The sequence below is a fragment of the Crassostrea angulata genome, chromosome 6 (genome assembly GCF_025612915.1).
Source record: "Crassostrea angulata isolate pt1a10 chromosome 6, ASM2561291v2, whole genome shotgun sequence".
Classification (NCBI taxonomy): Eukaryota; Metazoa; Mollusca; class Bivalvia; order Ostreida; family Ostreidae; genus Magallana; species Magallana angulata.
The window spans coordinates 60,499,474-60,552,701 of NC_069116.1; the positions used below are offsets into that span (position 1 = coordinate 60,499,474).

Here is a 53,228-nt window from a genome sequence, read left to right on the forward strand (position 1 = left end):
ATATGTATTTTTTAAGTTATACGTATACGTATATATATGTACAAATATTCAATAAATGTGAATGTTTTCCTTAATAATACGAAAAATAACCAAAAAATAAAATTGATAATCTATGTTTATTTTGCCTTAGAAACAAAACACTCGCCATTTTTGTGCACAGACTAAGGACTTACGCCTACCCATTAGCAGACGTAGATTTAAACCCAAATTTAGTCCCGACTAAGTTTCCGCCTTTTGTGAAACGCAACTTAGTCTGGTTTTGAGGTTTAGTCCCTGATTTAGTCCGGACTAAGTTTACGCCTGGACGTAGGCCCTTTTGAGAAACGGGCCCCAGAAGTTTGGGGAGGACGTTCTCTTGCAGACACAGAAAAGCTTGAACAAATACAACTAACTGCTGCTATAATAATTGTTACTGGTTTATCAATTTTTGCTTCCAGAGACTCGCTCTACTTAGAAACAGGTTGGGGTTAAATTGAAAATCGTGTAATCTTATTATCTTACTAAGAGGATTGTGTCACCGTGGTCGTTGTTAATAGACTATATCAGTTTTCTTGGAAAGAAGACCTCTATATAAAGACATAAGATGACAATTTAAAATATTTAAAACTTTTTGTAATAAATGTCATTTTATGTTTATAATAACATATCGTTAATTTTAAGGACGGTCTGCGGGAGAACTTGGTGACCCTCGAGCCTTTTTAAGTAAATATTTTACGCTTGCTATGAATATAACCTTACACGATGTGTTTTGACAAATTTTAAATTGACATTTGAAATTAGGTTTCTTCGAATTAAATTTCGTCTGCAGAGTTTTTGAAGCACGTGCTAAAGCTCTTCAGTGAAAACAAGTATCCAAATAAAGTGTGAATAATTGGGTTTTCCTCTGGGTTGTTTTAAGGGTAGTTTTCGTCCGGGTTAATATAAGTGTTCAAAAGATGCGTTTGACTGATACATTTTGAAAGCTTTCTTCCTGTTTCAACGAAATGTTTATCAAGAGAAGTATCAAAATAGTAACACTTATATGGAATCTGATCAACCGATCCTAGAAGTGAAATGTTGTACATGCTTTATTCATCGAACCAACGATGCGTTTTCATAACTACTATGAGCCTACTTTGTCTGAAATATTTATAAAAACCTGTTTAATCTTTTTTTTTAGCCTACTTTAACTTTGTCTATTGCCTATATGTGTAGAGGATTCTGTAGTTCTCTGAAAATCTGGAGACACACATCACGTGACATCTTACAAGACTGACGTGTGTAAACTCGTCTTGCTATTGACACGGAAGTGATTTTCTACGTTTCTGTGATGCACGGAAGCCTCTACTTGACATGCGGCGTTTCCTGACTATCTTTGAGCGCTTTTTAAAATTGTTTGTCTAATTTGTTCATTGTAATCGATTATTGACACCCACGTGATCATGTGCCAAAACATTTACTGTACAGTAACACATTTATCCATTATTATAAACATTAGGTATAAGTTAATTCTAGAGTCAGATCCAGGATTTGACGTTAAAGGCACAAGTTGCACGCAGGAGATCTGGGGCGTCAAAGCGGCCAAAGTGGGTCAATAGCCTTGGTGGGGGCCAGGGGCAAACCCCCTGAAGCTCCTGGTTTCTTGAGATTCTGTATGGGAAAACTAAATCAAATTGTACAAAGATAACCAGGCCAGCTTGTATTATAATAAACATGGAAGGGTCGTTTAAACACTAGCTAGTTTATTTAGCATGCACTCAAAGGCAGTTTAATAGTCACAAAGTAGCGTGACTAAAATAAGTTCGCAAATCTGTCACTGAAGTCATATACTAGTTATGATAAAATGTGGATGTATATTAAGAATGACAGCGTCAGGATACAAAATCTTTAACCCTATATTATTACGTACTCAGTCTCGTGTTTATGTGTCCACTGCTTACACTTGTGTCATATGCTACAATGGATTTATACGATGGATTGTGGCCCCATCCTACCCCGGGGGTCATGATTTTCACAACTTTGAATCTACACTACCTGAGGATGCTTCCACACAAGTGTCAGCTTTCCTGACCGATTAGTTTCTGAGAAGAAGATTTTTAAAGATTTACTTTATATATTCATATGTTAAACTTCGACCCCCCCCCCCCATTGTGGCCCCACCCTACCTCCGTGGGGTCATGATTTTCACAACTTTGAATCTACACTACCTGATGATGCTTTCACACAAGTTTCAGCTTTCCTGGCTGATTAGTTTCTGAGAAGAAGATATTTAAAGATTTACTCTATATATCCATTTGTTAAACTTCGAACCCCATTGTGGCCCCAACCTCAGGTTAAGTTTACAATACAATAAGTTGTTAAAGTTGGTTTCAGGAAGAACAGACTTTGAAAATTTTCTTAATAAATATTGACAAATTTTTACTTTTTTAATCTTTAGTTTTTACGATATGTGTACAAACATAGAATTGTGAGCAAATCTCTGTATCTTGCTTATAATTCGAAGCTTAACACTCAAATATGGTTAGTAAATAGAAATTGTAAACAATTAAACACAAGAAACATGCACTACATGTAAAACAAATATTCAGTACCCCTACATCAGATTTTGCATAATTTGCGCAGGTTAACAGTTCACTGTCAACGCATTTAAATATTTAGCCTCAATTTACTTCACAAATCGGCACCAAAATATTTTGCATGTTTCAAAATTCCCTTCATACGCGAACTGTTGCACAACAAGCAAATCCATCATAGTCAGATCGACCCTTTTTCGTATAATGTCATGGCTGCTTTAAACAAAGAACCTCGTTTTAGAAGTATGGAATACGAGTCTTGGTAAAATGAATATGCAAACCCAATCTCTACCCAGAGTTATCGTTCCTGCTTCGCTCCACTTATGCCTCTGTTAACGTCTAAAAAGTAGTGCCACGAAAACATTGGTAATGGAGTATTACTCCGAGAAATAGTTCTTTGTTTGTTACCGTGATTTACCAATAAAAATCTTTTTATTTCAATATTTTTAGCGAGGCTTTAACATCGAAATGTAGACTGAATACATATAAAACTATAATTTATAATATCATGATTGAGAATGGGTTTTGCCAAGATTCTTGGCATTTAGACGTCAACAGAGGTGTTGTAGCGCAGCGTAATACGCCCTCTGGTGAGAGATTGATGCAAACCCGGGCCGTGGCAAAATAAAAGCCGGGGCAGATCGGCAATCGTCAATTCCAAATACGCATTATTTTGCAGCAATATTTACAGCAAATACAAATATACTAGTCCATCAAATATCCTGAAATTTTAATGAGATTTGCAGATTAATAACTGCCAATCTTTTGTTTTGCCCAGGCCAAGTCTTGCCTACCCATACTGGATGCCGAACCCGAAGCTATTAAACTGATTGAAACACGCCTTTCCTTTATTATTATTTTCGTAATAACTCAGATTTGAAACAGAATTACCCCTTAAGGTAGTCCATCCATAACTATCATATTTCATATCTAATAGATTGCAAGTTTGATCACTAAAATCCTAGTGTGGTTTTAAGGAGTTTATTAAATAATAAAGTTTCACCTTTGAAATCTTTAAAAAAATTAATTTTGATAAATTTATCATATGTTGAAGTTAACATTGAAGTCTATGGGAAAAATGCATTTTTAAATATATTTCTTTAATACACGTTTCTCTTGGTAATAAGTTGCAAAAGCTTTCTCTGTCTTCGAATATGCTAAAATAATTAATAGTTTACCATACATATTTTCAGAAAATGATTTTTTTAATTTTCCTAAAGGGCAGACACTCTTTAAAAAGTTTTAAGTGCAAAAAGTTCATTAATTGGACTATATACATACACCCAAGTTTGGTTTATGTCAGCCTCATAATAGCTTCAAAATATGTATTTGATGTAGTATAGATCAATCAAAATTGTTAAATTCACCTTAGTTATGGATGGACTACCTTAATTTTTGCAATTTATATTTTCCTTCCCATAAGGATTATTTATGCTAAACTACGTTGAATTTGCCTCGGTAGTTCTTGAGAAGAAGAATTTTAAAAATGCACCCCCCTTTTTCTACAGTTTCAAGGTTTTCTCCGCTTTTAATACATACTGTGGAATCATCAATTTTCGTGAGGGCCAATTTTCGTGGATTCCTGAAATTTTATAGGTTCGTGGGGACGTAATTTCGTGTATTTTCTTTTACCTACAAAACGAAATATGACTTTATAACCCTAATATACTGTTCGAGGAGGATGTTTATTCGTGGATGAGAGGTACCCACGAAATCCACGAAAATTGAGCCACCACGAAATCTAATGATTCCACAGTATCGGATTTTCTGCAATTTATATTCGCCCTCCCATAAGGATGCTTTGTGCCAAATTTGGTTGAAATTGGATAAGCGGTTTTAGAGAAGAAGTTCAAAATGTAAAAAGTTTACAGACGGACGGACAGACGGACAACGGACAAAATGTGATCAAAATAGCTCACTTGAGCTTTCAGCTCAGGTGAGCTAAAAACGTAAAATGTTAAAAACCAACAAAACCAAAGTGTATGTTTATTAATCGCAATCTCTCAAGTCTTTTAAAAGAATATGTGTCATTTTTGCTTGTCAGAAACGCCTGAGAATTTTTTTTTCAAAACGAAAAGGCTGATGGTCGGTTGTTTTGGTGATTATTTTTTTTTCTGCTGGAGATGTCTATCTTAGAGCGGTGGCTATATGTGTCTTGTCAAACTGTCAGGACTTCATATGACATTAGCACTTGCAGTGTTTAACTACTCAAGTTTTTTTCTGAGTTTAAATGGGTTCTTAGGGGGTAGGGTGGGTTTTTGTTTTTTGTTTGTTTTTTTATGGGGGGGGGGGGGGTGGTCGTTTGGTTTTGTTTAATAGTTGTTTAAAGGTTTTATATTTTATTTTACTCTTTTTTTATCAAACAACGCTAACATTTTTATAATCAAAACGTGTTCCCATGCCAGAAAAACAAATATCAGGTTTTTGAAAATACGCCTTTTCTTATACTAGTGGATGGATATTGACAATAAAGAAACAGACACTTTAAGAAAATTTGTGACAGAAAAATCTACATTCCACACTGGTCCATTCATAACATTATGGAATAACTGTAATACTCGCAATTTTTTTCTTTCTAGATAATTCAAAATTTCTGTAAACTTAATATCTTATAGGTATTTGTGGCGTGTTTTTTTTTTACATGAGTTTGAGTAAAAATAAACATCATGCTTCTTATAATTAGACGTTTCACAAATTTTTGGCCCATAAAACATGTTCTGTCTTTAGTTATTTGTCTCTAAACTTTGCTACACGTCTGGTGAATATTACTGTTGTCCGCCATTCATTTATTACTGTGCGTGAGTGCGGGAAAACCTAGCATTGAAAACATGATGGAAGAACAGTTCGTTTACAAATTAAAATGATCACGTTTTTCATGTCTTAAATATAATTCTTAATTCAGGTGATACTCGAAGCATTATTATTGCGATATCCATTAATGTAGAACTATATTAATTATTAATTATGTGTAATAAAAATGAAACACGATTTTAGCATCATCGACACGGTAAACGGAGTAAATATCCCTCTCCCTGAGGGATGCCTGTACTGAGAGTGTTTATTTATTCTCTATTCAAAATTTCTTCAAAACAAAAATCCACCTGTGGTTTATACCTTATAAATTAAGACACGGAACACATGGAGCACGAACCTGACTAGCAAAACCCCTATAACTTCATAATGGAAACTTCAGGGAAGTTTAATTTGGCTTTAATTCCTATTCCATCAATGTTCATGGTCTTCGATGACAATTTTCCCTTGTCCCTATCTTTGTCAGTCAGTCTCCTTTTTCTTTCATTGCCTAATCTGTCAAACTTAACGGTATACCAATATTTCTCGTTGTCGCCATTGTTGTTGATAGACCGAGATGGGTGTCATGTGACCTACATGTATTTAAGGCGGGGTTATTCAAATCTTTTGTATTTTTTACCGTCCCGGTAAAAAACAAGAAATATTTGGTTAATGTTTTGTATCTTTGTTATGCAATTGACTTATAAAGCGTAATTTGTGTGAAAGTCATAACTTAAGTAAAGAAATATAGCAAATAATCAGATCTTATTATTGTTATTCACTACAAAACGCCACGCCACATATACCTTTAAGTTACGTCCTAATTGACTAAAAGAACGGGTGTATCTGAATAAAAATAAACATCTGATACTTAAGTTTTTCTTGCTCATGCAGTTTGATTGAAAACAGATTTTCGAAATTTAAAGCAAAAAAAATGATTAGAACTATAGGACATAGTATACCATACTTCATTATCATCATTCTGTAGATAACGATCGTGGAACAGTAATTAATTATGATTGTGCTATGAGCTGGGGGGGGGAATAAAGTATATCGCCCTGAGCATCATGCAATAAATGTATACAGCATTGAATAATATAAGTATTGGTATATAGTTGATATAACATTTATACGATAGGCTTAAAACAGATTCTTTCTCGACCCTCAACCCACCCATTACGCATTGCTGGATTTGAAATGGATGCATAGTAAAATAAAACACAGTCAAAGCCAAGTACGTAGAATTATCAAGAAAACAAAATTTATAACCCCCCCCCCCCGTCCCCCAAATAAAAAGACACAGACAAGATGCGGTTTAAACAACTATTCTATTGATTAAAAAACAAAAGGCATAACGATTTTTCTGTATTTGTGCTGACTTTTTATGATGAGTGATCCACTAGTCTCATCCTGCTGTCATATGCTTTCCATGTTGTTATGAATAATGTTTGACCTCCTTTTACCAATATGTCAAAAATCTTATTAATAATTATTACATCATCAATCCGCTTCACATAACTCTCAGTTGACGCCGTCTTTGCTCGAACATTTATCCCTCAAGGTTTAAAAACGGCTCTTGGAGATGAATCTATAAAATGCTGACCATGATACAGAAATAAAACTTCTCCGCTAAAACAGAGAGATTTATTGGTAATTAAGGGTATCTTACGGAGGTTAGCGTGTATCGTAATTAAGTATTTATGTAGTTAAAGTCCACACCCAGACAATCAGCTTACCGGTTGGTGGCAACTGTTGGTCATAAAACGGACGTTACAGATACTGGGGATGTGCCGAGGAAAGGTGTGGTAGTCCAGAGGTGTGAAATTGTAACGAACCAGGAAAAAGACGCTGATATTCTGAATCTCAGGTATTTAAACTTTAGAAAATATGTAATTTTACATTTTATTCAAAAATCGAGTATATAAATCAAAGTAACATAAGGAATGTACGCTTTGCATTTATAAAGTTATCTGGTATGCTTTTTCCGAAATGTGAAATTTCAATAACTAAAATAAACTTTAAATTTAGTTTAAAAATTTACCAGGCGAATTCAGGATAATGATATTGAAGAAGATAGATAATTTTCTGCCTTTAAATTATATATTTGCTGCCATAATGGAGTTAAGGTGTGTCATTGTGCGCTATTTTTAAGATGTTTTAATATTTGTTTAAATATCAAAAAAAGGTTTGATATTTAGCACGTATATGAAAGTTTTAATAAAACAGGAAAAGGAGGTACAAAAAAAATTATTCGTTTTGACTCTTCTATTAAACAGTCTTTAATCGACTCCTGTTAAGTCGCCAATTTGTCTTTTGGAATCGGTGACCGTGTAGTAACAGATTATCGTGATTTTTCAAACTGTTTTATTTATTCAGTCACAGTTGTGTTTTAAAAAATCATCTCATTTACCTAGCTTGTTCAATAAACGCTATGTCCTAAACCGATATGTCCTTTTAATGTAAGCGATTGGTGAACATTGCCATTCTATTAATATATAAGGAATCAAGATGACTGCCATTCTGTATTGTCAAATGCAAAAAATTGCCAGAACAATAAGTCAGTCATCCCTTGTATTGTGATTCAATCCCCGGCTTCACACTATGGAGCAATGCTTTATATCCCGATAGCAAACACAGGACAGGAAGTGACGATCTATACAACAACGGCTGTAATCTTACACATTAAACATAAACAGTATATACAAAATAAAAACCTCTGTCAGTCTGGGAATACTTTTGTATATTCCATCCAAGATGACCCCGGGCAGGTTTTGAGCACAAAAGAGAGGATTTTTATAATTGAATATAATTATGAGCCCATTTTGATAGATTTTTCTTTCATGTCACAAAGTTTAGAAAGGGGACGTAATTTTATACCTATAGCTACTATATTATATTTTAAATGAAATCGAATAATGATATTTCATAACATAAGTTCCCGTATTCAGTTGTTTATAAATGCATACGCTTACATTTATTTACGTTTGTGCAATGTAATTATATTCAATGAAATGCATTTCATGGACAACACAACTAATTTTGAGTTTTCAGAATTTTTTTAACTGTACAATGTGAACTGATTTATCTTTTTTAAAACACACAGATAACGGATGTAAGAAAAGAGAAATAAATGAAAATGTTACTTTGAATCATATTTCTATACATATTCTACAAATTATATCTATCTCCAACAGAAGTGGTTATCTGACAGAGGAAGTGACGTCATATCCACCAATATGGCGAGTTATACATTTCTAATGGACGTCGGCAATGCTACGGTTTGTTCCCGTAAAAAAATCAACATAAATAAGGCTATCTTAATAATGTTCATGTATGTGAAGACAAGGTATGAATTTGCATGAGTTGTACATGCATATATCATTAAGCATATATCATTTAAAATGAATAAATTTACAGCATTGACAGTCTGTACAGGTATATGATGATTTGCTTCATAAATATAATATATATATATTGAAGAATAATCAATCATGTCAATGACTTGTATTTCAAAAGAATATCATTTACAAAATATAAATATTCATGGGTTATAACAATAGTGTATATAAAAAGAATGACATATACAGTATATGAATCATTCGAGAGTTATAAAACGTAACAATTTTTTGTATATTATAAATAACATTTAAAGTATTTGAATTTAGTCGCTACTACTCCATTTCAGCTCACGGAGTCAGAGGTTGCCTCCATGGTCAAACTTTCTGTAACCGGAAGTGGATTTTCATTGGTCGGAACCATGCTGTCCCTCTGTCTTATATGTTTTTTGCCGTAAGTGGGGTCCATTTTACTGTGATTTTAAAAACTGAATTTGATAGCCTTCAATTATGCACTATACCTTCTTTTTCTGAAATTTCAGAGTCACATCCGATGGGATGTTCATTCTGATCAATTTGAATATTTCGCTTATTGGAGCACAGCTAGCACTGATCGGAGCGGAAAATTCATTTGAGAGCAGAGTAAGCATTATATCTTTTACTTCATAAAACACACGTGTCCTTTTATTATTCAAATGCATAATGTATACCGATTTTTTCTACCGTATACTATGGATTTTGGTTTCTTCTAAGAAAATTGTTAGACTTAAAGTGTTTGGAAATACTGAACTTGAGAGGCGATCGGCCAAGATCGTTGAGCATCTCTTTGAATGGGTTTTGCTCTGGTCTTTTACACCATGCTTATTTGAAAATTCAATGGAGTTTTCGGAAGAGGGAACCTGCCAGAGAACTGTTTATTTATAGTTGTGTGATGACAGTGGTCAATAAAAGATACTGTGATTTTATCATTTTTTTCATCTAATTAATCATTTGTAATTTTTAGATTAAAATCAAAGTACTGAAGAACTGAAAGCAGGGCTATTTTGGTGTGTCTTTCTGCATATTGTGTAGTAAAGACTGAAAATATATTATTAATAAGAAAACTAAAAAAGAGAGACAATTCATTCGAAATTTAAAAAAAGAAACAAAATGCCAACACTTTTGACAAAACGTGGCTCTTTGGGTAACTATTTGGTATAGCGGAAGCTTTACCTTGACGCTGTTTGGTTTTTTGTTTATTTGTGCTATTTATAGTAACATTGGCGATTGGCCTGCCTATAGCCAGGACTCTGCTTTCAGCAGAGCCCGGCTAAAAACATCATCGTTTCTTAGATATTTAAGATAGTCTGACCATTGACAAATATGTTATAGAGTTACAAGTAGATATGTTTTTCTTTTGTTTTGTTTTTTTAATTTCTAATTTTGATTTAGCTGCTTTAGATACATAGGTATTGTTCTTCCCCCCAAAAATGTTTTAAAGATTTCTCATTTAAGAGAAGTGGTTATATTTAAAAGCGAAATAGATCTACGCAAATAATTTTATTTCCTTTAGGTATAATTCCTCTATGACTGTATATTTCATCTCTGTATATTTCCTCTATGAATATTTCCTCTCTGTTTATTTCCTCTATGTACATTTCCTCTATTATTGTATATTTCCTCTATGTATATTTCCTCTATGTACATTTCCTCTATGTAAGTTTCCTCTCTGTATAATTTCTCTATGTATATTTCATTTTTGTATATTTCCTCTCTGTATATTTCCTCTTTGTACATGTTCTCTATTATTGTATAATTTCTGTATGTATATTTCCTTTATGTTTATTTCATCTATGTATAATTCCTCTTTGTATATTTCCTCTTTGAATAATTCCTCTTTGAATATTTCCTCTATGTACATTTCCTCTATGTATATTTCCTCTATGTACATTTCCTCTCTGTATATTACCTCAGTCTATGTATATTTCCTCTATGTATATTTCCTCTCTGTATATTTCCTCTTTGTACATGTTCTCTATTATTGTATAATTTCTGTATGTATATTTCCTTTATGTTTATTTCATCTATGTATAATTCCTCTTTGTATATTTCCTCTTTGTATAATTCCTCTTTGAATATTTCCTCTATGTACATTTCCTCTATGTATATTTTCTCTCTGTATATTTCCTCTCTGTATGTTACCTCTATGTATATTTCCTCTATGTACATTACCTCTATGTACATTACCTCTATGTATATTTCCTCTCTGTATATTTCCTCTATGTATATTTCCTCTATGTATATTTCCTCTCTGTACATTTCCTCTATGTATATTTCCTCTCTGTATATTACCTCTATGTACATTACCTCTATGTACATTACCTCTATGTATATTTCCTCTCTGTATATTACCTCTATGTACATTTCCTCTATGTATATTACCTCTCTGTATATTACCTCTATGTATATTACCTCTAAGTATATTTCCTCTATGTATATTACCTCTATGTACATTTCCTCTATGTATATTTCCTCTCTGTATATTACCTCTCTGTATATTACCTCTCTGTATATTACCTCTCTGTATATTACCTCTCTGTATATTACCTCTATGTACATTACCTCTATGTATATTACCTCTATGTACATTTCCTCTATGTATATTACCTCTATGTACATTACCTCTCTGTATATTACCTCTCTGTATATTACCTCTCTGTATATTACCTCTCTGTATATTACCTCTCTGTATATTACCCCTATGTACATTACCTCTATGTATATTACCTCTATGTACATTTCCTCTATGTATATTACCTCTATGTACATTTCCTCTATGTATATTACCTCTCTGTACATTACCTCTATGTATATTTCCTCTCTGTATATTACCTCTCTGTATATTACCTCTCTGTATATTACCTCTCTGTATATTACCTCTATGTACATTACCTCTCTGTATATTACCTCTATGTACATTACCTCTCTGTATATTACCTCTATGTACATTACCTCTATGTATATTACCTCTATGTACATTACCTCTATGTATATTACCTCTCTGTATATTACCTCTCTGTATATTACCTCTCTGTATATTTCCTCTATGTACATTACCTCTATGTTTATTACCTCTATGTACATTTCCTCTATGTATATTTCCTCTCTGTATATTTCCTCTATGTACATTACCTCTATGTATATTTCATCTATGTACATTACCTCTATGTATATTTCCTCTCTGTATATTTCCTTTCTGTATATTACCTCTCTGTACATTTCCTCTCTGTATATTTCCTCTTTGTACATGTTCTCTATTATTGTATAATTTCTGTATGTATATTTCCTTTATGTTTATTTCATCTATGTATAATTCCTCTTTGTATATTTCCTCTTTGTATAATTCCTCTTTGAATATTTCCTCTATGTACATTTCCTCTATGTATATTTTATCTCTGTATATTTCCTCTCTGTATATTACCTCTATGTACATTTCCTCTATGTACATTACCTCTATGTACATTACCTCTATGTATATTTCCTCTCTGTATATTTCCTCTATGTATGTATATTTCCTCTATGTATATTTCCTCTCTGTACATTTCCTCTATATATATTTCCTCTCTGTATATTTCCTCTATGTACATTACCTCTATGTATATTTCCTCTCTGTATATTACCTCTATGTACATTTCCTCTATGTATTTTACCTCTCTGTATATTACCTATATGTATATTACCTCTATGTATATTTCCTCTATGTATATTACCTCCATGTACATTACCTCTATGTATATTTCCTCTCTGTATATTACCTCTCTGTATATTACCTCTCTGTATATTACCTCTCTGTATATTACCTCTCTGTATATTACCTCTCTGTATATTACCTCTATGTACATTACCTCTCTGTATATTACCTCTATGTACATTACCTCTATGTATATTACCTCTATGTACATTACCTCTATGTATATTACCTCTATGTACATTACCTCTATGTATATTACCTCTCTGTATATTACCTCTCTGTATATTACCTCTCTGTATATTACCTCTCTGTATATTACCGCTATGTACATTACCTCTATGTATATAACCTCTATGTACATTTCCTCTATGTATATTTCCTCTCTGTATATTACCTCTATGTACATTACCTCTATGTATATTTCCTCTATGTACATTACCTCTATGCATATTTCCTCTCTGTATATTTCCTCTCTGTATATTACCTCTCTGTACATTTCCTCTCTGTATATTACCTCTATGTACATTTCCTCTATGTACATTACCTCTCTGTATATTACCTCTCTGTATATTACCTCTATGTACATTACCTCTATGTATATTTCCTCTCTGTATATTACCTCTATGTACATTACCTCTATGTATATTTCCTCTATGTATATTACCTCTCTGTATATTACCTCTATGTATATTACCTCTATGTACATTACCTCTATGTATATTTCCTCTATGTACATTACCTCTATGTATATTTCCTCTATGTATATTACCTCTCTGTATATTACCTCTCTGTATATTACCTCTCTGTATATTACCTCTATGTTTATTACCTCTATGTATATTTCCTCTATGTACATTACCTCTCTGTATATTACCTCTCTGTATATTACCTCTATGTATATTACCTCTATGTACATTTCCTCTATGTATATTACCTCTCTGTATATTACCTCTATGTATATTTCCTCTATGTATATTTCCTCTATGTATATTTCCTCTATGTACTTTTCCTTTATGTATATTACCTCTTTGTACATGTTCTCTATTATTGTATAATTTCTGTATGTATATTTCCTTTATGTTTATTTCATCTATGTATAATTCCTCTTTGTATATTTCCTCTTTGTATAAATCCTCTTTGAATATTTCCTCTATGTACATTTCCTCTATGTATATTTTCTCTCTGTATATTTCCTCTCTGTATATTTCCTCTATGTACATTTCCTTTATGTATATTACCTCTTTGTACATGTTCTCTATTATTGTATAATTTCTGTATGTATATTTCCTTTATGTTTATTTCATCTATGTATAATTCCTCTTTGTATATTTCCTCTTTGTATAATTCCTCTCTGTATATTTCCTCTATGTACATTTCCTCTCTGTACATTTCCTCTATGTATATTTCCTCTCTGTATATTTCCTCTATGTACATTTCCTTTATGTATATTACCTCTCTGTATAATTCCTCTATGACTGTATAATTTTTCTATGTATATTTCCTCTCTGTATATTTCCTCTATGTTTTTTTTCCTTTATGACTACTATTTCACCAACAGCTTGTGTGTAGAACAGCCACGGCCGTAATCCATTACTTCTTTCTGACGCTCCAGTTCTGCTCGCTCTCCTTTTGACTTCATCTCCTGTCAAAGGTACAGTATATATCGTACTCACACGGCCTTTGATTTTACGGTGATGCTTCTTCTCAGATATGAAAATGTTATAAATCTTTTATATAGTCAGTATTCCGAATTATTAAAACAATGTCATAAAGAGGCCCTGATGTCCAATATTATAAATTCAAATACTCAAAGTTAAAATAAAAAAAAGTTTATTTACCAAATAATAGAGTATTGCTTAAGAAACTTCAGGTAGATATGGAATTTTTAAAAACTAGATAATAGTTTAAAGCTTGGCAAATCATATAATTATATAAAACCGTGAGATAGATCTGGTGGATGATTTGTTAACCTGTGAGCCTCCTTAAGACCTAGCTACTTCATTATACATTAGTTATGCTTATTTTTAGACATGAACTGTTATAAGTCTTCTACATATCATTGTCTCTGATGTTCTGTTTTCATAGTAATTATCCCCTCATTAAGACCTTACTTCATTATACATCGGATTATCATATTCACGGCTTAGGTTGCGTTGTATTGCGCGCTTTGATCGGATGATAAAACCAAATGTAACGCATTTGGAGTCACGACACGGAGTTACCGAACTTACAAAGTAATCGGATTGTGCTGTTTATTTACAGCTGAGATCGGTGACCATTCTGGAGCGGTTCCACAGGCGGGTGGTGGTGCTGGCGGTGTGTTGGGTGCCCGCTATGGTGGTGGTCGGTCTGACGGCAACCCTGAGGGGCGACAGCTACGGATCGGGGTCTCTGTAGGTCTCCATTTACCTTGTAACCTCCACAAATATTTTATCATTTATTTTGGTCGTAACGCGCTTTCTGATTGGCTGAAAAATTATTTTATATCGTATAAAGAATGTTGCCTACGCCATAGTAAGTCTAATGTCAAAAACGTATCAATACACCTAACGTTACGTGTGAATTTTGTACAATTTTACGTCATTGTAAAGGTCAAATGACCGTTTTTATCTACAATGAAGAGTAAACAAATAAAATTATAAGCAATGAATTCAATATTTATTAGTTTTATACGATATAAAATGGTTTGAAACAGTTTACGTTTTTTATAAACAGCTTCGCGGTTTATAGGGCGTTTACTGTCCCAAACCATGTTATATCGTATAAAACAAATAAATATTGAATTCATTCCTTAAGTACACTCCACAAATATCCTGTAAACCTCATCCACCATAGTAAACTCCATTCATCCTGTAAACTCTATTCACGTATATGCCTGAAGACTTCATCCACCAATCACGTGTTGTTAGCTGTGTAAACTTCAACCATCATTTAAATCATTTAAATTTCTTTGTAACTCCACCAAATCTGTTCACTAATTGTATTTATGTTAAATCAACCCCACCATGTACATTGTGTCACCCTCTATGTAAACCCCACCCTTGCACATAAAGCACGTATCTATACTTCAGTCACCCTGTAGACCAATGTACGATAATTATAAATGAAATTAAAGAAAAAACAAGAATGCTCATGAACCGGGGAGGGCGGGGGGCTATTTTTCAAAAAAAAAAATTGTTTGTCAAGATCTTTGATAAGTCAAGCCCCCCCCCACACTTTAATTAGCTTCCAACACCTTTGCTACTATGATTTTATCATTTAGTTATTTTTCTATGACTATGTAGATGCTTGATTATTTATTTATTTGTCACACTTGGTTAGGTATAATCAATTGTATATCTGTTTGCGTCTTTATTCGTTGATCTCTCTGTCTCTGTCTGTAGCTGCTGGTTGACCCCTGAGCAGGGAACCCGATGGGCCTTTGTTGGCCCCACTCTGGCAATACAATTAGTGAGTACTATTCATCTGTGCTTGATGCGTGTTTCCAACTAGAATACTTTGTATGCATGCGTTTTATGCGAACTCTGCGTTTAAATTTCAGGTGAATCTCAGCATATTTGGGTTAATCATGGCCACGAGATTTGCAATGGACGTCAAACGAGATTACAAACTTCGGCGTGTTTTAAAGTAACTATGTCAATCAACACACTGTAATGTAGTTTCTGCTATTGAAAATCCCTCCTTTATACACGAAATTCTAACAAAATGCATATACAAAGAGAATGGAGAGAATAAAAAGAATTAACACATCTAAGTTTTAGCAGTATATTGAGAGTGTTGACATGTCTGACATCTTTAATTTCAGGAATCAGTTGTTGACCGCTGTGTCTCTGGTTCCGGTCCATGGGCTAATGTGGACTCTGGGTTTGGCCACCACCCTTGGCGTCGCCAAGTCTGTCCAGTACATGTTTGTGGCCTTCTGTTCCACACAGGTAAATAAGTCCATACTGTCGCTTAGTCTGCTCAGTACGTGTTTATGGCATTCTCTTCCACTCAGTTAAATAAGTCTATACTGTAGCTAAGTCTGTCCATGCTTGTGGGCTTCTGTTCCACTCAGGTTAAGTAGGTTTATACTGTCGAGAGGTAATAGTTGTGAAGTCTGCACTAGGGTCCAAAGGGTTATTATCCTACGCTGGTTTTTAATATATCTGTTTTATCTAGTCTTCGGTCATGATTGATTGGGAGAAGATTATAGATTCTTTCCAAATATATGTAACAGTAAAATCGTGTAATACAAAGTTTTGATAATAGCTAAGATATTCTTTTACACTGTGCAAAGGGAAGCGGATCCTAAAATTGTGTTCATATATATACTACCAAAGATTATAATTTTACGGAATACTAATTGTCCAGGTGTTTTATTTCTGAACTCAAAGGCAATCATAAGAACAGTTAGATGCAGGTCTTTAGCTCCCGGTCTGAAAAAAATTTGGATGGACGACCTAGGAGCTACAGTGCCTCCCATAGTACAAATCTGCAATTTACGGCGCACAAAAATGTGCGCTAGTTTTGGACTAATTAACCTTATTTTTACACAAATTTTATGGAAAACATAAGTACCATTAAATTCTTCAGGCAATTTACTACTGATATCGATACTTTACTTGCCTCAAACTTTCTCTTAAACACGCTAACCGACCTCAGAAATTGCAGAATGTTAAATTCACGTCGAGATCGAGAGTCGCCATTTTTACATGTAAACAAACTGCACCACTTCACATTACGGGGCTGGTGATGGTGTTTAAAAGACTATCAGAGGCAAGTAAAGTGACGATATCTGTAGTAAAGTGTCCAAGGAATTTTTTTGAATCAAATATTTGTATAGAATGTGTTCGGAAATAAGATTAATCAGTCCAAAACTAGCGCAAATTTTTGTGCGCCGTCAATTGCAGATTGTTAGTATGGGAGGCACTGTAGCTCCCAGGTCGTCCATCCAAGTGTTTTTTTCAGACCGGGAGCTACAGACCTGCATCTAAAGAACAGTAAGAACTCGTAAGAAATCGCAGTCATTTCCCATACATCTATCACTGCTGATTTAGCAACGCATACGTTATAGGTACATGTACAGTGTTTTTTTCTTTTAGTTGGAATATGAATTTTCTCTTTATAAAATAGGGTATGTGTATATTTCTTGGTCACGTAATTACCAATGGTCACGTGAGAAAGTTGCTATGCGTCAAGATGAAGCCTGAGAATGATAATGAAGAGGAAGCTTCCATAACTAACGGCATCAGCAATGACGTCACAAACGTGTCCCAGATTTCTGAAATGGTGGAATTGCCAAGAGGTGGGTAGGTATTTGGCATCAGAGATGTAGTATTAGAAATGATACATGTCAAAAATATATATTGCTTCTTGTAATGAAAAAAGTCTTAGTCATGTCCATTTTGTACTGTTTTCTTATTTCATTAATTTAATTTTTTAAGGAAAATATTAATTTTATCTTCGGAAGACATTTTTGTTATAATTATGATGCAAAGTATTTTCAAAAAAAAAATTATTGAAAATGCACGACCACAAGAGATAGATGACGGAATGACGAAGCATCTGTCTGTCTTGTAGAGTAAGTTCTGGTGAGAAAGACAAGGAGAAACAGAGAAGCCAGTCTATAGCGGATACACAGGTTACCTCCCGGAACCTGCTGAATGTCCCCGAGGGAAAATGTCGGCTCCGCACCCCACGGCATAGTCTAAAGTAAATACCTCTCAGCATATAGTCTAAAGTAACATACCCTCGGAAAAGTCTAAAGTAATATACCCTTGGTATTGTCTTAAACGGGCATGGTCACGATTTTGGTCAAAATTTATTTTGACCAAAGTAAAAGAGTTTTACTGGTATATTGAACGTATGTATAAACAAGCACTTGGCACGAGCGTTGTTTACATGACAAATAATTGTGAGCCCTGTATCTTACTTATAACTCTGCGACTGACTCTTAAATTTCAATTTATTATTAGAAATGCACCCCTTAAGCATTGTAAATAATAAAAACAGAAAAAAATTGACTAAAATCGTGACCATGCCCCTTTAAGTGAATATATACCTCTCAGCATAATCTAAAGTAAATACCGACCGCCGTATTCTAATGTTATTACATCCCGACATACTGGTAAGTAAAATACCAACAGCATGGTCTAAAGTAACACTCCTATGGCATAGTCAATAGTAATGTTCCCCGGCATAGTCTAAAGTTACATTCCCGACATAGTCCAAAGTACCGTTCCCCGGCATAGTCTTAAGAAACATACCCTAGCATAGTCTAAAGTAACAAACCCTGGCATAGTATGAAGCAACACACTTCGGCATAGTATAAAGTAAAATACCTCTCTGCATAGTCTTAAGTAACATACCCCAGCATAGTCTAAAGTGATATACCCCGGCATATTCTGAATAAGTAACATAACCCCGGCATAGTCTTAAGTAACATACCCCAGGCATAGTCCAACGTCACATTCCCGACATTGTGTAAAGTAGCATACTTCTAGCATAGTCTAAAGTAACATACTCCCAGCATAGTCTTAAGAAACATACATCTGATGTTCTCTAAAGACAGTTACCTCTACAAAGTCTAAAGTAACAAAACTTCTAGCAAATTTAAAGTCTTTAAAAGTACATGTAACATTCCCTCTGCATAAATAGTCAATTAAAGTCAAGGAACATATCTCTGCTAATACGGGGCTAAATTCAACTCATCGATATCCTTTTTTTTTTATATGGGGAGAAATTGGGAAGGTAAAGACAGCTGCATTTTCTGTACAGCATTTCTTGGGAGAACTGTTCCTCTGATTGAGCGTAGATTGTACAATCAATGAAGATGCAAATTATATTTTTGTCTCAAACTGAAACTCCCACGCCACATTTTATTCTATAAACAACGTTTACATGTACGTGAATATCAAATATTTTGAGTTGTTTTATGTATACTCATTGCGTCTTTTCTATCTAACAATCATTATTATGGAACTCTTCATGCGCGGATCTAAAGAGGGGTGGGGGAAATTTCAAATTAAATAAATTTACATTGAGAATAATTAGCGAAATAGGCCCCTGACTGCCCCCCCCCTTCCCCCGGCCAACCAACACAATTATCCCTTGACCCCCGCCGGAAAAAAAATGTCTAGATCCGCGCATGATCTACATTAATTTTTGACTATGAAAAACTGTTTTGATTAGAAATGTACTGATATAATAATGACATTTCTGCCATGATGATATTGTAAAACATGTTGTGAAGTGTAATCGACAGAATATTGTTAACCGTTTATACATTGATCTTTTAATATGTGTTTTTTGGATATTTGTAAATACTGTTATATTTAATGGTGCTCCGTTAAAAAAATTTAATATTTTGAAGATAGAGTGTGTGTATATATGTGTGTTATAAATGTCACTTCTTTGTCATTTCGTTTTATTTTGTGTAGATACTTTTTTTTACCCAATATCGTAATGAGACAATACAAGCGAGAAACTGCAATCGTACATGCAATTATGAAACGATGCCAAGTAAAACTAGGCTCGGGCAATGCATAAAAATCAATTGCAAGCCATATCTTCATCTCTTTTTACAATTCCGTTGAATTTACTGATTACCGGGGTTATGTTCGGGTTCCTAGGATTATGGGTAGTAACGAGTGGTAATATTTTTGTTTCCATGTTGTTCCGTAAAATTGGATTAATAAGATCATGTCTTTCTGTTTTATTTGCCTTTCTGGTGCCGTCATTATTTAAATTGATAAATAGTTTTGGTCAGTCAAGAATATCATCATCATTTTGAAACGATGATTTTTTTGGTTTCCTCATTGCTGACTATGGTACATATTTTCCTGACTAGTTTGTAAGGAATGCACTTTTTTATTTGTCGTAGATGGGATGAACCAAAATGTAAATACTGGCGAGTATCTGTAGTCTTGTAGAATATAACTATAGAATTTTTATCGTTTTCCTTCTTGACTAGAACATCTAAAAACGGAATTTCAGTGGAACATTTCCCTAATGTTAATTTGATATCTGGCTCCATATCATTAAGAATATTATTCAACATTTGTAAATGAGTCTCTTTTATTCCATATAATAAAACAATCATCTAAATATATTTCCATTTATTCGTACGGTTCTGGCTATATTCTTCACCAAATTCTTTATTTGACTTTATATTCAGTGTTTCGTGTAAAAATTCTAAGCTTAAGGCAGCGTTGGGCTGTACTTTTAATTGGATGAAAGTATTTCCTATTAAACGTAAATACAATATTCTTTTTTTTTAAATCCTTCGTAAATCTGTTATCCATTTCCGTTTTGCAATTTTCACTTTTAAAAAATTTGAAGTTTTTAGGCCTGGTGACTTGCTAGTTCATCATAAGTGTTTACTTGATTTGATAGATGTTGAAAGATCTATCTAAGTCATCCCTGATGAAACTTTGTAAATTTTGACATAGTGGTTACACGATAATATGCAGTAAATTGCTAAGACGTTAGGGATGCTGCAGATCCTCCAACAGTAGAACAGAATGTTAAATCAATGTATTTAGAATTCTGTTTTTGTATAGCTTCTTTGATTGTTTTTGATTCCTTTTCGTATGATTGCTTTCTCCTGGTTTTCAGATATTTCAGTATAGAACTCTTCATTGATTTTGCTGAGAATATTGCGTACCATAACTACGACTGCTCCGCTGTTATCCGCTTATGGTTTTATGGCATTTGTTTCGTCTTTAGACAGGATTTGTATATACATTTTGTACTATCCAGTGTGTAGCTCTCGAGCGTTTTTTGAACAGTTTCTGGAGTGTTTTCCCGTTCTTTTGTTTAGGTTGATCGCAAGATTTGGTTTTTTTTTACTTAATCTATTTGAGTATTTTAAATTTCTTCATCGTATTATTGATGTACTAGTATTCGGTCAGGTGTTTGTGAGTGTATTCTTTGATGTATGTTTCACATTTTTTTTTATCACAGTGGGGTTTGTGTGTATTTCAATCCTTTGGATAGAAATTTTATTTCGATTTTGTTTAATTGCTTGGTAAACAAATTGATACCATTAGCATCCACGTATTTTTTCGTTGTCGCTGTCTTTGTTACTGAAAACTTTGTCCGTGTCCTCGTTGGCCTCCACCTTAAAGGGGCATGGTCACGATTTTGGTCAAATTCTTTTTTTCTGTTTTAATATTTACAATGCTTTAGGAATGCATTTCTAATGATCAAATGAAATTTGAGAGTCATACGTAGAGTTATCAGCAAGATACAATGCTGACAATTCTTTGTCATGCAAACAAGGCTCGTGTTCATAGATAATATCATAAACAGAACAAAGCAACATTTGATTGAGACTTAAACCAATAAATAACATATGTAAACCATAACAAAGCTCGAGCTTTGTATTCAAAACAAAGATTTTCAAACTCTGTATTTTGCTTATAAAACAATATTTGACTTTCAAATTTTGTTAAAGCATTAAAAGTACCCCTATCAACCATTCTAAACATAAAAATTGGGAAAATGACATTTTTAAATTTGGGCTCAAATCGTGTCCAAGTCCCTTTAATTGTATTTTATTTCTCTGCCAAGGTTGTAGCGTTTCCCCATTATGTATTCCCTGATAAATAGTTTGGCCTTACATGTCTGTTATTGTTGCTGCTGCTGTTGTTCAATAAGTACCCAGAAGTCTTCCTTTGTTTACTCTTTCATAACCCGTATATTGTGGTACGTTGTGTTGTTCTCTGTTATATTTGTTATATGTATTCCCTTGTGGTCTCAATGTCAAAGCTGACACGAATTCATGAATACGTATTATTGCGTGGACCCTGAGGTCCACGCAGAAAATATATAAGCGAGGTTAAACCGGATGCTATGGGGAAAATTCAGCCTGCGCATGAGCTAGCCTGGTTCCATTGCGTAATGGGTAGCTCATGGAACCAGGCTAGCACACGTTTATCTGAATCGAGATCGGGATTCCGTGCCATATGCACACATAGTTCAAAGGCGCTGTAATTGTAAAGTTGTCGGTAAACAGTACAGAAACAAAGTATTCCTTTTAAAGAAATGATTGGCGTGTGATCTGAACTATCAGTAATATGAAATAAGTTAATGTTATGCCGAAACTACAACATGCATCAAATAGCATAATTTGCAATGTTTTGTTGTTTTCCGAATACACAATTAACTTAACTTTACTTTTATAGTAGTCGAGGCTAGAGAACTTCCCGATTAAATTTTTTAAGCATTTAAGTATGATTGAATAATTATGTCACTGTGTAAAAGTTTAAATCTCAAGAAAAATGCATCATATGAATATGAAATTTTTAATTTATACAAAGCTGTCACTGCATAGTTAACAAAGTAGTGCGAATCGTAATGTGTGCGCAAATAGTAGAATTCGCCGAATGCCTGATACTATACATGCAAACTTTATTCATAGATAGATCATAATTATTTTAGAAAGTATGAATCCTTTAAATTCTGAGATAAAAAGTAAGGGCTATACATACATGTACATACGTAATTCAACGTATAAATTTAGTGGTTAAAAGCAGAGGCTAGAGTCGGTGGAATCTCTGATAATCTTAAGGCTTTCACGTTTTCGTTGGAAACACATGCAAATGGTCCACGTATTGTAGTCCTTTTTTAAAGGACAGCAACTTGTTTCCCTTTTATCTCCGACTACTGCCATATTAGTTTCTATTGTTCTGCTCATCGCTACACACTCCCTATATAAGGCCGATAGCACTATTAATGCTTTACCGCATTCGTGTATTTTATTCACCCGAGCACTTTACATACAACGAAAAGACTTGTAGAACGCGTATAGAACAAAAATGATATCCACTGCACTGGTAAGGAATATCCAATAAAATATGAAACTAGACGGACTGAAATCCAAGCACACGTATTTCAAAATTCCTCGATAATTGTAGAACGTTTTCCCGTGTATGTAATAATATCGCACATACGCAAACCACAAACTGTGGCAGATCGAGCAATGTCAATGACCGCATGGATTTTGTGAAAATGGGAAATGGAGAGTTTTTGTAGAAACTGATGGAAACGATGTTACGTTGTTACTTTCTTGGAATTACCATCATTTGTATACTGTGTTGGATGTAGTGCCGCTGGGGTCTTCTGAGAGATGCAGACGTTATGCACTCTGTTTAAACGACACACGTGTTCGATGTGCATGCGAAGTAAGGCATCACTATCTGTGCAAAATAACAAGGAACCATTGGACATTCTTTTAAAGAATAAATATATTTTTTTGTTTTATTGATTGTAGTTTTCTTTATTATTTTTTACAAAAAAAATTATGACAATGTGCAATTCATGCTTTAAGGAGTCTGTGCAACCTGAATGCCTCGATCGGAAAGCAAGCGACCATAACTTTCTTGGCCTGCGGTATATAAACCCCAGAGGCAGTTGAGGAGCGATCGAAACTTATATGGCGACCAAATGGTTTTATGCAGCTTTAAAATTTCATAATGTTCCTAACTGGTTTCTGTTGGCGTGGGTGGAATGTTGACAACTTCAGCAACACTAGGTCTATTTCGCGCTAGTCTCTTTGATAAGGTTTCTTAAAGTTTATTCTGATTTTTTTATCTTTCACTATACTGTTGCCGTATTTTATGACACTATCCAACTGCCAAATTTTCTTGTTTCTCCTTCAATCCTGTGGTCGCTTTTCTCCCTTCCCACAATCCGTTTTCCACATGTTTAACATCATATCAAGTTTTCTACCGTTTCTTAAGTTCGTTGCTCATTTGCTCATCAATCTTAATTCCCTTATTTTGCCTATTTTAGGAACTTTTGCGCAAATGTTTTGTTTCTCCCTTCATTCGCTGTACGGTCATGTTTGCTCGGATGTTTTTTTTCTTCATCTGATTTTTGGATATTCTTCGTACTTAAAATCATTCGGGTTTTGTTTAGTCGTACCGGAAATAATTCGATTTTTTTCATCTTGTTATTAAGGTCTTCCGTTTCCAACGGAAGACCTTTCTATTATTGTGCTGGTTAAGATTATTCTTATTAGGGTCTTCCGTTTCCGACGGAAGACCCTCTTGTTATTCTATTGTTTCTTTCCTTATTATTATTTTATTTTTTTTTTTTTCTGACTTTTTTCGAACGCTATTTCTCGTGAACTACATGACCGATTTGCATGAAATTTACAGGACACATTGAGCATCAAATATACTTGATATCATAAAATTTCTGGTTGATGACGTCACTTCCGGTTCGAGATTGTGAGGATTAAGTGAATTTTTAGGGACCATTTTGTCCACGTAACTTCTCTAAAACTAATTGCGATAGAAACGTGAAACTTTCAGGGATAGTAGATGAATGTCTTTAGATGATCCTATTTATTTGATATTTTGAAAAATGCGCAAGGCGGCGAAGCTCGCCCGAGCTCAAAAATAGGCACCAATTTTTTTCACGAAATTTTCTCACATTTTTGGCCCTAGCTTTTAATGTGTAAATATTTTGTTAAGACATGTAAAGCAAAAGTTGTTCAGATTAACTAGGACTTGCGTTTGATTTCAGGAAAAAGGGGCTGGCCCCTCAAATAAGGGGCCAAAATGGCTCTTAAGTCTTTTTGCAAGAACTCTTTACTGAAAAATAATTTGTTATCAATTATAGAACCAAAAATGTTCATTGTATATCTGTTTATTTATACAGTACCATGCCTAAGTCATATGTTACGTAATTAGGGGTTTCAAGGGGCCAGAAGTTCAAAACTTTGATCTTTAGTATCTAGAAAAGGAGAAATAATTTGATAAGCATTATAGAACAAAAAATGCTTAGAATAATGTTCTTAACAATATGCTACCTTAATAATTTTTGTTGGTGGCCCCAGTAAGGATTTTAAAGTTTGGCCCCTAAAACACAATTGTTCAGATATCTTTAGAACGGTCAACAATTTCTGAACACTTGTTGAGCAAAATGTGTTTATATTTACAAGACCTTTTATTTGATATCAAGGAATAAGGGCTGGCCCCTCAAAAAAGGGGCCAAGAGGGCTCTAAAGTCTTTTTATAAAAACTCTTTACTGAAAAATAATTTGCTATCAATTATAGAACCAAAAATGTTCATTGTACATCTGTTTATCTATACAGTACCATACCTAAGACATATGATACGTAATTAGGGGTTTCAAGGGGCCAGATGTCTTAAAATTTGGTCATTAATATCTAGAAAAGGAGAAATATTTTGAAAAGCCTTGTAGAAGAAAAGTTGCTCAAAATAGTGTTCTTAAAGGCCGAACATTTTTACCGGGTGGTAAATCTCAGGTGAGGGCGGGGCTTATAATTATTAGAGGTGTGAAAGCCTCCGGGGCTTGCAGTCTACCTGTGGTCGTGAACACTGCTAATCGCTATACACAGGAGGCAAATTAATACACAGGAAATAAAGAATTAGTCAGAATTGGTCTTAATTTAAATATCTTATTGTTCTAATGACCATATGAAGCGATTTTATACGGAAATGGTATGTGTCTTCCGAATTTTCTCTAAGCACACATGTGTACAGCACAATTAAACATGCCGTAAAATAATTTTGCTATAAAAGTATAAGTCAGTACATTGTGTTTAGCACATGACATTGTTTAAAAACTTAATTTTAACAATTATAATAGTATAAGAAAACCATACGATCAGAAAGAATGTGGAATGTATAGACAGCCATTATACGTCGATAATTAATGGAGTTCGTTTTCCATGGAGTGACATACATGCACCAACTTCAACTGAGTGAATTACCAGTAAATATAGCTTCAGTAGCACAGTGTACGTTTGTTGTAAAAGAAAATGTTATATATGATCACTGAATAATTATTTTTCATAATAAATTTTAATACTGGTAATTTTTAAAAATCAATTTTCAATTCCCCCTTTTTAATACTGACGGAAGATATCAAAGATAACGTTGTTAATTGCTAGTAAACAGAAATCCACGGACCTGGCCAGATCACGCTCGGACGATCACGTCAATCAAACTGGGTGCTATTGTTTCAAACTTGATTGACAAGCGGCATCATTTTGAAGTTTGTACAGGTAAAAAAGAGGGCGTTTGTAAAATGTTCGGCCTTTAACGATATGGGATCTAAAAATATTTTTTTGGTGGCCCTGGTAAGGAGTTTAAGGGTCGGCCCCTAAAACACAGTTGTTCGAATATCTCTAGAACGGTTAACAATTCGTGAATACTTGTGTAACAAAATATGTTTATATTTATAAGACCTTTCATTTGATATCAAGAAAAAGGGGCCAGCCCCTCAAATAAGGGGTCAAAAGTGCTACAAAGTTTTTTCATAATAACGTATTTTTAAGCGATAATTAGTTATTAATCATTAAGCAGAAAATAAGAGCTTATTATTCATAATTCAAAACTGAAATTCGTTCTGAAATCGACCGATGCAATACAAAGATATAGGGCTTTAAAATTTGATTTTTCCGGAAATTTTGATTCCACATTCTTGGTTAAGAAAATAGTTTTATGTTCAGAGTTTAATTAACTCGTACCTAAAATTATTCGATAGTGGTTAAATCGTACTTTAACAGATTCGGATTTGTATTTGCTAAGTCGTTCTTGAAATCGATAAGGTTTGTTAATTCGTACTTGGTATCATTCGGATTTTGTTAACTCGTACCAAGAATAATTCGATTTTTTTTGTCTTAGTTTCTTACGTTTGTTGGTTTAAGAACCCTGCTTCTTACAGGAACTTCTAGCTTTACTTTCGACATTACTGGAAGACCCACTCGTTGCTTTGCAACGAGCTTTGCTCTAGTTTTTTTTTTTTTTTTTTTTTTTTTTTTTTTTTTCTCTTCCTAGACGCGAACTTTGAGGCTTCATATCGTGCTCATTTCTGAACGGTTTTTGCTCAAATTTTCAGGGCTAATGGACTTTACAAAACACTATCTTCATCAATTCATAAAAGTTAGAATTCCCTTTCCGGTAACGAGTTATTCCCCTTTTAAATTTTTTTAGGGCTTTTGGTTTCCAGACAAAGGCTCCGAGACTATGATAGCAGGGAATGGGAATCCAACGAATTTGAATAGCAGAGACATTGTAGTGGTGCACATTTGTTTTTGTTTTTAGATTACGTTTTTTATTTAGGAAAAGGTAGGGGGTCAAAAAACAGGATTCCAAAAAGTGCAAAAATTTAGACATATTTTCCTTTATATCTTTTTAACGAAAAATATTTTGTAAAGACATGTAGAATAAAAGTTGTGCAGAATATCAAGGGCTTTCATTTAACACCAATAAAAAAGGGCTGGCCCCTTAAATAAAGGGCCAATAGCCTCTAAAAGTTTTTGCTTAATAACTCAAAATCGGTTAGGATTTTGATATGGCTGTCGCTGGAAAAGTTGCTTGTTGGGATCTCATAAAGGTCGTAACAATGTTATTTTGTAAGTGATTTGTGTAGTATGAGTGTAAAAAGCTTTACATGATGACATGTACCTGTTTTCATTTGACAAGTTAACGAAAGTCTTTGTGCGTACAACTGGCATAAAGTTGCCGCAGAAAGTATGCTGGTTTATACAGGAGGCATTAATTCATAAGAATTTTTGTTGTTGTTGGAGTATAAGCTTTTCCTTTAGGAGTTAAAGTCATTGTTGTTAAGTTCTTCTAGTGCACAATCATTAAAAACGGCAATTGGAAAACAAAACATTCTTTTTCTTTTCTGGTAAACCACAAAATCTGGAATTAAAAAACTCTATGCATTACATTTTAGTTATTAACTCCATGCATTTAAAATCTTAAATCAGAGCTGCATGTGTGTGTGTACCATTACGTAAGCTCTCCCTTGCCCGCGGCCGAGAAAATCGGTTACCATGCTCTCGGCTGGACTACCTAGCGGTCAGCGGTTATCTAATACACGAGAGTTGCGTCTCTCATATATGAGTTTATTTAGCCGCGAACTCAAGAATTGTTTTAGTTTTGATTACACAAAATCTTTTGTGGTTTAAACGAGTGGATGTCAAGTAAGAAATAGTTCATTTAATTAATAAAAGCAATGTCATTCTCTAAAGCAATAATAGACATAGATCAATTGTGGGGTTTAAGTTTAATATATATAACTTCTATTTGATAGAGTAAGGTCATTATACTGCAAACTTTTCAAATATTCCTTGGTTCTGAGCTGTGCGTTTCTGTGCGTTGTACCTTTACGTAATCTATTCTTCGTCCATGGCCGAGGAGATCAGCCACGGCTGCATTACCTAGCGGTAAGCGGTTATTAAGGTCTTCCGTTTCCAACGGAAGACCTTTCTATTATTGTGCGGGAAAAATTATTTTTCTTTTTTTTTTTTTTCTTCCTAGACGCGAACTTTGAGGCTTCATATCTTGCTTATTTCTGAACGGTTTTTGCTCAAATTTTCAGGGCTAATGTACTTTACAAAACACTATCTTAAACAATTCATTAAATTTAGAATTCCCCTTCCGTTAAAGAGTTATTCCCCTTTTAAAATTTTTTAGGGCCTTTTGTTTCCAGACAAAGGCTCTGAGACTATGATAGCAGGGAATGGGAATCCAACGAATTTGAATAACAGAGACATTGTAGTTGTGCACATTTGTTTTTGTTTTAAGATTACGTTTTTTATTTAGGAAAAGGTAGGGGATCAAAAAACAGGATTCAAAAAAGTGCGAAAATTTAGACATATTTTCCTTTATATCTTTTAAACGAAAAATATTTTGTTAAGACATGTAGAATAAAAGTTGTGCAAAATATAGAGGGCTTTCATTTGACACCAATAAAAAAGGGCTGGCCCCTTAAATTAAGGGCCAATGGCCCCTAAAAAATTTTGCTTAATAACTTAAAAACGGTTAGGATTTTGATATGGCTGTCGCTGGAAAAGTTGTTTGTTGGGATCTCATAAAGGTCGTTACAATGTTATTTTGTATGTGATTTGTGTAGTATGAGTGTAAAAAGCTTTACATGTTGACATGTACATGTTTTCATTTGACAAGTTAACGAAAGTCTTTGTGCGTACAACTGGCATAAAGTTGCCGCAGAAAGTATGCTGGTTTATACAGGAGGCATTAATTCATAAGAATTTTTGTTGTTGTTGGAGTATACGCTTTTCCTTTAGGAGTTAAAATTATTGTTGTTAAGTTCTTGTAGTGCACAATCATTAAAAACGGCAATTGTAAAACAAAACATTCTTTTTCTTTTCTAGTAAACCACAAAATATGGAATTAAAAAACTCTATGCATTACATTTTATTTATTAACTCCATGCATTTAAAATCTACCTTGAATCAGAGCTGCATGTGTGTGTGTACCATTACGTAAGCTCTCCCTTGCCCGCGGCCGAGAAAATCGGTTACCATGCTCGCGGCTGGACTACCTAGCGGTCAGCGGTTATCTAATACACGAGAGTTGCGTCTCTCATATATGAGTTTATGTAGCCGCGAACTCAAGAATTGTTTTAGTTTTGATTACACACAATCTTTTGTGGATTAAACGATTGGATGTCAAGTAAGAAATAGTTCATTTAATTAATAAAAGCAATGTCATTCTCTAAAGCAATAATAGACATAGATCAATTGTGGGGTTTAAGTTTAAAATATATAACTTCTATTTGATAGAGTAAGGTCATTATACTGCAAACTTTTCAAATCTTCCTTGGTTCTGAGCTGTGCGATTCTGTGCTTTGTACCTTTACGTAATCTATTCTTCGCCCACGGCCGAGGAGATCAGCCACGGATGCATTACCTAGCGGTAAGCGGTTATTTAATACACAAGATTCGCACACCGCGACTTACACTTACATGCATATGAACGTGTTTGAGTTAATATAGCCGTATATACAAGAACTGTTTTAATTTTATGTTATAAATGTTTGTCCTACTTGTATATATATTTAATTAAATATTTGAGTGTAAATGAATATTAATGAATGATATTACTCCAAATCGGAAAAATCGTTAGAATAAACTAATGTTTCGTTTGTTTAAGTAAAGTACTTTAAAAACTGTACAATTAATGTTTTAAATCAACACCCCCCCCTCAAATATTAAACCTTTAAATGATGATCATCCCTCGCACATGGCTGAGGAGATCCGGCGCGAGTGGATAAGTGATCCGCCGTCGGTTCGTGTTCTTCTACATGTACCTTATGACGCGTTTATGTTTCATATTTTGCACGGACACAACTATATTTTATTATGTTTTCAACTATTATATTGGTTTAAGATGAAAAGATAAATTTATTTTACTTGTACAGTTGATTAAGCATTGGTGTATACGATAGCGTACAAGGTAGTTTAAAAATCAAATCAAATTATAATCAAAGTTCCATGTTACATGTTTGCGGTAGGTGCTAGCACGATAAAAGAATGTCCTGAGTTGAGGCATTCGATGATTATTTCAAAGAATATTCACATGAGTTTTAAACAACTTTAGATTAGATTCTATCGGTCACATATTAATCACTTCTGTAGTTTTTCTACATGTTCGTTTCATTATGGAAGCGAACTCATTGCTGCCCCCCCCCCCCCCGCCCCCTCCTCCCGCCCCGCTGACAGGAGCTCGCGCTGTATTTTTTATTTTTTTTGGCGAAACGATATCAAGATCCGTCGAAAATCATTTTTGGTGGCTTCTTCTTATGTGTAACATTTTGTTTCACTTTCCCAACCGTTTGTTTATTCGGTCAGTCTGTGTTAATTCAATCGCCACGTGCGACCGAGAATCTTGTGTCGCTTCAGCGCACACAGCTCAGAACATATATAGCCCCGGGTCATCAATTGTTATGTAATTGAGTAACAGTTGGAATGGTGCTTTTACTACATAAAATATAAATAAAAAATCATCCAGAAAAAATGTTACCGTAACTCAATAGTCAATACCAAAAATAAAAATCCGTATGATTACAAACTGAAATCGGTTTTTCAGTATTCGGCGGGATTTGATTTTTCTTCTAACATTAGTATTTTTATTGGTTTCAGAGAATACGATGTAAAAATACAAACAGGAAATAAATCTGATATTATTTACATTGATAATGTTGAAAAATATTTAAAATTAAATTAGTCACATTCGTTAGAAAACAATGTTATACAAACATCCGATAATTTTTTTCCTATGTCGTATCATTCGCGTAAATAAATATGTTCTGTACATATCCATGTACCTCAGAAAAAATTCAAATGATTAAACAAAAAAGAAAGTTGTAATTACTATTTCGGATTTTTTTCAAAGTAATTTAACATTGTATTGAAAAGAACAAGAAATAAAAATGATTTAAATTTTTGACTCAATCTTCGTATATATTACCGGCGCTCCTTACATGTATAACGGCGTACAGTGTATATAGATTATCATGATCTATTTGAATTAAGTTCCATTCGTAAAGATTCCCATAATAATTAATTGCATGACTGTGTACATTGTAGGCAAATCCCTGTGCGTTTATTACGTCTTGTTTTCCGTTAACAGTGGTTTAAGTAATTAAAATAATTACTTGTAAAAATATCTGTAATCGGGATTCCAAAGAACTTACTTCCCGCAATTCATAGAAATGATCAGTATGTTTTCTTTCTATGTTTAAATTTAATTTTGTTCAAATAATTAATAAATTTTCTATCATTTAAATTGTGTGCTTCATCAAATACTGATTCCAATTACCTTGAAGTCATTAATTTTTCCATTGGCTATTGACAAAAAAAGAGACGCTTGACCATCCAATGAAAACAAATACACAGAGTTTGATTGACAGGTTCAGCCAGGTGCAGGTCTCACCCGATGTCCGAGGTTATGTGTGTCGCGAGTGGTCTCAATAAGAGTTATCGATGTAAATAAATTAAAAAAGATACATGCTTATCAAAACATGCTCGTGTAAGTTAAAGTTGATTAAGGCTTGTTCCAACAGAAATCATATTTTGCTAACTGTATTTAATATTTTTTATGTATAGCGAATTTTAATATTGTACAGTCATTTTACCGGTAACGAATCAGTATGCGGTTTCTCGTGCATGCAACTATTATTATCGGAATTCCAAATGTTTTTATTTTTTGTTTAAATCGCGTTTCTTTGTCCTTCTAAACTGTATCAAACCCGAAAAAATAAAGGATGAATTACGGAGACAGTAATTTCAACACCCCCTCCAGTTTCCTAGTTTTGAATTCGTTTCCCAGTATCGAATTAAGCGCCCTTTATCACTTCTGACCGAATATTTTGAGGCGAATTAATTTCAAAAATATACTAGAGGTACATGTTAATGGACTTATAAATGAACAAGGAAAAACAATTGTGGGAATATGTCATTTAAACAAATTATATGATCGTTATTTTTATCATACCGTTTTCCGGTCAAATTGAAACTGGACTTGAACAGTTTTCATTTCCGTTACTTTATAATATTGAATTTTCATACAAACACTTTATAGTAGTAATTGATGATAAGTAGTTGCCATTTTCCTTTGTTTTTCCCGTATATCTATCAATTTTTGCAGCCAAATAATACTTCTGTCGCAATGAACCGTAACTAGGAAAACTACACGTGGTTCTATTTGAAGTCGTAATTTCATTCAAAGCTCCATTATTATTTGATATGATGTATTATCTTTTTAAATGAATTATATTTACTAATTATTCACTAAATAGGGATCAATAACAAACTTATTTTCATAGTTAGGCTTAATTGTTTTCACACTTTCGTTTTTTCTGCTTTGAACATCCGGCAGCCCATATCTGGGGCACATTTTTAATTTGTAAACAATTCGGTAAATAATCGTGCAAATGGCAAACACTGATATAATATTTATTTCTATGTTATAATCACCTAGCTAGAATTTTTTAAAACCTCAACTTTGTCTTCCACCAATAATTTTTCTAAAAATTATTCGATACTGGCAAATATTCGTTACCGGTAAAACTGTACCAGTACTGAAACATCGTATAAAACGTTATATATACATGTACTCTGTAACAAGTCGTCTTTTAATACATATACCTTTCTTTTGTTTGTTAAAAATAAATTCAATTTTGTAAAAAGATAAGTATATCATTTCTTCTAGATTTTTTTTTCATGAAAATACCTACAAGAGAGTTTTGCCAATCACAAACAGTTTAAAGTACATGTAATGTAAAACACGGGCTCCATTTTGAAACAAATTGTCAGAGAGTTCCGAATGAAATCTGATAAACGTTTCACATGGTTCTCGCACGCTTTGCTCGAAACGATTTAAACGCATTGTCCGAAATTCTGCACGCTTTGTCCGAAACGCTAAACGGTTTACACGAAACGCTTCACGATTCACACGAAACGCTAAACGGTTAATACGAAACGTTTTTCGCACGTAAGTCGCACGCTTTTTTTTGTTGTAGTAGTACGTTTCAGGGTCTGTAAATTTTGTCAGCACGCAACAATTCTAAATTGCACATTGTCTTCAAAAATTTACAAATATTTAAATAAAGAAGTTATCTTAGAGAAAAGGTTACGTGTTTTGTAAACGGGTTCGGTTTAAAATAAAAAAAAAAACCCACAATTCCTGACATGACACATGAGTACATACTGTTTATTACAATGCTTGCTACCCTCTGAAAATTTAACTCGCCATTAAATATCTCATTTTTTAAATAATGTTTGTTACGATTACATAAACTGTATGCGACAAATAGTTTTCCTAAAACATTTTCTTATTTTCTTTTTCAAAACACGTTTTATATGCAGGCTTTCAATCACAACACGTTTTTATAACAAAAGCAGAACTGAAAGTTTAGTAATTATAATCGTTTGACACCATATCACATATATTTTCAACTCGCAGCAACAACGGAAGACCTACTCGTGGCTTTGCCACGAGCTCTGCTCTAGTTTAATACACAAGATTCGCACACCGCGACTTACACTTAAATGCATATGAACGTGTTTGAGTTAATATAGCCGTATATACAAGAACTGTTTTAATTTTCTGTTATAAAAGTTTGTCCTACTTGTATATATATTTAATTAAATATTTGAGTGTAAATGAATATTAATGAACGATATTACTCCAAATCGGAAAAATCGTTCGACATAAACTAATGTTTCGTTTGTTCAGGTAATTAAAGTACTTTAAAAACTGTACAATTAATGTTTTAAATCAACACCCCCCCCCTTCAAATATTAAACCTTTAAATGATGATCATCCCTCGCACATGGCTGAGGAGATTCGGCACGAGTGGATAAGTGATCCGCCGTCGGTTCGTATTCTTCTACATGTACCTTATGACGCGTTTATGTTTCATATTTTGCACGGACACAACTATATTTTATTATGTTTTCAATTATTATATTGGTTTAAGACAAAAATATAAATTGATTTTACTTGTACAGTTGATTAAGCATTGATTTATACGATAGCGTACAAGGTAGTTTAAACATGAAATCAAATTATAATCAAAGTTCCATGTTTGCGGTAGGGGCTAGCACGATAAAGGAATGCCCTGAATTGAGGCATTCTATTATTATAATAAAAAATATTCACATGAGTTTAAACAACTTTAGATTAGATTCTATCGGTCACATATTAATCACTTCGAATCTGTAGTTTCATTGTGGAAGCGAACTCATTGTTGCCCCCCCCCCTTTCCTCCCGCCCCGCTGACAGGTGCTCGCGCTGGATTTTTTTTAATTGGAGAAAAGATAATAAGATCTGTCGAAAATCACTTTTGGTGGATTCTTCTTATGTGTAACATTTTGTTTCACTTTCCCACCCCTTTCAGGGCTCGACATTAACGCTTGTCCGCTTGTCCGGTACCAGTTAAAAAAATATGCGGACAAGTGAATATTGCTGGCCACTTGTCCGACTGGACAAGTGCATATTTTATAGTAAGAAGTCTCCAACATTTAAAAAAGAAAAGAAAGTTTTGTGATAAGTTTATCTGTAGTCTCGTTATAAGTTTATCGATTAGTTATTTTGAATTTCGATCCCGACATCAAATTGCAATACAATTGAGTTACTCTTGATCGGGATTGAAGTTCACTAATTTCAAACAACTTTCAAGGTGTGGATCTTAGTTCTTACAAAGTACCAAACACATATGTTAAGAAAAAGAAAGGAAGAAAAGGTAGCAAAGATAAAGGATTATGGAAAGAAATGTAACTTATTTTAGGTTTCATTCATCATTGATAGACTATGATGACATTCCATGTTTAGTTTAAAAAACAGCTGAGAAATCAATATAACAGTTACATGTATTTTTAAACCTGATGCTAAATTTAAGATGTCTTGTAATTTGCCATGACAAAGCTACAGCTGACAAATCATGTTTAATATAGAACAAATACATGTACATAATTATAGGAAAGACACTTTAAGTTTCCATTTAAAAAGTCAGGTTATTAATTATAGCTAGAGTATTAATCAATAAATGATTTTATTTTAGTAATAGAGTACTGTAGTTCTCAAGTTGACAATATTTGATCTTTAATATTGAAAATTTTTCGGACAAGTGAAGTTGAAGTTCGGACAAGTAAATGTTTTGGTCGCTTGTCCGAATGGACAAGTAGGAAAAAAGTTAATGTAGAGCCCTGCCTTTGTTTATTCGGCCAGTCTGTGTTAATTCAATTGCCGCATGCGACCGAGAATCTTGTGTCGCTTCAGCGCACACAGCTCAGAACATTTATAGCCCCAGGTCATCAATTGTTGTGTAATTGAGTAACAGTTGGAAGGGTGATTTTACTACATAAAATAATAAAATCATAATATAATCTATTTGAATTGAGTACCATGCGTATAGATTCCCATAATAATAAAAAAAATTTATTTCCTCTCTATGTTTACATTTGATTTTGTTCAAATAATTAATAAATTTTCTATCATTTAAATTGTGTGCTTCATCAAATACTGATTCCGATTACCTTGAAGTCATTTATTTTCCATTGGCTTTTGACAAAAGAGAGACGCCTGACCATCCAATGAAAACAAATACACAGAGTTTGATTGACAGGTTCAGCCAGGTGCAGGTCTCACCCGATGTCCGAGGTTATGTGTGCTGTTTGTACACAGCCGAATGGTCTCAGTAAGAGTTATCAGTAGGAGTTATCGATGTAAATAAATAATAAAAATACATGCCTATCAAAACATGATCGTGCAAGTTAAAGTTGATTTAGGTTTGTTCCAATAGAAATCATGTTTCACTAACTGTATTTAATATTTTTTATGTATAGCGAATTTTAATATTGTTTCAGTACTGAAACATCGCATGAAAACGTTAAATATACATTTACTCTGTAACTAGTCGTCTTTTAATACATATACCTTTCTTTTGTTTGTTAAAAATTCGTTCAATTTTGTGAAAGTAATGTAAAACACGGGCGCCATTTTGAAACAATTAACTTGTCAGAGAGTTCCGAATGAAATCTGATGAACATTTCACACGGTTCTCGCACGCTTTGCCCGAAACGCTAAACGGTTTACATGAAACTCTAAAAGGTTTACACGAAACGTTTCTCGCACGTAGGCCGCACGCTTTTTTGGTGTAGTAGTACGTTTTAGGGTCTGTAAATTTTGTCAGCACGCAATTCTAAACTTGCACATAGTCTTCAAAAAATTTAGAAATATTTTAATATAGAAGTTATCTTTGAGAAAAGTTTACGTGTTTTGTAGGCGGGTTTAGTTTAAAAAAGAAATACACTTCCTGACATGAATCACGAGTACATACTGTTTATAACAATGCTTGCTACCCTTTGAAAATTTAACTCGCCATTAAACATCTCATTTTTTAAAGAATGTTTGAAACGATTACATAAACTCTGCTCGACAAACAGTTTTCCTAAAATATTTTCTTCCTTTCTTTTTTCAAAACACGTTTTATATACAGGCTTTCAATCACAACACGTTTTTATAACAAAAGCAGAACTGAAAGTATAGTCATTATAATCGTTTGACACCATATAACATATATTTTCAACTCGCAGCAACAACGGAAGACCTACTCGGGGCTTTGCCACGAGCTCTGCTCTAGTTTTAGTTACTCTTGTTGTTGGTTTAAGAGCTCTGCTTCTTACAGGAACTTCCAGCTTTACTTCCGACATTAACGGAAGACCTACTCGTTGCTTTGCAACGAGCTTTGCTCTAGTTATTATTTTTTTCCTTACAAAATTTGTGCAGGCGATTTCTCGGAAATGGCGCAGCCGATTTTCGTGAAACTCTCAGATCTAATTGATATTGATCCAAACTAAATATACGTTATAACGAATGTTGGATAGTAAAATTCCACTGCGAGGACAAAGCTTTGCCGAGTCCTAGAACGTGAATATTGGCCCCGAGGTGGAATTTCACTGTCCAGTATGAGTGTGTATTGAATGATTATTTTTCGTGCATTATTTTACAAATAAATACAATCTTCCACTGGGTCGCATGCTGACTGACGTTTTTCATACTAATTGTTAGACCATAATCCGTTTTTCCCCCGATTACGACAAAGAGCACAAGGCGGGTGTGACCGGAGGATGGTCACTCCTCCATGGCACCTGATCCTACCTCTATCTTTTTAGAGGTTCTTGTTGCTCTGCTTTGAATTTGTATTTCGTTTATTTAATTTTGAGATGTTTAACAGTTTGTTATTGTCATTTTTTTCATACAAAACGATGTCTGGCGACTTTCTCTTTTGACATTCAAATATTTACATTCGGTTTATCCCTCTGCGCGCTATAAATAGTGCAAGTAAGAGGAGAGCATACGACATGTTTTTCAATGAACAAATGATTAAGTGTAGTCAGTTTAGCAAAATAATGACTATTAGATTTGCACATTTCGTCATTTAATCATTTCCTTACAGGATACGACGCTTGTGTACATACCATAGCAGCGTAGTTATACACGGTGTAAGATAGAAAAGTCCCACTCTGCTGTATCACACTGGACAGACGATCTCACGTGATGATGACAGGATAGGCATGTCTTCGCCTAGCCATTTCTGATACTGTTCTGCATCGGAGGCAATGTCCATTTGATTCTAGTACAATTACTTCCTTTTGATCTTTGCTTTACTCCAATCTGTTTTTATTAATTGCTTCATTGCAATCGCCTCTTTTTTTACAATACAAGTTCATTAATTTCTTGTTGAATATTTTTTGCTTTCCAATTGATAGTAATGTACATATTGTTTCTATATGTACTAACAGATTTTACACATTTCTTCGAAACACAGTCATCACAAACGTTGACCAGATCCAGAAGTAGATCATTGGTCGTATTTATTTTTTTATTTCCTATGGTATCCATTTTGTCCCGAATACTCTCAAGTACACTGTCAATAATATGCCAATACTCTAAACGGAATTTTTAAAAGAAATGAAGATATGAAGATAGCTAACATTTTTTTTAAATTCAAATTTATTAACAGTAAAAGGCAACAAAATAACCAAAAGAGGATACTCTGTCCATCAAAAAAAAAGTTCTGTTGTAGATCTTGATAATTTTTGTAAAGAATTGTGTCATATTTTATAGACTGCTGCATCCTTTTTTATCCCTGTAGCAAAATTTAAACCTCACTAAAGACCCGAGTGGACACCTGAAGTCTAACACCTTCACGACTGAGAGCACCACATACGAAATATCTGGTTAGGCGAAGATCGTCCCGGAGGCATGGTACACGACTCCTACAAGAACTATACAAGTTGCTGTCCTTTAAAAAAAGGACTACAATACGTGGACCATTTGCATGTGTTTCCAAGGAAAACGTGAAAGCCTTAAGATTATCAGAGATTCCACCGACTCTAGCCCTCTGCTTTTAACCACTCAATTTGTACGTTGTATTACGTATACATGTATGTATAGCCCTGACTTTTTCTCTTAGAATTTAAAGGATTCTTTCTTCTAAAATAATTATGATCTATCTATGAATGAAGTTTGCATGTATAGTATCAGGCATTTGGTGAATTCTACTATTTTCGCACACATTACGATTCGCACTACTTTGTTAACTATGCAGTGACAGCTTTGTGTAAATTAAAAATTTCATATTCATATGATGCATTTTTCTTGAGATTTAAACTTTTATACAGTGACATAATTATTTAACCATACTTAAATGCTTAAAAAATTTAATCGGGAAGTTCTCTAGCCTCGCCTACTATAAAAGTAAAGTTAAGTTACTTGTGTATTCGGAAAACAACAAAACATTGCAAATTATGTTATTTGATGCATGTTATAGTTTCGGCATAACATTAACTTATTTCAAATACTGATAGTTCATATCACATGCCAATCATTGTTTTAAAAGGAATACTTTGTTTCTGTACTGTTTACCGACAACTTTACAATTACAGCGCCTTTGAACTTATGTGTGCATATGGCACGGAATCCCGATCCCGATTCAGATAAACGTGTGCTTGCCTGGTTCCCTGAGCTACCCATTACGCACAGGAACCAGGCTAGCTCATGCGCAGGCTGAATTTTCCCCCATAGCATCCGGTTTAACCTCGCTTATATATTTTCTGCGTGGACCTCAGGGTCCACGCAAAAAAAGCTTATCGCGAATTCCATCAATGAACTAAATGCTGAACACGACAGATACATGGCATCGGTATTCCACGATACTGATCAAGCTTCTGAGTGTGATGTGCGGTTTTTTTTAAGCTTGTAAAACGTCAGCGACCCAGGAACACAAAATTCTATCCGGAAATCGAAATTGATGGAAGACTCGTGGATAACCCGGATGAAATTGCAAGCTGTTTTGATGAGTATTTGAACAAATTTCTAACCCAACCTAAAGCTTAAACTTTGATTCCGAATTTTACAAATCCACAGAAAACACATACGTGTTTATTCAGGAAAACTCAAGACATAAAACCCTACGAAAATTACATGAGGTGAAGTTACCAGTAACGAAATAACCAAGGCTATCAAAGAACTTAAACGCAGGAAGGCACTTGGGCTCGACTGTATCCAGAATGAACATCTCATATATGGAGGACCCCCTACTCTTCACATGCATCTCACACCTCTTTAACGCAATTTTTTATTGCAATGATGAACGCATTAAAGATGATTTGTATACCTTGTAACAGTAAATGTCGTTTTCGGTTTGTGACCAAATGACCTTGAGTCAAAGGTCATGTCACATATTTTTGTCATAACAATATTTGTGTGAAGTATGAACTTCCAGTGATTCTTGATAAGAAAGATATTGGCCAGACACGATTGCACAGACAAACAGGCGGACCAGTTGATTTACAAGTAACTCCCTAATCTTTTTTTTTTTTGGGGGGGGGGGGGGAGGGGGGAGTTGTTCGAATTAAAGTATTACATATGTACCAGATTGAAGTTGTCTTAGTTAAAGTCAAAACTGACTCGTGTAAACAGGGTATAATTAAAATTTCCTACCTTATTAAAGTTATTTTGCAATTTGAATATATTATTTGGACACAAGTGAGAAAAATAGCCTTCGTTTCTATTTAAGCACGTCTTTAGTTGCTATGGCAACGGAGACGTCATGTAACTTTGCATAATTTGATACCTTAACATTTTATCTTTCAGAATATATATATATATATATATGTTATATTATGTAAAAGTAGCTAGAAAACATAAAAAAATTGACCTGAAAATTAGTTGTCAGTTTTTAATAAAAATTCTTAAATCTCTGGTAGTTAAAGGGTTAAGGAATAAAAAGAAAAGAATGGATGGACAAATTTCAACAATGTATTAACAAGATAAAGAAGGCCGGAAGAACAGCAAATTATCTATCAGATTTAAATATGATTTTAAATGCATTTACACGTACATCATTTGGTAAACAAAAACATCACGTTTAATATTTAGATCTCAACCTAATTTGAACATTTTTCTTTATTTCTATACAGGGCTCTTCTTTGTCGCGAGGTGCAAAGAGTCTCAAAATGACCACTTCCATCCTGCCCTCTTAATGACACAAATGCCACGTCGAATACGCTTACCAAAATCTATGTCATGTGACATGCGTGGTACAGACAAGTTAGATATGAAGGTTAAGCGAGTTTACAACAATAAGCAATATCTGTCTCCACTCTGTGCTTCACTTATTGAAACTTCTCAGCAACATACATATCTACAATATACAATTGATGAGGCACTGTCGTAGGAGGCTAGGTCTTATTTCGTTGTCACAGAAAAGAGAGTAGAAGAACTTATTTACTCAAACACAACTCTGCTGTCCTCGTCACCCAGGAAAACCCATAGATAAAAAAACGCAATGGTGTGTGACTAAGAACGATGGAAACATGCAACGTTCGCAACAGTTGCAAAGAAAACAAAAATTCATCATTCTCACAAATATGATTAATATGTTAATATGGAAATTTTAAAGAAAATTTACAATAACCTCGAGAAGAACGTAGTCTATAAATTGAATTACAAAATTCTAAGAAGATTCATCGAGCACGACATTTCCAAAACTCTAATTTCATTGGCTATCAATATGTATTCAAATACCGGTATAACTTACTACATAAAACGGAACTTCCGTTTTGGCGAACACAAATTGTTTACATGTCGTTCGGACAACTTTTTCTTGAAATGATATCAAAAAATAAATATGCACATGTATGATGGGGAAGGCCAAGTGGACTTTTAATTTTTTTTTTAATTTCAAATGAGCGTATATTTTTTTCTTTCTATACAGATAGATTTTAAAAATATATATATTTAGCAGCTGAAGGAGACATTAATTGTGTACCAAAATACGCACGTGTATTTCAAAGGCTTTAAATGCGAGACGGCGCTATAAGTCTTTGATAATTTAATATAAATAGTGAACCCCTACCTTAAATATTGTTGTAAATCTCCCATGTGATTGTTTTATCAGAATATATATATCAAAGATTAAGTATACCCAAAATAAAAACATATATTCCCAAATATATTATTTTATCAATGAACAGCTCGGGCAGTATTTTACATAGTTCTTTTTTTACAAATAAGAGGTTTAAGGTGTACTATGACGCCTCAGGCGTTGGTTTGACATTTCCGGCTTTTAAAGCGACTTTCTGATAAACTGCTTTCTAATTCAAAAGCGTATTTCCCTAAACATAGAGTTACATGAACATGGATGTATCGTGAAGATCGAGACAAAACCATCCGATAATACAATAATATAATACATTATACAATAATATAAATAATGTAGATGAGAATCTACAATCAGAGTCCTCTTGGTGTTAAGCATGAACTAAAATAAGGTAGGGAGTAACGGTTTTTCCTGTCCCTCTGTGAAACATCAATGGTTGACGTCTGACTCACATAAAACAAATGCAGCTTTATTAAGTTTTAAAATAAAAACTTGTGAAACGTATACAATCATGTACCAAAAATGCTTTTGTAACTTATGCAATGTGAATTAAGACTTTTCAGATTTAGAAAACATAGTTTTAAAACAGCGTTAATTATCTGGGAGAAGCGAACAACTTGATCCCGTTCCTTGCTCTCATGACCGCCGCCAGCAGTTTCTCGACCATGTGTGTTTTGTCGACAGAAAAGGTAAATCTAAATGATATATAGATACATAGATATATATTAACATCTACCAAATGAATTATTACTTCCTCTATTTCTAACGGAAACTTTTAGTAAATTCATAGCTCTATAGAAACAGCCAGACAAAAATCTACACGCCCCATTTATTGACTGGTCGAAATCTCCAGCGGCTAACTGACAAGATACTGACAGGACTGAAATTGACAAGCCCTGTTAATTGATTTGTAGAAACCTACCGCGACCTAGGAAAAATCACGGACTGCACGAAATAATCATGATGGTCTTACAGGAGACGATTAGGCCGTTTCTCTCAATTAACGTACTTGTGTACATTAACAGTAGTTATGTACATTGGTAAATTTTACTAAATTTTCATAACCAATTTATTAATTTGTTAAAAGAAAGATGCTAATATGAACAATAGAATGCTTTCTTTGATGATTCATGCGGGTTTTAAAGGTAGCAATCATAGCAGAAAAAAATTACATAACGCGGATTATGTATTTTTTCTGCAATGTCGCTACCTTCATATCCCGAAGGGATCACCAAAGACAGCATTTTATTGTTAAAATAAATAACTGCACTACTACAGTCATGCATATCAAATAATCTATCGGACATTTAAGGCGCGGGGGGGGGGGGGGTCAACAAATACCTAATATCAGATTTACCTAAAGTTTTTTAATATGAATTGGCTATATCAAACTCATTAAAAAAAACTTTTAAAAGTTTTAAACTTTGAGTGATATTCTGTATACAAAGATGTCTTTAAAGATGATCAATAAAGTCTACCCAAGACCACGAACACCCAGCTCTCATAAAAGAGATTACCTTTGTAAAAGCGTCGCCAATACCATCTTCTCTTCAGCCATTGCGAAGTTCTGTCCTATACAATTCCTGGATAAGAAAAAAAGAAACAAACAGACTGCATAGGACACGCCTTCTCCCAGTAGATTGCTCATTTTGAATTGTTCTTTTACTGTTTCATTTTAAAAAAAATTCTTAGGAGGTTTAAGACACATCCATAGTGTTACATACTGTAAGTGTGTATTTTGTGTTATCGGGTATTTAGTGTGACCAGAGGTCACGTGTGAGTTTTGACTGTCTGGTTCTTGGAATTGCTGAGGAAAGCCGCGTGTGAGTCCGCGTGGGATAAACATTAGTCGTTTGAGCCAAGTGTGTCCGTCTGTCGGATATATCATCTTTGTCATACTTTGTATTTTCATCATTATTTTCATTTAATACATATTTTAATACACATCTGGAGTTATTCTTGGATCACAAGTCTTACAATACTTTCTTTCGAAAACAATAGTTAATATAGCCTTCTGCATATTTTATGCCCACCTTCGAAGAAGGGAGGGCATATTGCTTTGTTGCTGTCAGTCGGTCGGTCGGTCGGTCGGTCCACCGACAGTTTCCGTTCATTTTCTTCGCAGAGGATGAACATATTGAATTGAAATTTGGTATACAGGTTTATCATGATAATATCTAGGTCAAGTTTGATATTGGGTACGATTGAGCAACTTCCAAAAGAGTTATGGCCTTTAGATGTAGAAAAGTTCTAGGTTTTTGCAGTTTCCGCTCATTTTCTTCACAGAGGATGAACATACTGAATTGAAATTTGGTATACAGGTTTATCATGATAATATCTAGGTCAAGTTTGATATTGGGTACGATCGAGCAATTTCTGACAGAGTTATGGCCTTTCGACGTAGAAAATTTTTAGTTTTTTGCAGTTTCCGCTCATTGTCTTCGCAGAGGATGAACATATTGAAATGAAATTTGGTATACAGGTTTATCATGATAATATCTAGGTCAAGTTTGATTTTCGGTATGATAGAGCAATTTTCGACAGAGTTATAGCCCTTGGACGTAGAAAAATTCCAGTATTTGAAGTTTACGTTCATTTTCTTCGTGGATGTTTCCAAGGGAGGGGGCATACATGTTCACAAACATCTCTTTTTTCTTTTATACTTTTGGATGTCAAAAAGTTATACCAATATGTCAGCTACTGATCTGACAGCGAGTTGGAAACCTACTTGAGCCCTTACATACCGGTAATTTACTTTCTAAGAATTTTAAATTGAATATTTTGATCAAATTACATTTTGAACATGTTAAATCTACAATGTATTTTCCATTTAATCACACTGAGTTATTTAATTGTTTGAATCACACTTGGGGCAACATTTTTCTAACTTTATGTTCCGGAAAGAATTCAAGCTTATGAGAAACAATTTAACTTTGAATTAAACTGATAGCTACGTTTGTATATAATTTCACATCATAAAGTAGCGAGTACATATTAAATAGGAAAATTCAATCATTATGTTGTGCGTCAAATGGAGCAAAACGCCGTAATAATTATGATACCTCGGTCCCGCAGAAAAAGGACAATATGCAAAGGGGTCCATCTTCCGTACATTTTCTTTGGAGAACCTTTCGGGTCTGAAATCCATATGGTCTTGTCCCCACACAGTGGGATTGTGATGCAGACAATAAATTGAAATTGTTAAACAACTTCCGGTTGGTATAACGTGGTTATCGACCTTAATTGGAGCTTGATTTTCTCTTAAGATCCCTGGTACAGGTGAGTGGAGACGCATTCCTTCTTTGATACATTGTGTGAGATACTCCAGTCTATCAAGGTCGTTCCTTGAATCAGAACAAGATGAATAATTCACAATAACGTAAAAGGATAAGTCTAATATTTCAGTAATAATCTGTAAGAATATTAAGTTCAATCATACCACTCAAGCTCTCCAGACTCTGTTTCACTGACCACTCTGTCGATTTCCTCCTGACATTTCATCTGATGTTCAGGATGTTCAGCCAATGAGTACAGAATCCACGAGATGGCGCTTGCTGTAGTATCATGACCTATATATGCAATGAGAAAATATAGACATTATCAAACAAAACCTTTCCATGACATTTTTTTATAAAAATCATGTTCATCAACTTTTGACGTGTGTTTGCAAAAAAAAAAAAGTATGTCCCAATTTATTACTTCCTTCACTTTTTTGTGATTTTAATACAAATACACATATCCGTAAAAGAAGTACATGTACAGTTAAAATCGATGAAATGGAAAACATCCAAGATATCTTTATTAAAAAATCATCCCTTTTCATTCATTAATTAAAGTTTACAGGAACGAAAACATTTTTTTACGGAGATTTATAATGGGAATTGTTTTCATCTTTTCTCCATTCAGAAGTACTCTGGACATCTCGCGCAATTTTTGGGAGTTGATTTTAAATCAACTCTCCTATGCAGTTACTCGGGCAAATCGAAAATGAAACAGTGTTTGGATCTAAGCACAAACTAACATCGCTGATAACATTTAGTCCTTGAAAATAATCGATAAATTCGATGTAATGTATTCTAGAACATTGTTTTTCAAGGAAACTTATTTATAGATGCCTTGTAAATAGTCAAATTTTATATGGTACGAACAATTTAGATATTTTTTGTAGTCGTATATTGTATGTATTCCTACGCCAGAGTTCAATATATCCGTAAATCTCCGACAAGCAGCGTAGATTAACGGAGACAGCCGAGCGTCTGGTTGAACGAGACTAGAGTTCAATATTGCTTGGATCCATACTATTTCATTACTGATACGTAGTTTGATGGAATTAATTCTTTGAATATTACACAACATGATTCAAATGGGGTTTTTTGCGAAATTCTTGTCGGAGAATAATTCATATTTTAAAAAATGTGCATAATTCAAATACATATAGGAAACTACTTGCCATGCAAAATAATATATCGTTGATTCTAAAATAAATAACAATCTATAAATTCAACTCCCGTCAGTTCTTCAGTACTTTGATTAAACGTTATAATCTGGGCTGCAATTTGAGCACAAAGATATTTATTATTATCATCAAAATATGAAGCTAATTAAAAGTGGTGGAAGCAAAAACTCGGGACAGAGTATAGTAATGTATTGTAAAATACTTCATGAAACTTAAGTTCACCTTCAAACAAAAAGGTATCCACCTCACTTCGAATATCCTCTATGGACATTCCTTGCCCATCCTCATCTTTGGCTGTTAACAAAATGTCCAGAAAGTCCAGGTATTTCCTTTCAGACAAATCTGCGTCTTCCTACAACAAATTTAATTTACTTCATAAGATATGAGAGTTGGTTTTCTTGAATCCACTAACGTTTATCATTTTATTTTTTACACATTTAGAAAAAAAAGACCACCAAAAACCTGACCAGAGCTCTCCGTCTCTTTGCAATAATGTCATCTGCTACGGTGTGTACATAATCACAATGACTTTTGAATTGTTTCCCCATTTTCGTATTGAAATAGAATAAGTCCGAATAAAGCCACGGACAGCTGAAACAGAGCCACAATTTGGTTTATGCACAAATATTGTAAGTTATTTTTTTTTCATACAAAATTTATCACTATCACGTTCATATACATGTACATGTATTACGTTAATTTTTTCATGCAAAATCTATCTATATCACTTTTAAATGATTTAAATAAATCCCATTTCCTATCTCTATGTTGATATCGAAACCCTTACATGTTTCTAATGTATAGCGTCTAGATAGCAAATTTCTTACTCGTTATGAAACAGCTAGATTACATGCGAAACGCAGTTAACTGTCCCAAAAATCACCAATTTTCGATTTATGTCAATTGCGTGTCAAAAGTTGCAATAATGAATATTTTCTATTCGTTACCTAAATTTTATATATTTTACAAGGATAGGTGAGAGGGATGTACAATTTTCATTTACTGATTATAGTGTAGGAAAAAAGTTTTACTCACGTGTTTCTACGTGTCCATTCTGTGGCTATTTCATACACAGTGGTAACGTATCGGTTGTCGTTCCTGCAGAAAACAAATTCACTTTATAGCCGTACATGTAACTCAAACAGTAACCGAAAGCTTTTAAACGACAATGCTAGTCTTCTAAAAAACTCTGTGGGACGAATTCCAGACCTAAGGAGGTTCTGGCAGTCTGTCTCGTAGGAGAACGCGCACTGCAGAATGATATCCAGTGTACAGCCGCTGACCAATCCAAACACTTCAGCGCTCTCCTTCCGGTCAGCGAACGTTTGAATGTTTTTCTATAAGGCATTCAAAGCAATCAAATAATAGAAGATTTTAGACGTTTCTAGGATGTCTAAAACTATTATATATCTAAGTGAACAATATTTTTCTGTGACTTTGAAATTATAGACATTCGTAAACGTTATACCACTAGTTGATCAGCACAGGTCTTGTAGACTTTCACGTAAGGTTTCAGGATGTCAAAATGGAAGGCTGGAGTAAGCAGACGTCTGGAGCGCTTCCATTTGGCACCCCCCGCAATCAGGAGTCCCTCTCCTAACCATGGAATTCCATGTCTGTACGCCTGGCCGTATCCAACTGGTTTTGGATCTGAAATTAAATATGACCATATACAGTCAAGGAATCCCCGAGGCTGTCAACTATGTAGGATATTTGCATCATAAAAAACATAAAAAACACCTCTGTTGTTTACAAATCGACAATGTGATTTATATTGGTCTTTATATCCGTCGTTCTAACTATCCGTACATGTTTAACGGTAATAACGCATGCACCCACCACCTACCACACAGCCCCACCCCTCCCCCCCCCACCACTCCATTACCTGCCGATCTCAGTATCTGTTTGAGACTATCAGGATGATTTAGTACCACCCTAACAGTTGCAGGTCCTATCCACAACAGAAACATGGTCGGATATTTCTCTGTCCATTCTAAAATTTTGTCCAAGAAATGTTGACCGAGGTAGTCTTGATGTCTTATCTAAAATTTAAAATATAACTAAACTGAAGACAAGAGGCATCAACATCAACCCATTTCTCTCTTAAAACTCGAATTGAATATTACTAAACTCCAGGTGGAAATGTGTTTGTTGGTCCATTTGTTAAGATTAATATTCTACTTGGCTCACATGATTGTGGTAAATGCTAGCTATAATGGTCCCTTGCCCTATCCGGGCCTCAGGATCACTGAGTAATTTCAGACTCAAGTCAATATTTCAGTCAGTCATAAAATGATTACTGCGTGGACCCTGAGGTCCACGCAGAAAATATATAAGCGAGGTTATTGCGTGGACCCTGAGGTCCACGCAGAAAATATATAAGCGAGGTTAAACCGGATGCTATGGGGAAAATTCAGCCTGCGCATGAGTTAGCCTTGTTCCTGTGCGTAATGGGTACCTCAGGGAACCAGGCAAGCACACGTTTATCTGAATCGGGATCGGGATTATATGCCATATGCGCACATAAGTTCAAAGGCGCTGTAATTGTAAAGTTGTCGGTAAACAGTACAAAAATAAAGTATTCCTTTCAAAGAAATGATAGGCATTGATATGAACTGTCAGTATTATGAAATAAGTTAATGTTATACTGAAACTACTACATGCATCAAATAGCATATTTGCAATTTTTTGTTGTTTTCCGAATATTGGAGGAATTAAACGACCCCCCGTTCCATGCACGATTTAGGATTTTCATGATTTTGATAATTCCTTTTTTTCTTGCATGATTAAATTTATAGTCACATACCTAACAAATTTGATATTTCCATTTAAAAAACGATCATTAATGTATATCTACTCCTTAATAAAAAAAAAAAGGTGTTTTCTCCAAAAAGTTTCAGGCACTATTTTTTTGTCATGGAAGCTAACTAAATAACACGTTTTAAATATGGCTGTTCCATTTATGTTTCATATCCCTGATTAATAGCGCTAATAATGCCTTTTTAGCGGCGATACATAATATTTCATACGAATAGACATCAGTTCGAAAATATCAATATAAGCATTGAATGCTTAATTGTATACACTCGAGAGCCCCAAATTCAAGTTCAAATAGGTTTCTATGGAACGTCATAGCTGCCTTATGTAGCTATTTCATGTGAAGATTGTGCTTTATTATATGAAGATGGTACTTTATTATATGAAGATAGTGCTTTATTATATGAAAATGGTGCGTTTTTATGTGAAGATGGTGCCTTATTTTATGATCTTTAAAAAAAAGCACCATCTTCATATAATAAAGCACCATCTTCATACATGTATAATAGAGCACCCTCTTCACATGAAATTACCACATCATAATATAATAAAGCACCACCTTCATAAAATAAAGCACCATCTTCATATAGTAAAGCACCACCTTCAAATAATAAAGCACCATCTTCATATAATAAAGCACCACCCTCATATAATAAAGCACCACCTTCATATGAAAGAACCACAGCATAATATGATATATAAAGCACCACCTTCATATGATAAAGCACAATCTTCATATAATAAAGCACCATCTTCATATGAAATAACCACAGCATAATATGAAAAAACACCGCACCTGTGTAAGCTAGGCTACTGAAGAATGTTGAGAACACTGTGCTGGATACATGTACGTAACAATGCCAGTGCCAAGCTATCATTTTTGCGCCCGCTTAATTAAAATGCAGTTTCGTAAAAATTCATAGATACATGTACCAATTTGCCAAGAGAGTATATCACCACGTCTGTTTTTAGTGTACGTGTCTTACCTGACAGGTGCGATATCTACCTTTAGAAATTAATGTCCCATAAAAAAATATAATTTCTCCAGAAGAAATAATTTTTCTACAGGAAATAATAAAATTCCTATAGGATTTTCTAAAAATCCTATAGGAATTATAATTCCTACAGGAAAAAAGTATATCCTACAGGAATTGATTTAGACAGGTAGTTTTTCTATAAAAAAAAAAAAAAAAGGTTTTTTCTTGTCGGATTTTAAAATCATATAGGAGTGTTGTTCAAATCCTATCAGAATTTAAATTCCTATGGGAATTTCTTTTATTCCGGTAGGATATTACAATTATCCTGTAGGAAAATTGTTTTTTCTATGGGAAAAATCATTTTCCTGTAGGAATTTATTTTCTAAATGTAAATATCTCACCTACCAGTTGAAAAAGTTATTTTATCAGAACTTGATCTGCACGCAATAACTACGAAGTTAAATGCTACAGGGAGGAAACAATGAGGGGACCGCAAATACATAAGTACTGACTTCCATGTACACGATTATAGCACACTTACGTGTGGTAGGTGTCCCAGCAGCCAGTGTTTGTCGTAAATAGACTCTGGAAATCCCCAGAAAGTGTTCTTAACTTTAATAATCTTTATAAACAGGTGCGTGATTACGAGAACAAGAATAGTGGAGGCGCCCAGAATAAAAATATACGCCATTTTTGTTCTAGTGTGTGACCTTAAAAAAATGTGTGTTATCAGGCGCGTAGGCAGAATAGAAGGATAAATGGTTGGGGGTCTGGGGGCCTATTGGGTCCAGGGAAGCTCCTGGGTTTTACCAAATTTATGTCAATTTCCTGCAAAAGAAATCATGCTACATGTGTACATCCCTTTTCTTCAGCAAATACGAAGCACTGAAAAAAGTTTCCCAGGTGAATATGATACAACAAAGGAGTAATTTAAATACTAGTATCGTTATAATTCGTTATCATTGGATGATATTTTATAATATATTTATATATTTCTTAAGTGCATATGGCAAGGAATCCTGAGAAAGATGAGACTTTTTTAAATTCTCTATATTGGTTATATCAGTAAAAGAAGATATATTTGTACAATCATCTATAATATTTACTTTGTTTTACCTAATTTTTAGTTTTACCTCAGCGGAAATTTAAAATCTTGTATAGTCGTATCCTCTTTGTAACTTACTTTTTTTTAAGAATAGATAGTTTCCTTAATAAACAACATACCACGGATTAACTGTTGCAGTTTATTTCTACAAAACTTTCATTATCTTAAATTGTTGATGATTTTTTTGGCATGAAGATGAAATCTGTAAATTCGGCATAGTTCAATCTAGTTGTTATACCACAGACATTAAGTGACGGAAATTTGAGATCGGAATAAGTCTGTTCTCCTGCGTGTCCCTACTTGGTATTGTCTGGGGGTAGACGACACTCGCGCTCTCTTTGGGGTTCGGTCACTCGGCGTACGATTGTTCCACGCGGGTGTAGGACTGGTAGCGGATTCTGGCGGGGTGTACTCCTTTCCGTCTATGTACAGCACGTCACGCACTAGTTGTACACGTTTATTGTCTTTTTTCGCCTGCCTTTGCACTGGGTATAACTTTCTCCTCTTTTCTTCAATTTTAGGTGGAAACTGCTCATTTGCGTAGACTTTGCTTCCCTTCAGTCGTTTGGCTGCATTTATGCGAATGTACTCTCTGTCTTTGAAGTAGGAGAATTTGGCAACTATTTTTCTTGGGTGGACGCTAAATTCATTCCATTTTCCCATCCTGTGTACTCTTTCAAAGTCAATTCTGTACTCTAACTTGTACTTACTTTGTAAGAAGTCCTGGAGCACTTGTTCTGTATCCTCCCCTTTTTGCTCTTGTATTCCAGTGAAAACCAGGTTGTCATGCATTGACCGCGCTTTCAAGTCAATCACAGAGTTTTGGAGACTAACACTGATTAAGTCTGATTTCTTTAACAGTCTGCAAGTCGGAGTCTAAGACTTTCTGTGAATTTTTGCACATTTCGATATCTTTACAGTTTTCGTTTATGATCTTCTTTTGTGCTTTTGTTTCGGAATTGACTGAGTCAAATAGCTTCCCTAGGGAGTCCATATTTGAATCCAAGGCTTTGAGATCACGTTAAGTGCTCTTCGTTTCCTCCTCTAGCCTGTTGAATTGCATTTTCATGGAATCGAGGGTACCCTGTAATTGATCTAATGAATTTATTTTGGCTTCAATGGTAGACAATCTTGTGTCCAGGGTATTGTTTTTGAGCTCAATACTAGATAGTTTACAATTCATCTGTGTTAATAAGGTATGTATTGTTGAAAGCGTTACTTGAGGCCCACCAGAGTGATCGCCAGGTTCGTCTTAGACAATGGAACGGGTTTCCTCAACACGGAATTTTTCTCCTCAAAAGGAAGGCAGAAAAAGAGCTTTATATGTTTACTTGTTACAATTCTACATGTATACATGTGTATGTCCAAACACGCTTAACTTGTATTTAAATGCAGTTTTAAACATTAATATTGATAAATCAATTATTATTTTACATCAACCAAGTATCATGATTACCCCTATCAACCGCCCTCTATTTCTTACGCAAATGATTGTAATTCGTAACTCTGTAGAAACTGACAGGACTGAAATATTCACGTTTATCGATAGGTCAAAACATTCAGCAACATAAGAAAAATCACTGCGCGAAATAATCATTTAAATGTCAGACACAAATTCCAATAGAAGACGATTTGGCCGTTTCTTATAGCTACATATAGGAAAATTCATTATTTACATGTAATGTGGAAGGGACTTTATGTTGTGTCGTATTATTCATCGAAATAAACAATAAAATCA

The 53,228-nt window shown here is 34.1% G+C and overlaps 1 protein-coding gene and 1 pseudogene across 2 annotated transcripts; one reads left to right on the top strand and one right to left on the bottom strand.

Annotated features, from left to right (window-relative positions):
* The first annotated feature begins 7,168 nt into the window (after window positions 1-7,168).
* On the top strand, window positions 7,169-39,873 carry LOC128188684 (adhesion G-protein coupled receptor D1-like; annotated as a pseudogene).
* A 2,787-nt stretch (window positions 39,874-42,660) lies between these two features.
* On the bottom strand, window positions 42,661-48,576 carry LOC128188676 (ultra-long-chain fatty acid omega-hydroxylase-like). Of its 2 annotated transcripts, none has more exons than XM_052859881.1 (10): window positions 48,477-48,576; window positions 48,060-48,241; window positions 47,801-47,928; window positions 47,627-47,689; window positions 47,059-47,182; window positions 46,841-46,943; window positions 45,575-45,704; window positions 45,198-45,479; window positions 43,653-43,718; window positions 42,661-42,830 (listed from the first exon to the last, which is right to left on the bottom strand). In XM_052859881.1, exons 1-10 carry the CDS (start codon window positions 48,559-48,561, stop codon window positions 42,731-42,733), a joined length of 1,263 nt encoding a protein of 420 aa, XP_052715841.1. In that variant the 5' UTR covers window positions 48,562-48,576; the 3' UTR covers window positions 42,661-42,730. The 2 variants fall into 2 exon arrangements, with proteins under 2 accessions (XP_052715841.1, XP_052715840.1); XM_052859880.1 differs by having other exon boundaries at window positions 46,814-46,943.
* Window positions 48,577-53,228: the final 4,652 nt, after the last annotated feature.

Coding starts and splice junctions, on each gene's coding strand:
- LOC128188676 (XM_052859880.1), bottom strand. CDS start 48,561: ATGTTTCTGTTGTGGATAGGACCTGCAACTGTTAGGGTGGTACTAAAT. Junction 43,719..45,197: donor CCTTTTTCTGCGGGACCGAG/GTATCATAATTA, acceptor TTTCTTATCCAG/GAATTGTATAGGACAGAACT. Junction 42,831..43,652: donor TTGGCGACGCTTTTACAAAG/GTAATCTCTTTT, acceptor TATATCATTTAG/ATTTACCTTTTCTGTCGACA.